Below are 72,089 nucleotides of genomic sequence, written 5' to 3' on the forward strand. Positions count from 1 at the left end.
TTTTAATTTGTCTGGTGGATTCTCCTTGACTTGGATTGGGAGGTCTTCAATGCTACGCACTGAAGATCCTTCTTTGATCGAGGGTTGCTTCAAATTGTCATTGCATTCAACACTTGCACTTCGATCTGGCGGAATACTTACCGTAGGCTCAAATCGCACAAGTTGCTTGATTGATTCCACCTCTTCGTCCTCAAAACCAAGACCAACAGTGTAGAGGGCTCTTTATATTGCATCGACTTCCTTCTGCCATTTGTCTATCTTATCTGAAAAGGATGCAACACAACATACCGCTTCCAAGGGATCTTTTTCAAGAGCTTGGGGCTTGTTAGAATAATTCTCAACCACATTAACACTAAAACATTTTTCCTTAGTTATGGAGCTTTTAGGGGTATTATTAAGATTGAAAATAACTTTATCATCCCCTACTGATAGTGTTAACTTACCACTTCTCACATCTATGATTGCTCCAACAGTGTTAAGGAATGGTCTACCCAAAATAATTGGGGTTTGCATATCCTCAGCCATATCAAGAACAACAAAATCAACAGGTATATAGAATTTACCTACTCCAACGGGGACATCTTCTAAAACACCTAAGGGGTATTTGAAAGAACGGTCGGCGATTGTAGAGTTATATTGGTAGCTTTTAATTTACCCATATTCAACTTGGAACACACATATAATGGCATGACACTAACGCTAGCAGTCAAATCACACAATGCATTATCAATCATTAGATTGCCTATATGACAAGGGATAAAAAAACTACCCGGATCTTTTAATTTAGGTGGAGACTTATTTTGAAGTACGGCACTACACTCTGCAGTGAAAGCTACTGTCTGTACCTCACTAATAGACCTTTTCCTTGTCAATATTTCTTTCATAAATTTTGCATATGAAGGAATTTGTGTGATTAATTCAGTGAAGGGAACTGTTACCTTCAAATCTTTACCATCTCCAGTAACTTACCAAACTTCTTATCGAAATTTATATTCAAGTGACGATTGGGGAATGGAAGTTTGATAATTGTCTTTTGAGCATTGTTGCTCTTGTCTGGAGTAGCCACCTTCTCTGGAGTCGTACCCTGCAATGTAGAATTAGATATGTTAGTACTATCCTTTAGCCCTGCAGGGCTATTAACTACATTGTTTGGTTTAACGGAATGAAGATTAGCATTATTTAATAAATCAGGTTCATCAACTCTGGGCGTAGGGGGCCCTTCATAGTTTGAACAACACCTTAGAGTAATTGCATATGCTTGATCCGTAGGCCTGGTCGGCTGTGCTGCAGAGCTCCCTGTTGGTGGGCTTGTAGAGTAGCGGAAAGTTGCGCAATTTAATTATCTACAATTTTATTGTGCGCTAGAATTGAATCAATTGTCGCATCTCTACTCTTCATGTGCTTCTGCATATTAACCAACATCGCTCTAATTTCCACCAGAGAAGGGTCGGAAGATGAGGAAGGTTGTTGCGGTTGGTTCTTTTGGCCAGCATTGGGATGGTAATATTTCTGCTGCTGTTTGAATTGGCGCCTATGGTTCTTGTGGTGGTGGATTTTGAACATTAGTACTCCGGTAGGAAAGGAACGGATGGTTCCGATACCCGGGATTGTAGGTGTTGGAGTATGGGTTATTCTGCCTATAAGCTTGAAAGACATTAACTTGCTCCATGGAACTCCTGCAATCTTGTTCCCAATGACCTAAAATTCCACAATTTTCACAAAAAGCCTCATTAGAATTATTATTAATCGCAGAAACATTAGCTACATTAGCAGTGCTAAGATTATCTAATTTTTGGCATATAGAGGTCAGTTTAGCTTGCAAAAAGGATACAGAGTCAACATTATGTTTCCCCTTGTTAGCAAATCCTCTAGGATTGCCATATTGGGAATTATGTATTGCCATATCTTCAATAACCTGACCTGCATCATCAACATTAAGATTCATAAATCTCCCACTAGCTGCAGAATCTTAAATTATTCTAGAGGAATTTCCAATGCCATTATAAAAGGCTTGGATTAATTGCCATTGTGCTAAATTATGGTGGGGGCACTACAACAAAAAGGTTAATTAGTAGCACCAAATTAATAGCACTAATGATAAAATGCTATTATTGTTATCAAATGATAGCACATTATTTTTAAGTGCTGTTAGAAAGATGCTATTAAAATCACCTTAGTTTTCATCATAGTTTTATATAGCGTTTAGGAATAAACGCTGTAAATCAAGTGCTATCAATTAAAGTGGTTATATATAATAAATAAATAATAAAAAAAAAGTATTCCTATTTCTTAGCCTAATTTCCCACCAAACTACTAGTATTAGAATACTAGTCTACTACTCACAATTACCCACGACTTCACTGCTCCCTCCACTTCACAAATTTTTTTATTTTTTTTTTGTTTTGCCACTAGAAACTTCAGCCTTCAATCCCAATTTCCCCAAATTGAGTTCCCTTCAATCCAAATCCAAATCCCAGTTTCCCTAAATTAATTAAGGAGTTCCCTTCAGTCCAATAAATTGTTAAGCAATTCCTCTTCTCCGGCAAATTGTGGGTAGTTGAGCAATTCTTCTATTTCTGCAAATTGAGCACTTCATTGTCCTCTCTACTGGTGTTTGCGGACTTCGTTGATTGAAATTATCAATTGTGAGTATTTTTTTCTTATGTAATTGCATTTTTTAAGTTTGAATTTGCTGTTCTTCATGGGTCAATATTCAATGTTTTTGGGTTATGCTGTTTATAGGACTTTTAGTTATGAAATTTGCAATTTTGATTAAGGTTTTTTGAGGTTTAATCTGAATTTGCTAATTTGCATGTTAATAAATTGTGTTTTGTTCCATTTTATTCTGGTTGTTTGATATTTCATTAGGCTTATATGACCCCCATTGCCTATTTAATTGAGGTAGAAGGCTAGCATGTGTTCTAGTGTTATATTTTGTTCTTAAAATGGAGAGGATCTGAATCACACAAGGTTCCGTCCGTTTGAGAAGAGTAGATTTGCTGCAGTAACTGAAAAAATTAGGTAGGATTAAAAATTCAAACTTTCACATAATCATAAGTGAATACAACAGAATCTTAGTTTAGATGTTTCTTAAAAAAAAAAATCTTAGTTTAGATGTTTAGGGTGCGTGTCTCTGTTGTATATTATGATACATAGTCATTCAATTGACAAGTTTAGTCATTTGGGTCGTTCAACAATCATTAGCTGTGGATCATACATATCTATGTAAGTAGAAAGTATGCATGTAGGTACATATGGTTAATAATCAAATTAATTGCAATAAATGGAGAAAAATACAACAGCCAACATGCATAATTATTGAGTCAAAAATCATGAGTCTGTTAACTTGTACAATTTTTTTCGTGAATTTATCTGGTCATGTCTATACCATGGATTCACTAAAAGAGTACTAAATGTAGGATTGGACCAAAGTATCTATGATAATTTGCAATAACTAATTTAATTGGGCACCAAAAATACTTGCACAACTACTAAAACAATAACAAGATACATCACAAACATGAAGTTTCTACTTTGTACACTTTCTAATTTTCTAGCTTGCTCTGAAAAACTGAGTAAAATAAGGGGAAGAGAAACCCGGACCCACAAATGTAATCAATCATCAAGATATCAAATTCACTATTTCCTGAGGTAAAAATTTCATTATTTTTCTCATTAAATTTTGATTAGTTTGTTAAAGACACGTGTGAAGATGCCTTATATGTAGTATAATTAAATATGTTAAAGTGATGCTGGTTGTGAAACTTTGAAGTTAAAATACATTGATATTGGTGTTGCCTTTGGAATATAAGCTTTACATTAATTTATATCGTTCTCACACTGCAACTCTTTTTTTCCCTATCATATTCTCTGGGAATTCAATACTACAACTCTGGGAATGTCATGTTGCTAGAGGTATATTGAACCTAATGGAGGTTCTATCTTCCCACTGGAACTCTTTCTAGCACTCTTATGATGAGTCTTATAAATTATATCATACATATCTAGTTGTCTAACAACAGGATTTAGCAAAATTACTAATTGAAGTGGTTAGATAACTATAAAGACAATTATTTGAACAAAATAGGGGCAAGGTATAATGTTTCAGACTCCATCCCAAAGTTCCTTACATTAGTGTTGAAAATTTTATATTGCTATATTGTTAGGTCTTAGTTGAGACGAATTATGCTAAATCAGTTTTTACTATTTATTATATAGGGAATAATTGCATGCCAATTAGCTTTATCAGATCCGAGTTATAGAGTGGTAGCTACTGGAAAGGTGCACAATGTTATCAACGGTTCTGTGGTACATAATAAATCATTACCATCGGGTTACATGTGAGTTGCAATAGATTATACAACTGAGGAGCATACACCTTTGCCCGTCCCTCTCGATGATGGTGAAGCATTCGTCCTTAAAGATGCCATAAACACAATCGTATTGTGGCCCACACATCTCATTATTACAGATGTTCCGGTATAAATTCATTTTTTTTTTTAATATTATTTCTTGATGATTGCCACTTTGCGTTTTTTGGTCATAAAATTTTTACAGTTGTTTTTTTTTCTAAAAAAAAAAACTTTGGATTACTAGTGTTCACAGGGTCATAAAAGTTCTTCAGATCCCAAAGCTAAGAAGACCAAAGCTTCTCCATTGAATACCATATTAAGAAATGATGAACCTTCTCATGCATCATCTGAATATCAACCACAAAAGTTGGATGATAATATTGAAACAATCCCATTCCCAGACACCCTTCCGGCTGATCTTCAAATAATGCACAAGTACACTTTGAAGATGGCTCAGAAAGAACAAATTCACATCCTTATTGACATGGGAATTCCTGGTCAAAATAATGAGATCTTCATAGGCCGTGAAGAAATTTTTCAATTTCTTGCCCAAGCAAAAATTGGTGTCTGTCATATCGTAATTTACATGTCGTGAGTGTTTATTAGCTGTTTGTTTATACTGTTTTTTTTGTTGTTTTTTTTAAGGAAATATGTTTATGTTGGTTACATGATATATTTAGTTTTAAAGATCCATTTAGTCATATATCTTTCATGATGAATTCGTAGGTTATTACATCGTCGTTGCCAAATGCTTGGTTTAGTGGGTTTATTTGGCTTTTTATGTCCAAGTGGGATATCTCCCGTAGCACAATTTAAGAAGGGAGAGATAAAGAAAGTTGAAGAGGATCAAAGAGCTTGTTCTGAATACATCAAGAATACATTATTTAAAGTTGAGGCAACTAAAGGAAGGGTCTTCCTAGCACCGTATAATGTTGGGTATGTATATTATTTTTTTATATTATATTTGTCCATGGTGAATAATTTAAACTACTAAGAGTTGGTTTTTACCCCTTACTACATAGGATTCATTGGGTGTTGTGTGTTATTGATCCGTATAATGACATCGTATATTTTCTGGATCCTCTACACAATGAAAATAACAAAGGCACAGGAAATGGAATTGGAGATGATTTGCGTTCAATTGTCGACAGGTTAGAGACTTTTTTCAATTTCTTTTAATGAATATTGGTGCAAAATTCCTCTAAAAAGTGCCAGATTTTCATATTTTTAGGTTGAATGTATAATTCTAAGCTCATTGTCATTTTCTTGTTTTAATTTCTTATATGCTGCTTCTTAAGATTTGGCATGTGAGTTTACTCCTAGATTTCTAATAGTTTTCTAACGAACAATTTGGTAAGAAGATGCCTTGTTGAGTTGTGCAATTATATACCATAGGAGTGCAGACAATACAATATTACCTTTAGTTGTGCAACTGATGTAGTGTCAACTCTGGCAGAAATGGTACGGAGTTGGAGAATTATGTAGGAAATGTATAAATAAGGACATAAGTGTAGTGTAGCATCTTTTATTTCATCTACAATGGTCATCTCATCATCGATCTATTACTTGAAATCAAGTGTAAAATGCAAAGGTTAATTAATGCAATTTTCAAGGTGACATAATCAAGTGTGAAATGCAATGGTTAATTATTGCAATTTTGTTGTTATGCAGAGCACTCTTTGGTTTTCGAAGTGAAAAAGGATTGTTAAAGAAGATTAAAATGAGCACCAAGTGGGTGCAGATACAAGTATGTTGTATGACTGTAATTTTTGTTATATTTTACAATTTTTGAAATTATTTATGATTATTTTTTTGTCATGATTATGCAGTGCCCACGACAAAATAATGGCGTTGATTGTGGATATTACGTTATGAGATTTATGAAAGAGATCATTGACCATAAGCAAACCTAAATTTTTGAAGATGTATGACCTTTTCTTTGTTTTAAACTTAATATGCCTACATTTGATGCTTATTATGTTAATCAAAATTCTTATTTTATTTATTCTTTTTTGTCCGGTCTTATTTTATATTTTGCAGTACTTTCATGATTGCAATGTCTCAAGGTATGATCAAGAACAAATTGATGAAATCCGAACTCAATGGGCACGTCATGTTCTTCTCATGTGAATATGTGGTTGATTCACCATGTATTTTAATTTGTAATAGGCCACAAATTTTTAATTTAAGAATTTTGTAGTGACTTAATTAGGGTATGTATATATTTGAATTGACATATATTGTATTGTAATTTTTTCCCTTTCTTGGAGAGTGTTACCAAAAATGACTATTAATATTATTTGTATTTTATGAGACCTTAAGACATTTATTTCATTTGGAAAACTAAATTTAGTTCTGTTCTAGATCTTGGTTAGTTTGTACTGATTTGTTTAGCTACATATTTATTAATAATTATAATTAATGCATTATATAGATTTTGAATTTAAAATATTTAACAGCGTTTTCTAATAAATGCTATTGATTAATTCAAAATAAATCAATTATGAATGTCATCAACCTTCCCACCATTTTAATTGATTTTACAGCGTTTTATATTCACTGCTGCTAAATTGAACACTATTAATGGCGCTTAACTTAAGCGCTATAATTGTTTTAGCAGCGCATATATTCAATAGCGCTTTACAAACGCTGTGTTTTATAGAAAAAAAACTCTGTTAATTAATCCTTTTGTTGTAGTGGGGCATTCTCTTTGTAAGTCCTTGAACCTCTCCCAAGCCTCATATAAGGATTCATAGGCTTCTTGGGCAAAGTTCTGAATCGCACTCCGTAGTACGGCTGTTCTCTCTGCAGGATAATACTTGTTATAAAAATTCAAAACAAGAGTTTCCCAGTCAGTTATACAAAGTGCAGTTCTATTTAAGCCATTAAACCACAATTTAGCTTTTCCAGTTAAAGAGAAGGGAAATAAAATCTCCCTGATTTGGTCTTGAGTGACCCTAGCTTGCCTGATGGTATTGCAATATTGACAATAGTCGGCAATGTGAAGATTTGGGTCTTCACCATTGGCTCCACTAAATTGCTTCCTCTCTATCATCGTTATAAATTGAGGTTTAATTTCGAATTGAACCCCATCAAGAGCCGGAGTGGGAGTGAGATGTGGAAAATCTGAAAGCTTTAGTTGTGAGTAATCACTAAGATTCTTTGGAACCGCCATCTCTGATTCTGCGTCTGATGATACCTCTGAATCGCTAGAACCAGTTGGAGGATCGCGGTGATTATTATTATCATCACAATAATCCGCCAAGATTTGCTTGTAGAGATTTTTCTGTCTATGGAAGGAACGTTCGATCTTAGGATCAAATGGGATGTACCCTGATCCGGAACACCTGGGAATAAACAAAAAACTAAAAGCAAATGTGAGATTTGCCTCAAAGAACTAACGTTCTCTGAGACAAAAAGAAAATAACCTAAGACTACAAAAATAATCAGAAATAAAAATAAAAACCGTTTCCCCGGCAACGGCGCCAAATTTTGACAGGGTAAAGTCGTATCCCCAAATCAAAAGTAATTCCTAAATCCTCTAACTAATGTAGATAGGGAAGTAGGGTCGAATCCACAGAGAAACGGATCTTTCTATTCCTAATTAACTAATATAATCTAGATTATGAGGTAACCAATATTTATATTTGAATAATAAACTACACTACGGAGATCAAGAATAAGAGGAAAATAATATATAAAAGGATCTAGGGCAAAGGTTCACCAATAAATAATATTCCAGGGTAGAATATAATAATCATTCATCAATGCATATATTAATCAGATTATAAAGGGCTTTCGCTACGTATTATAATCACACAATTAATTTACCGGTATTAAATCTCATATTTCGAATCTTGACCTAACCATTTATAAATTAACCTGCCTATTGAAACTAAACCTAAACATCAGTTCTCATCTGTCGAATCTTGAATCAATATTGTCAAACTCATGCATAAAAGATCAGGCCTAACCTAGTCACAGAGCATTAAATCAATCAATAGGAAATTAATCTAACATTGACAATTAATAATAATAAATTACCCCTTCATATTATTTATGGATCCCCATAAACCCTAGAAATAAAACTATTCACACATAATAGAAACTAAACTAATCAAAGCACTAAAGCAAGACATGATTAAAGGAATAAAATAAAAAAACTAAGATTAAGAGAAGAGAAATCGTTACCAAAATAAATCTGGAATTAAGAGTGGATTAAGAAAAAAGGTTTAAGAGAAAGAAATCTAATAAAACAATTAAGAGAGTAAAAGAAAGAGAGAGAGAGAGAGATAGATAGATAGATATCCTAAAATCGTATTACAGAGGAGTATTTATACTCCGTACAAATCCTAAACTAAAACAAACTTAAACAACGCTAATTGTCTCCTAATAATTACACGCGCCCGATTGGGCGCGCCTTTTTGCTCGTCAGGTAGAATCTCGCGCCCGGCCGGGCGCGCCTCCGGGCGCCAGCCACTTTGGCCGGGCGGCTCTCTTGGGCCATAAATTGGACCACGATTGGGCTCCAATTCTTCGGGCCAATATGGGTTTCCTCTTCCGGTCTTTATTACTCGGCCCAAATGCCCCGATATCACCTATACCGAGCCCTTAATCACCGGTTCGATGACTCTAACCAGCCTTTGGCTATCAAATCCGGTCTTGCTTCTCCTATGCTCGTGATTGCTCCAAAATATCTCGGGAAAATACTCCAAAAGTGTAATTCCCTGCAAAAGTCAACCAAATCTACGAAAACACTAGAAAACACCAATTAGTAATAAAAGTGGCTCTAATGAGCCAAAAACACTACTAATTATGACCAAGGGACGGGGGTAAAATACTATATAAAATAGACACATCAGCGGCGACGACTCGAGCTAGAATTCGCCGGCTCTCCCCGCACCTCAAGTCTCGTACAGGTACGAGAAGGAATGGGCTGACCCTGTAAGAAGAAACAAAGTAAAAAACAATCAAAATAAAAGCAGTAATGCAAAAATAAGAAGGGAAACTACCTCCAAAATGGCGGCGTCGCGACGACATGTAGCCACATTCCTCATCCGAACGAGCTGGCTCCGGAAGGCATCTATGCACCGTGCCATCGCCGTGACTACCTCGCGCGAGAACTGTCAAGGAAATAAAGTCAGTAATGATGCATAACATATATGGACAAAAACTGCAAATAAATAAAGCTTACCCGAGTCTGGTGACGAGGAATCGACCGCTCCACGAAGCGCTCACCCTAAGAAGCCGGAGGAATCATCTCCTCGATCGGCCCGTATGTCCCTTGATAATGGATGGACATACGAGGTGGCACGAACTCAGTAGGTCCAGCCTGACAAAAGCAAATCAAAGTTAGTAAAATATTAGTTGGGGGCTACTTAACGGAAGGTAAAAGCTGAAAATCATACCGCCACCTCCTCATCTAGTACAGGGACTGGAGCTAACAATGGTAGTAGCTCCTCCTCATAGCACCGCCCAGGGATCGTATAAGATCTCTAAGGGGTACCATCTTTCTCTGACATGCTCACCAACCTCGTGGCGTTGAACATGTGACGCGGTGGAGGAGTAGGAACGACGAAAATGTCCGAGGAATGCTGAATAGCAACCCTCTCTCAAAGATATGCGACTTCTCCATATATCCCAAAGAAATTGCGACGCTTAGTAGTATACTGCGCGGCTAACCTAGGGACAACCAAGCCTATCCACGGCCGGTACTGCACGTCAGGCTCCTGCATAGAACGCCTATCAGATAAGAATACATCGATGGTAATGCGAAAGTGTTCAAATATATAAAGAACCGTACCGAGATGATCTGATCTCGGACATAAGCAGTAGACATCCCAGTACGACGGCCTCTCTAAGAGGCACTCATTGGAAATCTACGTGGTGACTGTCTCACCGGCGTAACCGAGGGAAAGTACTCGTAGAACCAGAGCTACAAAAGGCAAAAAGTATCAGCAAGTGCTAACTAAAGCTTAAAGCTAAACTTTATGGGAGATAAAATATACATCTACGACTCTCCAAAAGCCGGATAGAGTGACGTTCCCCGTGAAGGACCGGTGTCGACACGAGTCTCGTAACGCTCGAACAAAGTCAGCATAGGCCAAGTTGGCCCAGTCATAAGTCCTGATCAAGTGAAGATCACGGACTGCCGGTAGGTAGTAAAGCAGCACTCTACTACCCTTGTCAGGGAGAATGTCCCTGACAGCAAAATAAGCACAAAGATGCGCACCCTCTGCTCTCTAGTGGTCGCATCATCCTCGAAAGCCGCTGCTAGAGTCGAATGGCGAATCCCCTTGGAGCTAAACTCAGTCGACTCTACCTCAGCACGAGCCCGAACAACAATCGAACCTAACAACTCCTCGACCTCAGAGGAAAAGACGGTGATCTCGTTATCGAATGGAAGCGCAACATAAATAAACTCCAGTCCCGTAATAAGACTGACGTCGGTCGGGGTGACCATCATCTGACACAAAGGAAAGTGGAAGGTGTTGGTGGTGTCCTAAAAGAACTCCACCAAGGCACGAGCCACGTGCTGACCCCGCTAGAGGCAATCATGGCCTCCGAGGTCTCAAGAAGTGCAGTCAGTCCGCAAGACTCCCAGAGAAGTCTCACCTCTCCGTCAATGCCTATGTACATCTTATACAGGTCACCTAAGGTGTGGCAGCCTGAGCCGTGGTAGCGCGTCCTACCAATTGTGATCCCAAGTCGCACCCTCTCAGAAATATGGTGGACAGGGGAGAAGTACAGAGTCCGTTCATCCCACTCAGGGAGGGGACCAAGAGAAGTGGACGGGTCGGCGTTGTCCTCTATGGGTTCATGCTCCCGTCGTACGTCTCGAGACCGTGAACCCGAACCTCGTTGTCTAGCCATGCTACATTGTGAAAAATCATCATAAATTAAGGTTCTATAGTATCTAAGGTTCTCCTAGCCGCATGATACTATGTTCGCAAAAAAACAGAGTACGTAGCACTAAAACAGAGCACAAATTCAAATTGAGCATATACGGCATTTTTCAAGCATTCAAAAAATTTCTTGAAATACTATGGTAATTATTGTGACAAATTGGACAAGAATTGCTAGCCAACAATGGTGATTTGTTCGTTTCTTCATCAAATTGAGTCAAACAAGTCTCAAATTACTCCCAAGGCAATATATAAACATAATCAAGCAATTTCATGGCATAAAATTTGACAAACAAAGTGAATTAAGCAATTCAAGTTTCGAATTCAAGAAATTTGTGAACAAACATATGCAAAATTCATTAAAAACCGGAGTGATTTTGAAGAAAACTTACATTGATCGGGAAAATGGATGAAATAAGCTTTAATTTGCAACAAATTCGAGCGAATTCGGTTGAGAAACGAGCAAGAACGAGTGAATTGAAGTTACGGGCGATTTCTCGAGCAAAAATCAACAGTAGCAGCGAAAATGAAGAAGAAAGGGGTATATATGGACATCCCGACTCTAGCGTCAAGCGACAGGCCTTGGCGCTAGACGATAAGGCTTAGCGCATGGCGCTAGAGCCAAATATGTGGCGCCAGCCATATTTCAACGGCGACAGACTGTTCAGCTACTCAGTGCGGTTATTTCGACCTCTTACAATATTTTGGGTTCCTTGGTACGCCAGTTAGCCCCACTAAGAAATTTGACATGATTTAGTAATCGGCTCGATTACAATTGCATAAAGTGATCTATCTGATGAATGATCGTCTCACTTAACTTAAAGCGCCTAAGCATTGGCTCATCGCAAGGCACCGACATACTGGTTCATACAGCAAAAGAACCGACATACTGGTTTAGAAATTCAAAAAGCACCGACATACAGGTTTAAAAGCACAAAAGCATTGACGTACTGGCATAGCAGAAGCAAAGTTCAAGCGAGCTTTTCAAGATTGACAAGCGTGGATCTTCGGTAATTTTCCTCGGAATATTATCGCAAAAAATGAGGATATCTTCAAGCGAGGATGTCTTCGACAGCATTCCCTAGCTTGCGGAGAGTTGTCACAAACAACTGGAGGTGATTTCAAGCGAAGTTGTCTTCGATCGTGTTCCCTGGCTTGCGGAAGATGGTCACAAAGCACTAGAAAGTGGTTTAAAGCGAAGAAATTTTCAATGGGGTTCTGTAGCTTGCAGAAGTCTATCATGGAGGAATTGGAGGCAGTTACAAGCGTAGCAGTCTTCAGGCGGCATTCTCTAGCTTGCAGGAGGTCGTCAAAAATACAAAATACAACAATGCAGCAACAAATCGGTTACCTCTAGAGACGTGTGCTCGATGGTGCAAGATACGCGTTTCTTAACTCTTTTATCTGATTAACTAACGCTAGTTTGTAGGTATCGGCGTTGCATGAATGATTTAGAATCGCAGAACGTTCTGAATCATTCTCCGTCCCTATCGATACTTTGACTTTTGTATTCGAAACTTGCGGTTCTCCAAACTCAGTCAAAGTGGGGGCTTCTGTAGACACCCATTTGTGTCTCCCCAAAACCAAACCCAGTGATGATTACCTTTCACGTCGAATCATAATCGAATGAAATAAAAGTGTGGAATGTCTAATGTTGCGGATAGTTTTAATTTATTTTCTCTTCTCTCTGTTTTTAAAACCCTATTTTAAAAAAACAGCCAATCCAGCTTGGTTTGGTCATGGAAAGGGTCCAATAATGTAGTAGTTGGATGTGGCTTGAAAAGAGCTTTCCAATAATATATTATAAGCCCAATTCCGATGAATAATGAGGAAGTTATGGCCAAATTACTAAACTAGGCCCGGTTTGATCTTTATATGCGGTCCAATGATCTAGAGGAGGCCTAATATGGATTTATCATTCCTAATGCAATTAGGATTAGCTTTAGTCTTCAAGATTCTTTGAGGAGGTTCTTTTCATTCCTAACTCAATTAGCATTGATCAATTGACATTCGTTGACTTTTTAGAGTTTTAATCAGAATAAAAGAGTGTTTTTAAGGAAAATACAATTTTTCCCTTCTTTACAGTTAAATATTATCTGAATTGAGAAAACGCGTGAAAAAATTAAATAGCGCCTGACGACAGACATTAGCGCCTGGCGCTAACATTTTTTCCTCATCGAAACTCTAATTTGTTTTTTTATCCGTTTGGCTGATTTTCTCTATAAATAGCCTCCTAAAATCTCCGTTTTTCATCAACAATCATCAATTATCATCAATTCTCATCAACTCTCTAGTTTTCTAATTTTCCTCTATCTCTAAGCTAAAGCTTATTCTCTCTCTCTTTTCTAAACCAACCCTTTTTACATACAAAATTCCGCATTCACAAGACCAAGAAACACCTAGCCAAGTTCGAAGTTGCCTTCACCTTAGACGTGAAAGGTTTTGATTTATGAGGGTTTATTTGGTCCCAAATCTCTCTTTCAATTATTTAATTTAATTATTTGATTTATATTTTCCTTGAAGTTACTAACGCGTGAATTTTGTTATTAGAAAGATATACGAGGCATCCAAGTAAGTGCTTTAATGGTTTTATTGATATTATGATGTAGAAATCATGTCTAGGTTGATATTATGATTCCTAGCGTCATGTTAGGGTGTTTTGATCTTCCTAGTATCATGTTTAGGGTAACAACTAAAAAATCCTAATATCAAGTATGATTAAAAGTACGATGCTTCCTATTTTCTTCCTTAATAGCATGTTAGTATCATGTTAGGGCTATATATTTGATCCTTTATGTTTAATGACATGCTAGGGTTTGTTATTAATCTTGTTAGTATCATGTCTAGGATCTTGCTATTATTATTATTATTATTATTATTATTATTATTATTATTATTATTATTATTATTATTATTATTATTATTATTATTATTATTATTATTATTATTATTATTACTATTATTATTACTATTATTATTACTATTATTATTACTATTATTACTATTATTATTATTATTATTATTATCATTATTATTATTATTATTATTATTATTATTATTATTATGTTGCTTGATATTATATTTATTGTTATTTCTTGATCACACCTTTTATGGATGTTTAAAGAGAATTGGTACTTGTAATCACGCTTAATAAGATAATTAATAATCTTGTTTAGGATTAATATAATTATAACTTAAGTGATCACCATTGATAGTTTTGTTTGTGCATTAATATTCAACCAACATAGACTAACAGTTTTAGGGTTAATCCTAATGATTGCATGTTAGTCAGAAAGCGCACATGATTATGATCAGAATAAAGTAGAGACCTATTATTAGGGCAGGTTCAATCTCTTTTAGGTTGGATTTGTACCTTCATCCCCGAACTACCAGTCATGGTTCCAGACCTATTGGAGTTGACGATCTCTTGGATCGTTAAGGGGTGTAACCTTCACCTCGTGAACGGTTTACAAGTTCGTAAAACTTGTTGGCGACTCTTTTGCTCTAACTTCCTTCCCTTTGGACGCCACCGTACTTTAGTGTATGATCACAGTGGGGTTCAATCTAGGGATAATGCTTGAAATATTCCCTACAGTTTTAAATTATCGCTTGCTTAGTTTTCAAAAACTGTTTCAACAATTCCTTGTCTGCATCACTAATATGTGGATTAGTGAGTAAGCCCACAAATGATGATATAGTGTGTTTATCAGCAACAAACTTTTTGATTCTCGTTAAACTGACAAGCTCTAAAGCTCTCTTAACATCCTTTCCATCTATAAATCCTCTAATGATGGTATTGAAAGTGCATTCATCTGGAAAGCATCCATTGCCCTCCATATTCTTCAATAATCCATCAGATTTAGCTAGCAACCCTTTTTCACAAAACACTTTCATCATTATGAGTAAGCATGCATATTATGCAGCCCTTTAGCTGTGAGATAGGAAATGTGTTAAGCGCTTCTCTAAGGCGATTAGCTTCACACAAACAATCCATTAGGATACAATATGTAACAATATTAGGAACCACTCCATTAATCTCCATTTGCTTCATTGTTGCGATTGCCTCATTTATTTGTCTATTCTTACTCATGCCATCAATCAATGAATTCCAAGTGATTACATTTGGCTTTAGTCCATGAGCTTCCATTTCCTTGAAAAACTGGCGTGCTAGCTTCAGCTAATTGACTTTGCACATCCAACTTTTTAGATCTGCAATAGCCATTGAGTAAGATTAGGGGTTAATCCGGTAAAATGAATCTCTTGAAAGCAGACCAAGAGCTTTATCCTACTTTTTGGACTTGCAATAGCCATTGAGTAAGATGTTGTAAGTAACTACATCATGTTTACAACCATTTTCAACTATAAATTCCATAATCCTTTCTGCCTCATCCATCTAACAGAGCACTGTAAGTAATGATATCGGGAACCAAACCACTCTTAGTCATGTTTACAAAGATGTCTCGTGCTTCACCAACCTTACCTTCTTTACAAAACATGTCAATAAACGTGCTATAGGTGTAAACACCAGGAGTTATGTTGTTCCCCAATATCTCAATTAGTATATCTTGAGCCTCTTTCCGCCGGCCCAAAGTGCACATACCTCGAATTAAGGTATTATAGGTAACAACACCAGGGTTAATTCCCTTGACTTTCATCTCCTTGAAAAGGTGGAGAGCCTAAGGTAATAATTGGACTTTACATAGACTATCGATGATGGTGTCATATATGACATAATTGGGCATACAATGTCCATAAGATTCCATATTTCTAAGGAGATCATGTAATACCTCGTATTTTCATACGTATTTTTCTAATTAATTAATTAATTATTATTTTCTAAAAAGGGTATTTTAGTAAATTTATTATTTGGAGCCAAAATAATATTTGAATTTTGGCGCCAAAAGTATTTACAAAATTAATCATTTTTTTGGATAGGATATATTATCCATTTATCCTATTTTAAAAACCGGATTATTCACATATTTCGGATATTTTAATTAAAGAAAAATAGTATTTTATTAATTATTTTATTACGGCTGAACTTTTCCAGTAGTTAGCTAGGATATTCTGGGATTTTTCCATGTGTGGAAAATTTGATTTTTCTTGATTATTTATTGGTAAATAATTGTTATTTAATTACTAATTATTTATTCTATATTTTTATACAATTATTTTATTCCTTAAAAACCGAGCAAAATCTTCCTAAATATACCTAGAGGAATCCGAAAATTTGAGCTATGGTCAGCTCAATATTTTCGGCCCTCTTGAATTATTTTGGGGGAATTTATTTGGTGAAATTATATTTTTTAATTATCTCCTAAAATCTCTTATTTTCCTTAATTCTAATTCTCCATCTTTTTAATATCCAATCATCATATTTTCTTGCCATTCATTCTTCTTAATTATTCCCCAAGTAATTCTAATTTCCTTATTATTTTTCATGACATACATACCTTCCATATTCAATTATACACAATCTCTTTAATATCAAAACTTTCCTTAATTCTTTTCCTCACTTCTCCAAGTAATCTCATAAACCCTACTTGCCATAATTCTTCCCATATTCTCTTGCCATAATTCTTGCATGAGCTAGCCTATAAATACCCCTTCATACCTCTCACATTCTTCACACCAATTCTCTTCTTTTCTTCTCCTCTTTTCATACAAATATTATCTCGTTTATCTTTGAATCCAATTTCGGGCACTTCTGATAAGTTTTGGGCTATTGACGTCTCACTGAAAATTGTTCATCTCGAATAATCCTTGAGGTTAGAATCAATAATCACCCAATTTAGAGTTATATTGAAGGCGTTATCGCCTCTGCAAGTTCTACCTATTCTTTCCAACAAAAATTCAATTCTCTTTAAACCTATTCCTTTATCTTCTTAATGGTTAGTTTTCCAAAATACAAATACCTATTTCAAAGCTATAATTTTATATAAAAATATTATTTTAAAAGAGTTTTATAGTCCATGCACATTAGATTTGAGTTTATGTTGTGATAACCTTATGGTTATGTTATTTCCAAGGTGTATTCGTGATTGAACTTTCAAAGTGCGAAGTGTTGATTGATATTCAGAATCAAGGTTCTTGAGGTTTTTTTTGTGTTGTTTTTCTAGCAAGGATCAAGGTTTTTTTTTTTTTTTTTTTTTTTTTTTTTTTTTTTTTTTTTTTTGAGAGTAAAGGATTTGATTATTACTATGGGATAAATGAGAATTTATTTTGAATTTTTATCATGAATATTTGGAGGATTTATGTTATCAAGTCTTTCCTAAATTTTGGAATATGATTTATGTTGACCAAGGAAATATTATTTGTGGTAATGATGAGCTGAGTTGAATTAGTTTTATATAAGTGTTGGAGAAAGGTATGTATTTTTTTTGAGAGATACGAATTGGATATTAGCATTAATTTATGATCTTTTGTATCTAAAGGTGGAAAGTATTCCATATTGTCTGAGGATGAGTATTGTGGTTATTATTTAAAGCTAAATGGATGATGATTCAATCTTTGAAGAAACTTAATACAAAAGTTAGAGGATTTTGAGTCAATTCAAGTGAAAGGATGTATTTGAGATAAAAGGTATTTGTTTTAAATCGAAGTTTTTTTTGAAGAAATAATATCTTGTAAAGGGATTTATTGAAGTTAGTTAAAGAAATTATTGTTTGGATGGTTACTTAAAGGATTTTACTCTAAGGGATTGACATCAAAGTTAATTGATATAAAGAAGTTATTAATGATGGAATAATCAATGATTGCATTGAGATATTAATGAATTGCATTAAAGATGAGTTATGAACTATAACAACCAGATTGAGGAATTTGAAGTTATGAGAAAAGATGATAGAGTTTTTGAATGTTGAAAACGAATTATTATGAAGTGACCAAGAGTTAATAATTACGATTTAAGGATGTATTACCGGGATTTATGAATGTGTTGGGGAAGTTGTTAATACTTTTGGAAGATACCTTGAGATAAGTTACTAATTTATGAGCAATAAGAAGGTCAAGATAAGATGTGTTCCTTTTATGCTTGGTACCCATGAAAGTGTTTGCTATAAAGTTGAATATGTCATTATTGAGTTTTTTTATGAAAAAGTAAGACTTTTATTGAAACAAGTATTTTATTATAAGTATGCAAAATGAATTTTCAAATACACAGTTTTCAAAATAAAGTTTTGTATTCTTTGTTTCTAAATAGTTGTTTAGATTGAAAACTTTCATAGATTCTTAAAAATCTTTTATTAAGCATTTTAATTTCAATTTATACCTTGTAATTATATATATATATATATATATATATATATATATATATATATATATATATATATATATATATATATATATATATATATATATATATATATATATGAGACTTTTACAGTGTTTTCAATGATTTCTCCTAATGTAAGTATTTTAAATTGTTTTCGAATGACTCATAAAATATTTTACGAGTTTTCTCACTAGAAACTTTTGTAAATAAATTATTTTAAAACCTAAGCTCTTTGGATGTTTGAAACCTTTTGGTTTTCCTTACTTTGCTTGATGATTTTTGATAAATTGTTAATATAGTTTATTTATTTAGTGAGCTAATGTGTTGGTCGAGTTACGGGGGCGTAACTCATTTTAAGGGGTGTGGAGGGCGATAGAGTTTCGCGCATCTACTTTTCGAGTCATTTTTGAGTGATTTTGAGTCTTTCTTGAGTTTGGTGGGAGTCTTGAGTCAAGTTAGGACTGTGCATGAATCAATAATTTTAAAATTATTTTCGTTTCTTTTTGCTAAGTTTCGCGTCGAAAATTATTTTAAGGGGGGTAGACTGTAAAACCCCGTATTTTATATTTTCCTAATTAATTATTATTTTCTAAAAAGGGTATTTTAGTAAATTTATTATTTGGAGCCAAAATAATATTTGAATTTTGGCACCAAAAGTATTTTGAAAATTAATCATTTTTTTAGATAAGATATATTATTCATTTATCCTATTTTAAAAATCGAATTATTAACATATTTTGCACATTTTAATTAAAGAAAAATAGTATTTTATTAATTATTTTATTATGGCCGAAATTTTCCTATAATTAGCTAGGATTTTTGGAGTTTTCCATGTATGGAAAATCCAATTTTTCTTTATTATTTATTGCTAAATAATTGGTATTTAATTATTAATTATTAAATTATTTATTCTATATTTTTATACAATTATTTTATTCCTTAAAAACCGAGCAAAATCTTCCTAAATATACCAAGAGGAATCCGAAAATTCGAGCTATGGTAAGCTCAATATTTTCGGCCCTCATGAATTATTTTGGGGGAATTTATTAGGTGAAATTATATTTTTAATTATCTCCTAAAATCTCTTATTTTCCTTAATATCCATTCATCATATTTTCTTGCCATTCATTCTTCTTAATTATTCCCCAAGTAATTCTAATTTCCTTATTATTTTTCATGACATACATACCTTCCATATTCAATTATACACAATCTCTTTAATATCAAAACTTTCCTTAATTCTTTTCCTCATTTCTCCAAGTAATCTCAAAAACCCTACTTGCCATAATTTTTCCCACATTCTCTTGACATAATTCTTGCATGAGCTAGCCTATAAATACCACTTCATACCTCTCACATTCTTCACACCGATTCTCTTCTTTTTTTCTCCTCTTTTCATACAAATATAATCCCGTTTATCTTTGAATCCAATTTTCGGGAACTGCTGATAAGTTTTGGGGTATTGACGTTTCACAAAAAATTATTCAACTCGAATAATCCTTCAGGTTAGGATCAAGAATCACCCGATTCGGGGTTATATTGAAGAAGTTATGGCCTCTGTAAGTTCTTCCTATTCTTTCAAACGAAAATTCAATTTTCTTTAAACCTATTCCTTTTATCTTCTTAATGGTTAGTTTTCCAAAATAAAAATACCTATATTAGAGCTATAATTTTATATAAAAGTATTATTTTAAAAGAGTTTTATAGTCCATGCACATTAGATTTGAGTTTATGTTGTGATAACCTTATGGTTATGTTATTTGCAAGGTGTATTCGTGATTGAACTTTGAAAATGCGAAGTGCTGATTGATATTCAGAATCAAGTTTCTTAAGGTTCTTTTTGTGTGGTTTTTCTATCAAGGATCAAGGTACGTTTAGGTGGCTATATACCTTTAAAATTGATTGGTTTGAATGACATGTTTTACATGATTTGATTGGTGATTGAATTAAATTTATTTGAATTATGATTTTGAAATAAATTATGTTTGAAGGTATTATTTTGATAATAGTGTTTTGAATGATTGATTTTAAATCATGTTTTGAATGATTTGGATTACTTATCATGTTTAAATAAAGGAATTGACTTTAAAAGGTTTGTTAAATTAAATAAAGGTTTTTCAAGGAAGAGTTGTTGATTTTGAAAAGTTATTAATATGAGATTTTATTCTCAAGTATTTATTTAAAAGGTTTTAATTTTGAAAGTATGTGAAATTATTAAAAAGGAGTTTGAATTATATTTGAATTTTTGGATATTAAAAGGAATTATTGAACCATTGAATTATTATTATTAATGCTTTATAAGCATGTTAGTAATCCCACAATGCGGATTTGGTGTATTGATAAGGCCTTGGAATTTGTATGACCGGGTCTTTTCTCAATAATAGCCTTGTAACATAAGGAGAATAGCTTGGGGTGTGCACACTTAGGAAAGGAATTGGTTTTATTGGTTCAATTGGTTTTACTGGTTTATTATGAGGAATTGGTTTTTTATATGAGGAATTGGTTTTTAAAATAATTGGTATTGGGTTTTATTGATTATTGATATTGGAATATTGAGAATCGGTTTTGAATCACGAGTTTTGAATTTATTGGATTAATTTAGGAATTGGTTTTAAAAGCATGTTTGCAAATACATTGAGTTTACACTATCTTTCACTTATTGTACTTGGCATATTTTGCTAATCCGTATTTCTTATTTGTTTTGGTTCACCCTGTTTACCGTAATGGTAAGTATTGTTGACTATTATCAGGTGGAGTCATGAATGAGCATATGTGAGTCCCGGGATTTACTTCACCTAGTTTAGGAATGGTTGCCTTGTCTTTATTTTTGAGCACTCATAACAATGTTACTATTTTTATAAGTATTAATAAAAGAAATTTGAGTTTCCGCTGCAAGTTATGTTGTTGAGTTAAGTATTTTGAGTAGCCTTGCGTAATCACGCGGCAGTAATATGCCCAAGTCTATCTCTGTGGTATAATTATACGTATTATACTAGTATTTTTGTAGAGGGAGATTTGGGGGTGTTACAGATCGAGTGTGTTTAGGGTAAAAAATTTCCCATGTACGTGGGCCAAACCCATAGCGACACGTGGCCCAATCAAAGGGTGACATGTGTCATTATGGGAAGATGCCTCGTGTCCAAGGCATAAAGAGCCCTTGAAATCATCATTAAGAAGGCCTTATTACATCATGGCCCAAATCCCGAGAGATCTTCATGAAAGCCGCAAAACGGTGCCCCTATATTACATGTGGCATCGCCTGATTGCGCAGCTAATCACGTCACAGAATTTTAGGGTATAAACCCTAAAGGGGCACAAGCTCCCACCCCTATAAATACCCCAATCATTTATGATGGGAGGAGTGGATTACGACATAACAAGAAAAGAGCATTAATTAGCTTCAACTTCTCTCTACTTTCTCTCTCTAGTCTTTTCCGAATCTGATCTCTAACTTGATTGTTGGAGGCGAATATTCTGGTAAAGGAATATTCGTTCATTTTGCAGGTGTCAAAGTCTCAGTGACTGGAGAACGCGAGCAGTATCCCGAGGAATTCCAAAAAACACCCAAAACATTTGGCACCGTCTGTGGGGATACTCGTCCGTTATGGAAAAAGATGGTATGACACCTAATCCCGGCCCTCGTCTAGGCAAGGACGGCCATGTTGAGGACATAGTCCCTAAAATCCTTACCAGCGATCCCTTTACTGCCTCATTTCAAGACGCCGATGATCCTCCTGTTACCGCTGCCTCTTTGAAGGCCGCGCTCAACAAATTTCAGAAGGAGTTTGAGAGCAACCGAGCTTCTACCTCTAGAAATCCGTTAGGGAAGGAGGGCGAAAGAGCTCCAAATAAAGTTCAAAACAAAGCAACCAATGCGACGGATGCTGGGAACACCCCATTTCGCCGGGTAAATGGAAGGTCTTCGAGGGTGCCACGAACAAATTTGTCTAGTCTGTTGGCAAAAACCCTGTCGGCTGGGGGGAGGGGTAGACGAACTCGAAGAGAGGAGACAGAGCCGTCTAGAAGATGGGAGGGGACTACCTCCTGCATAAGCAGCGGGAACGTGCCGCTTATTCGGACACGACTTCAACTCCCACAATGTCGGATGAATTTTCCAACCACTCCTTTTCCCAGCATAGCAACTCGGCCATCTCCAGCAGGAGTCAAGCTGTGCGTACTCAAACCCCTATTCTAGTACAATAGCTTCAGTATCATCCCCCTCAGGGTCTCAACGACATTCTATAGCCAAGCCCCCAAGTCCTCGGACAATATGACCCGTTCGGACAGACATTCGGCCAAACTCCCTATTTGGTCGGACAACCTGTGCAACCTTAGCCAATTGATTGGCAGATGCGATTGCTGACTCTCGGAGATAAGCCGCCTCCGTTTTCGCAAGACATTTTAACTGCTCCTCAGCCGCCGAAGGTGAAAAGTGTAGTCGTGGGAGCCTATGATGGCAAGGGCAACCCCGAGGAACATATCACCTTGTACAGAAATTTGATGTACTTATAAAGCGTAGATGACGCTACCTGGTGAAAATGCTTCCCGAACACTTTGAAGGGTGTGGCACAATATTGGTTCAATAGCCTTCCGGCCGGGTGTATCAATTGCTTTTACTACTCTCAGTTTGCTATTCGTGGAAAATTTCTCTTACAACATACCACCTCAAAAGACAAGTCTTAATTTGGCAACAATTTTCCAAGGAAAAAATGAGGGCCTACGGTCGTACGTCTAGAGATTTAACCATGAAAAAACCCAAATTCATAATCTGCCGGATGAAATGGCTTACTCTGAATTTCTCCGGGGATTATGGCATAATGGTATTAAGTTTGACTTGGTAAGAAAAAAGATACAGACATATGCAGGTGTTCTGCGCGAAGCCGAAGCCTATATTGAGGCAGCCGACTTTTATTCTCTTACAAAAGCAGAGGCACCGGCTAAGGGAGCTGAGAATAAACCATTTACTCAGCAAAACTTGGCTGGAAAAAAGAAAGAAGGAAACAAAAGGAAGGAATTCTGTTTGGCCGATGGCCAGCAGCTGAAATCAAAGAAAGTCAAGACGTACTATAGACACCTAAAAATGTCTCCCCAAAACCAAACCCGATGATGAAAAACCTTTCAGCGCCACTTTAATCCCGAGAGTGCTTAAAAAAATCGTATTTAATTAAATTCAATTTTTGAATACTCCATGGATTAGTCTTGATGTTTAGTCAAAGCATAGTTTTTAATTTTAGCCCAAGCCTTCTTTTTATTTTATTTTTTTATTATTTATTTTGGCCAAACTTTTTATTTATTTTATTTTACTTATTTTATTTTACTTATTTTATTTATTTTTTTTTATTTTAGCCCAAATAATAATAAAAAATAGAAATGGCCTGAAATTATCAATCGGCACTTAAAATGCTGAACGAAATTAGGGTTAAAAATGAATTTAGACGGAAAAGCGAACTGAAAACTCCGGCGTCATGGCAACAGTCCACCGTGTCACGGGAAACTTTCCCATCTGACGGTGGGGTTCCCCGTGACACGGGACATCTGCTGTGACACAGGGTTTTCCGTGTCCTTTCCGCGTAAACCCTTAACGCGTTTTCTCCCCCCGTTCATTAAATATTTCCCGCGTCACACAAAAGTACACCGTGTCACGGGAATGTTTCCCGTTTGACGGTGGGATTTCCCGTGTCACGGTACACTTTGTTGTGTCGCGGTATACTTTTTTAGGGTTTTATCATTTTAGGGTTCCGTGTGTTTCCTCAGCACATTTTTTCTATAAATACCCCCTCAATTCTGATGTACAGGGCATCAATTAATTCACTAATTTTCTCTCTTCTATGCTCTAGCCTAAACACTAGCCTACCCTTCTTCTTTCAAAATTCCTTCTTCAAGCACTCCAAGGAGTCCATACTTTACTCGTGGTTCTGTCCTTAAGCCAAGGCGTGAAAGGTAGAATTGTTTGAGGGTTTGGCCCCAAATCAATTCTATTTAATTTAATTGAATTAAATTGAATTATTGTTTTATTATTATTTCCTTGAAGTTACTAACCCGTTTAATATTTTGTAGTTGCAAGCAAACAGAATCAAAGTAAGAATTATGTTCCTTTTATTTCTATTTTTTTTCTAACGATTTTATATTGTTGGAATTATTGTTAAATTGCTTCCAATATTGATGTTATTCTATTATATTTATGATCACCATATTGCATGTTAAAGGGAATATGCAATTAAAAATCATGCCTAATAAGATAATTTGGACAACCGGTTTAGGTTCCTTTTTAATCTTGTTATTAATTCAAGTGATCACAATATTTTAGAATTATGTGTTGCATTAATATTAAACCAATTTAGCTTAATAATAGTTTGGAGCGAATTGAATCTCTGTTTGTATGCCTTTGAGATCGCAGGAATCACTTTTCACTATAAGAATCGAGTAGAGGTCAATACATGCGAATGTGACTCCATGACTCACTTCGTACCATCATCCCCCATCCTCCTTTCATGCTTCCGAACCATATGGAGTTATTAATCGCATGGATTATGAATGGGGTGTAACCTTCACGGGTAAATCGTTGTTGCCTTCGTTGTCCCTTAATCGTGGTTGCCTTTTATGATCCGTGAACGGTTTACAAGTTCCTTAAAAACTTGTTGGCGGCTCCCTACATTCCTTGTCCCTAATCGTGTTATTGCAATTCCCACTTCCTATGATTGTCAATCATATTCACAACATGCTTTAACGTAGGCGCACTTCGAACGACGCCTACAATTTGGTGACTCCACTGGGGAGGATTCTTGGTTATTTATCGATTTGAGTGATTGTTATTTAATTAAGATGAGTGGATGAGACTTGAAAGATTCTTGAAAAATATTCATGTGATTAATTTGGCATTTTTTCATAAGCATAGACGTTCTAACGTCGCGTTTAGGTCTATCCCATAGGAAAAATTGAATAACTTGATTGCGTATGAAGGAAAAGAGGGCCCCAGTCAAATTTTCTGACTGCCGCGCCACGGCAGAATCTCCCGTGTCACGGTGTAGTACACCGTCTGACGATGTGCAGTACCGTGTCACGACAGTCCTAAAATAGGTTTGGTGGCTTGTTTTCTCTTCTCACAGTCAACTTCCTTCGATTTTTCTGAAAAAAGTGTGTGTTCTACATGCGTCTTAGTCCCGGGGTATTTAAGCTCTATCAACCCAAAAACGCTAATGGTAATAAGGGTTCATCCGAGTTATTAAATCCACCCAAACCATGGAGTCGAGTTCGATTTCATCACGAACTCGTGGAGCCGCCCGTTGGCATATACCCTCAAGGGAGGCTGCCTTGCTAACGCGTCCAAACTCTTAACCATGGTACCCTTTTGACACCCAAAGCTTGACCAATAGTTGAACATAGATCTTGACCCTAGGTTGTAAAGTTTTTTTACATCATCGTGACTAAATGCTAGATGGTTTGTTTGGTGCTGACCCTCATGTGTTTACTCTTTTTGTTTAACCCATGACCGAGGGTTTTTATTTCCACATAGTAATTAGTACGGACCTAAAATTGACTAAAAGCTGAAAAAACTCACAAAAAGGACCTGGAACTGAGCACCGTGTCACGGCAATTCCTTCCATGCCACGGTGAGCAGTGCCGTGACACGACGCTTTTTACCGTTTGACGGTAAACTGCACCGTGTCACAACAGTTAGCACCGTGACACGGTGCCCAGGAGAAGTGTCCCGTCAGTCTATTTTTGGTTTTTGTGCGTACTTATGCGGTTTATGTGTCCAGTTTGGTGTCATGTCTAGCTGTACGGTCAAAACACGCGTCCATAACCTCACTTAATTAATCACATGTCGTGTTCACACACTTTTTTTGTTAGTCGTGCACCATTTCATAACTGTATTTTAGGGTAGTCTCTTGTCGTTTTTTTTGTGTAGTTCTTTTTGGAGTAAGTCGAATGGTATTCTCCCATATATATATATATATATATATATATATATATATATATATATATATATATATATATATATATATATATATATATATATATATATATATGTATATATATATATTTTAAAAAATAGAATTTCAAAATTCAAAATTCAAATTTTTTTTTCTAATTTCTCCGAATGGGTTAAGGTTAAGTTTGGTCATTAAAGGTGTGTTTGTTTTGGTGTCACAACACTTGGTCAAGAAGCAGGGGTAGATTGTTACGGTTCGAGTCAATACCTCAACAACCTCTTATACCAAAGAGGCGTACAAGGAATGTTGGGGTTTAGTGAGTCCGACTCACCGTGGAAACAAACCCCTACCCAAGGAACCACTCGCAATAATTAAAATCATAAAGCGTAAATAAATAATCACAAAGAAAAGATTACGAATCTTACCCTCGAAGCGAGCTTCGCCTAAAAACCGGGGCTCTTACTTGAAAGCTACGAGCACGTCAAGCGCCGTGCCTCCGACGGTATCCACCCACAAAAAGGCGAACACAACTTTAAGGTCTACTACCTGGGGGTTAGCGAGGTCCGACCAAAACCCGAGTGTTATATGAGTTTAACAGTTTTCCCAAAATTATGGAATGCTCTTTTTAACTCCCACTCAAGCAAAGAATTCTCAAGTCATTCCATGACTATTTATAAGGAAGTATGCCTTGTGAATTTCACTCATCTTTCAATGTGGGACTTTTCACAAAAAGATCCCACATGGAAAGATTGGTGAATTCAACCCTTAGTTAAATAAACAAAGGAACAAGTGACAAGTGTCACATGGTTAGGTGTGGACCACTTTCTCACTTGGTCCCCAAGGCATTTCACATGCAATGTGAACTAACCATGTGTCACCCAACCTTGAGCCCCAAGTTGGGTTTGGTTGGCCCATTTTATTTTGGCCCGTGTCCATGACCCATCAACCCGGGTCCACGACAATAGCCACATGTGTTGCCACCGTGGTGCGCCGCCACCATGGCGCTGCCACGTGGCACGCTGCCACGTGGCACACTGCCACGTGGCACGCTGCCAACGTGGCACGCTGTCACTTAGTGGCTGCCACTAGGTGGCTGCCAATGTGGCGACTGCCAACGTGGCTGCTGCCACTTGGCGGCTGCCAACGTGGCGGCCACGTGTGCTTCCATGTGTGCTGCCACATGGCGTTTTGCCATGTGTGCTGCCACGTGGCATGCTCCTGTTGGGCACGCATTCCTAGCCTTTTGCGTGGCTAGGATTTTACTTGTTACTTGATGCATTTTCCCGTCTCGCGAAATCCTAAATTTTGGCTCGACATTTGAGATTCTCCGACGCTCGGTTTTGACGCTCCAAGCTCAAAATTCCGACGTCTAAATGTTTAACACTCGGGCGACGAATGAATTTCTCCCGAATTAATTCGTCGAGTTGGTTCGTATAATTTGCTTGGGTGTGACCCGAAGGGTTCAGTCAAGATTAAGCTGTAATATTAATTATATTAATATTACTGATCGGAAGCGGCCTCCACCCAGGCATTCCGATCACTTGAACTTACTGAATATATTAGCTTTCTAATAATTCTGAACCCGCTATCAGAATAATACACTTGTTTGAAGGACACCATTCCTTTCAATCTCCCACTTGTCCTTCCGGACAAGTGTGCATTTAGTGTATAGCCCTTATCCTATGTCTCTTCATGAACTACAGAATAAGATTACTAGTCATCTCTGTTACGTCCAGAAGTGTTTCTCGAAATCCGAGTTTGACTGTTAATAAGCAGATGATTTCTAAAATCCATCTGAGCACGACCATGCATTTTTCATAGTCTCGCTCTTCGAGAGGCCTTGTAAACAACAAGACATGTTCCCTATTGTTAGTAGGGGGACATTTCCAGTCTTGTAATGTAGCTTCTCTTACTAAGAGGACTCACCCGCCTAATATTTGTCTTTATAATCCCCAGTTACGGCAGACGTTTGGCGGATACCAAAGCGGACCATGCTCAAACAAGAGATCTCCCACTACTCAAGGTCAAAGGAAAAGAGTTCCGATAGTAATAATGAGAAAATACTTATGACGATTTTTAAATCTCTTAAAGTATCCTCATAGGTCGATCCAGTATGGTTCTAAACCAATACTTGTGCAAATGATTTATATCCTCATAGCACAAGAAACGGTGCTATAAATCATACTACACACTAATCTCTGATAGTCATCAATCGTCCACAAAATATGACCTTGATTAGGGATAATTTTCAATTAAAATATTCAATGTTCACTTAATATATGTTTCTTTATCCAAGCCATTGACTTGATACCCTATTTTGAATATTTATTAAAATCGAATGGACTCATTATTTAATTCTAAACCACAATTAAATAGTTTTGTGGAATATTTAGAAATATTTTATTCCACTATGAAACTTCACAATGTTTCATCTTATGATAAATGGTTATTCCCAAATGTTTAAAGAGTAATACTCTTCATAAAACATTCATAGAAATCATACCCATATTTGATATGCTTGATTTCTTTCATGCAATTATGAATGTTGTCGTTCACTTATTGCAAAGGTTTAGTTAAAATTACTTTGCAAACCTTAGCATCTTCATTATCCACCATTTCCATAATAAGATGATTTTGAGAGTGTTAATGGATTACATGTGATTCAGGATTTATTGTCCAAGCAATGGCTCCCACTCATTTTCATGATTTGAGACCTTCTACTTGACAACCTACAATCATTAATGTTCAGCAACGAACCTTTCCATTTAACATCTATCTTATTATTGCCTTTAAGGCAACAATATTCTCAACGTATATTTTAGTACACTCCCCGATGATGCCTTGCTTGGGTTTTTCTCCAAGCGACTCACAATGATTTGGGATACCCTAATCACTTGTTATCATGGAAATTTTCCTTGAATTCCCGCACATCATACATGGATGCACATCCATGTTACCGTTCTCAAGCCACGACACTTCTTGCCTCGTGCTTATAAATGGCTTCCTTGCTAAGGATCTAATCCTTGTTAAGGTTTGTGCTTGCAACATCAAAACTCAAATTATATTTGTTTCCATGCGTCAAGAACTCATCCAACTACTTATCTAAGTTCTTTGGATGTTCTTGACTATAATCTAATGATCTAATACTTAGATTAATGTCGATTGGTATTATATACGTACTTCACATGCTCTAAGCATGTAAGTCATCTGAAGATTCCACATCATATCCTTACATGATGGATTTAATTCTAGAATGATTCTCAATTTTATTCCATCCATGTGACATTTAGCTCATACAGTTACACTGAGTCTTGCCAAATTGTTCGTTGTATGATATGATTGAAAGTCTCTTACTAGAGTCTTTCTTGTTTGATTTAGTACTTAGCCTAGCTTATACTTAGTTCAAACATTTACTTAGCTTCATACATATGGGTCGAAAGCCTTTCAAAGTCTTTCATGTTTAACATGGTAATTTATTTTACTCATTTAAACATTTAATTAAGTCTATACCATAGAACTTAATTCCCAACATGTACTAAGTATCGTCTTTAGCTTGGTCCATTGTCGAAAATACTTTCAAATCTAAACATTTAGCATTTGATGGTTGTTTCACAATAGAGTTCGTAAACTTCTTGTTGGACCATTACTTTTGCTCCCACTAAACTTCTTGTTCATCAGAATTTTTTATGTTTCTCCATAAGTCAATCCTCTTATTAACTTTATGATAAAACACGTTCCAATTCCTTCATGCAATGCTTCCTTTAATCCCATGACGGATTCCATGTGCTTGCTTTCAAATCTAGCATTATTTAGATTTTCAAAACCCTTCGACTATTCCATAGTCACTTCCAAAATCCTATTTTGGGTAGGCGGTTTTTGTATCTATTTTGCCATATTTCATATGTGCAATTTTGCTAGATCAATCACGAAAAGACTTCAGCATTCCGATTGGTGAATGGGATTTTAAAATCAACTCTTTGATATTAATTATATCCTTTACAACCAATCTAGCTATGTATGCATATACATTTCCACCTTTGTTAGTTTTCTCCTTGAAAACTTATTTGCAATCGATTGGTCTTTCACCTTTCATGCAAATTAATCAAGTTTCAAACATGATTTTCAAACATGGAGTCTATTTCAAATTTTCATGGCTTTTAACCATTATTCGGAATTTGGATTTGTCGTAGCTATCTTACAAGACATTATTCCTTTACTATCTAATAGTAAGTATTATGCTTGTAAGTCTTAGGTTTGTTTCTAACTTAATAGAAAATTTATAGGATTCAATCCAAGCCTTTGGTGAATTCTATACCTATACGGGGCAATTGCATCAAACACTGAGTTTTAAGGCGCTTTCAAAGCCCTTTTACTATGTTGATCTTACTCCAACATCTTTAATGTTTTGTGAGTAATGAATTCTCTTTTAAGGCACTTGTAAAGTCCTTTTGAGTATTCTTGATCAAGCATTATCACGAAGTCCTTTAAGGTCTTCCGAGATTCTCAGTTCCAGTTTGTTGCTAAGATCGATGGTCATCGAGTTCATTTTCCTCCCACTTGTCGTTTTGGAAACGTGTTACTTTCTAGAAAGACACTACTTAGAGCAACAAACAATTTGTTTTTTGTTCTCAATTGGGATGTGGAGGTAATACCCGTAGTCTCACTTGAATGCTTACAAAGAGACATGTATATTGTCTTTGGGTAAAAGTTCGTTGTGAAACAAACAGTTAGCTCCTACTTGAGCTATCTTAGTCTTTATTGAGCCATTCAGCTCCCACTGAGTCACCTAGCTCCCACTGAGCCACTTTTCTCCCACTTAGCTAGTGAACTCCACTGAGACTAAGAGCCTTAGACATATACTTGAAAAGACTTTTAGAAGTTATTTCTATCCATAACTGAATATGGCGTCCTTTCTTAACTTCGACACATTGTTTAGTGTAACATTAGTCATTTGTGCAAATCTTTAAGAACTTTATAGGAAGGGTTGTGAACCATCGTTGTTCGAGTCATTTTCAAATGATACCGAGGTCTCCGTGAAGACACACCATGTTCTTTGTGGAGTTATTTATGAAATTTTCCATTCATAACTTTGAGATAGTCACGCTTGGCTCAAGCAAACATCGCTCGATCTAATCTAGACATTTTGATATCTTGCCAAGTCAATTATGTACTTCACCGAACTCTTGAGCTACTCAAGTCAAGTTTGTTCACATTTGATGATTATAGCCATATCCTTTCAAATTCTTTGTGAAACGTTGAAGTAATTGAATCCTCTTTAGCCTTCGGAGTCAACTGTCTATACCAAGAACAATAGCTCTCTGCTTTGTCGGTTTCAACAAGTAAGACTTTCTTGTCTTAGAACGATTCCAATTCAAGCAACTATCAAGAGCCTATTTAATATAGCCTTGATTACGTTCTTGTCGATGTGACATTGCTAAAGATGTTTGGAACGCAAATCAAGCCCATGACTTGAACTTAGTGAGTTTATCATGTTAGAGAAATGTTTGTTTATAATCCAGCATTCTTAACTCAACGCTTGGATAACCATCCCATTCAAATAAATCTCGCAACTATTGCTCATTACTTTGAATGTGAGTCTTTCCGTGTGTAAACGGATCAGTTGCTGATTATGGAACATAATAACCATTACTTGTTCCAGCCTTTGGCTTAAAAGGTCTTTAAACAAAACATACGACCTTACAATTGATGTAGCTCTTCTTGCTTCATTCTAAGCTTGTAAGTCGATAACTTAGCTTAACTTCAATAGTTTGAGGTCACTATCATAGTGGAACACTCAAGCAGTATCCGATACTTGTGAAGATAACGAATTGCTAAGTAAATAACATGAACTCATGAGTTGAAATGAAATTTAATTCCTTTTCTTCGTTCCTTCTTTCCTATATTTCTTATCATACAATATCTCATAATCTTACTTTAAGAATCCTTTCTTTAAGTACCTTGAATCTTATACTTTGTTCGGCATAATCAAGCACCTAGTGCGTCGTTAAACAAAGTTTCATCTTTTCCATTAATTCTTACTCGAATTACTACATCAATGAGTCCTACTCAATTGTGATGCGAAAAGATACATGATGTCCGACTCAATACTTCAATGCTTACCCAAGAAGATTGAGTGCTTAAGACAAGCCAAAGCATGCTTAACCAGTCTTTGTTTCTTCGGATCTTGGAATCGCCTTATTTTCAACAAATAGGGACAATTATTATGCGAAAAGATACATCATGTATCCTCGGGTTGGGGTTTAGTGAGTCCGACTCACCGCGGAAACAAACCCCTACCCGAGGAACCACTCGCAATAATTAAAATCATAAAACATAAATAAATAATCACAAAGAAAAGATTACGAATCTTACCCTCGAAGCGAGCTTCGCCCAAAAACCGGGGCTCTTACTTGAAACCTACGAGCACGTCAAGCGCCGCGCCTCCGATGGTATCCAGCCACAAAAAGGCGAACACAACTTTAAGGTCTACTACCTGGGGGTTAGCGAGGTCCGACCAAAACCCGAGTGTTATATGAGTTTAAGAGTTTTCCCAAAATTATGGAATGCTCTTTTTAACTCCTACTCAAGCAAAGAATTCTCAAGTCATTCCATGACTATTTATAGGAAGTATGCCTTGTGAATTTCACTCATCTTTCAATGTGGGACTTTTCACAAAAAGATCCCACATGGAAAGATTGGTGAATTCAACCCTTAGTTAAATAAACAAAGGAACAAGTGACAAGTGTCACATGGTTAGGTGTGGACCACTTTCTCACTTGGTCCCCAAAACATATCACATGCAATGTGAACTAACCATGTGTCACCCAACCTTGAGCCCCAAGTTGGGTTCGGTTAGCCCATTTTATTTTGGCCCGTATCCATGACCCATCAACCCGGGTCCACGGCCATAGCCACATGTGTTGCCACCGTGGCGCGCCGCCACAATGGCGCTGCCACGTGGCACGCCGCCACAATGGCGCTGCCACGTGGCACGCCGCCACGTGGCACGCTGCCAACGTGGCACGCTGTCACTTGGTGGCTGCCACTAGGTGGCTGCCAATGTGGTGACTGCCAACGTGGCTGCTGCCACTTGGCGGCGGCCACGTGTGCTGCCACGTGTGCTGCCACATGGCGTTTTGCCATGTGTGCTGCCACGTGGCATGCTCCTATTGGGAACGCATTCCTAGCCTTTTGCGTGGCTAGGATTTTACTTGATGCATTTTCCCGTCTCGCCAAATCCTAAATTTTGGCTCGACATTTGAGATTCTCCGACGCTCGGTTTCGACGCTCCAAGCTCGAAATTTCGACGTCTAAATGTTTAACACTCGGGCGACGAATTAATTTCTCTCGAATTAATTCGTCGAGTTGGTTCGTATATTTTGCTTGGGTGTGACCCGAAAGGTTCAGTCAAGATTAAGCTGTAATATTAATTATATTAATATTACTGATCGGAAGCGGCCTCCACCCAGGCATTCCGATCACTTGACCTTACTGAATATATTAGCTTTCTAATAATTCTGAACCCGCTATCAGAATAATACACTTGTTCGAAGGACACCATTCCTTTCAAGGAAACCACCACAATCATCTCCACAAGATCCATCTCCAGTCTACTTTCAACCAATGGCTACCAAGGAAGATATCGAGAACATCAACAGGACAATTGAAATGTTGTCTAACATGATGCAAACACTCACCATTAGAGTCAACACGGTAGAGCAAGACAATCAGAACAATGTCACTACCGCTGCAATGGACAAGATTAAGAAACAAATGAGTAAGATTTATGAAGAATTTGGAGAAACCTGTCGCCTCTTCGTCCATAAGGGACAAGCTTCCTGAGAAGTTTTCCACGGCTGACATTCCCAAGTTCAAGCCTACTGATAATCCGCTTTTCCATTGGAAGGCTTTTTTCTGGAACCCTGGCTCTTAAGGGAGTAGATGTGACACTCTTCCCTACGGTGTTCCCTCTTTCCTTAGAGCCCACCTGTCAACAATGGTTCTACTCTTTGGAATCCAAACATGTTGTGACCTAGGAGGATGTTGCTGAAAGCTTCATGAATCGTTACAAGTGTAACATTCAGGCCAAGACTTATGAACGTGAACTCTCCATTCTCAAACAGAAAGAGAATGAAGGCTTCACCACTTACTTAAGCAGGTGGAGGGAAACAGTTGCACTCTTGGTGGATCCCCCCAAGGAAAAAGAGATGGTTCGCTTGTTCATTGCCAATTTGACTCATAAGTACAAGCAACACTTGAAGTTTCTGCCTCTGAGTACCTTTGAAGCTGTATACGATATTGGAATCAATATCGAAGATGAACTGATGAAGACTGCTGGTAGCAACAATAATAACAACAACACTTGGAAAAACAAGAAGAACGACACACCTTCTTCTTTGTCTTCCAAGCCCAATAATGCTACCAACAATATCAATATCAATGATGTGCTGGCCCTTAATGCTCCTCCACAAAGATTCCAAAGGCAAAGGAGGGTTTACACGCCTTTAAGAATGACTTATGACGCTGCTTTTGACCGTTTGCATGGTCAAGGATTGATTATGCCAATCGGACCGTTTCCATAACCTCGACCAGAGAATAGAACCGCTAGCTATGACCCCAATGCTTATTGCAAGTTTCATCAAGGAAAGGGTCATAATACTGAGAAGTGTTGGAGGTTGAAGGATGCGATCCAAGACCTAATTGATGCTAATCAACTTCCTGTCCCTTCAGGGGGCAAGAAGCCTAACATTCAAACAGGTCCTCTTTCTGATGCTTTCGCTATCACGGGAGATGAATCTCCTTTGATACCTCAATACTCATTCAACCTGTGAATGAACCATTACCGGAAGTGGTATTTGTCTCGAGCGATGAAGAAGTGAATGGAATTTGGGATAGTGACGATGAAGACGTATATCTCAAGGATATAGCATGTTCGTCTCTTGACACAAGTGAAGATGTTTGGGGAGACCTTGAAGTCAAGGTTCTCGCTAGAAGTGGACGGTTGCAACAGCCTAGTCCACCTCCACCTCCACCGCAATCAGAACCAATAGTTGACCCCATCGACCATGTGAATAACAATGTGGTCAAACAATTAAAAAATACCAAGGTGAAAATGAATGTATGGAAGATTTTGGCCACCTCTCACGAGCATCGAAAGGTTGTGATGAATGCGCTGGTGAAAATAGGAGTTGATGATGATATGACTCCTCAAGGACTGGTCAACTTTCTCACTATTGAATTGCCAAGTACTAGAAATTTGATTTCTTTTTCTGACAAGGATCTGCCCCCAAAAGGGGACCAACATAACAAGGCCTTACACCTTACTGTGGTGTGTAGGCAGATGAATGTTCCTTTGAGCCTGGTTGATAATGGCTTTGCAATCAATGTATGCCCACTCCGCACTGGCAAAGAAGTTGGGCATAAAGAATGAAGAACTGACTCCCTCTACTCAAGGGATTCGCGCTTATGATAATACTCGCCGTCAAGCCGTGGAACTATCATACTAAACATAACTACTGGGGCCATTGAACGTCGCACCAAGTTTCAGGTGGTGGACATTAAGGCCTCTTTCAACCTGTTGTTAGGACGTCCTTGGCTTCATGAGCTAAAGGCGATCCCATCGTCGTTGCACCAGAAAGTGAAAGCTGTAGTTGGAGGGGTTCCAATTACCATTGATGCCTCTCCCATGCGCATTCAAGTTATCGACACTCATATCGTCCATGTCGAACATGACGAAGAAAATGAAGATCTTTGGGGGTTTTCACTCGATGATGTTCTCATGATCGAAGAAGAGGAGAAGTGTCATCTCGACTTCGATCCCTATTCAAACACCAATATTAATGCCATTCTGAAGACACAAGGGCATTTCCCTGGAATGACCCTCGGACTCAAAAAGAAAATGGCTGAACTTTGGGGCCATCTTGGTGCACTCAAGAAAGATACCTTTGGCTTGGGATTCAAGCTAACAAAAGAAGATATGAAACAAGCCCTCTTGAAAATGAAGTCTCGCAATAACGCTCGAATCATGAAGACGGAAATGGCAATGGATCCATATCCATTCACCCTCAATGGCCTGTACATCAAAGAAGGGGAAGACTTCTCATGCTATGAATTCCCTAAGCCTTTTGTTCACGATAGGAAGCGTGAACCAGGATTCGAGAAGTTCCTCGATTGTGACTTTGTCGATCAAGGCGAAGAACTCTTCACAACTGAGAAACCAGCTAGTCCAAGCTCTAATGATCTAAACATTAACCTTCTTTTTGGACTAGAAAAGAATGAATCCAAGCCTACCTGCAATGATGATTCCGAGCTCATTCAAGTTGTTATATCAAACAAGGATTTTGACCCCTCCAAGCTAATTGTCCAGGCTGATGATATTTCAAAGGGATGGCGCAAGACATTGAGGATCAATACGCCAAGCGGAGAGAAGTTGGAAATAACCGCTGGTGAAGGTCCTATGTTTGATGAGTCTGAGTCGTCTGGGTCCGAGTCCGAGTCTGAGTCTAAGTCTGTAGACGAGTCCTTAGGGTCTGAGGCCGACCCTCTTTATGCTATAGAGTCCAATCCTGAGTCTCTTGTTGAGTCTTCTCTTTCCGGTGAGGTCACAACTGACCTTGCCCCTCTTGATGTATTGACCGATGAATGTCATTCCCCTAACGCTGATCAATATTTCTTTGCTAATGATAAAAATGACAAAGAAATAATAAAAGCAATGGAAGAACAAGAAAATAAAACGGCAGTTATCAAAGATACAGAAACAGTTAATATTTCCAATGATACGACTATTAAAGAAGTAAAAATTGGATTAACACTAAGTCAAGATGAACGCAAAGAGCTAATTAACTTGCTTAGTGAATTTGTTGATGTATTTTCTTGGTCATACCAAGATATGCCAAGAATTGACAGGGATAAAGCTCAGCAAACGATACCACTCATTCCAGGTATGAAGCATGTCAAACAAAAACTGCGTCATATGAAACCAGATGTGGCTCTCAAAAGCAAAGAAGAAATCAAAAAGCAATTGGTCGTAGGTTTCATGAAAGTATCCAAGTATCCAGAGTGGATAGAAAAAGTGGTTCCAGTTCCAAAGAAGGATGAAAGGATCAGAATGTGTGTTGATTACAGGGACCTCAATAAGGCAAGCCCGAAAGATGGGTTCCCTCTACCTCATATTGACATTCTGGTCGATAACACAACAAACCATGCACTCCTATCGTTCATGGACGGCTACGTCGGATATAATCAAGTATTAATGGTCGAAGAAGATATGGAGAAAACCACATTCATCACACAATGGGGTACATATAGCTGTATAGTAATGCCATTCGGGTTGTAAAATGCGGGTGCCACCTACCAAAGAGCAGCCACAGCATTGTTACATGATATGATGCACAAAGAGGTGGAGGTCTATGTCGATGATATGATCGTTAAGTCTAAATATTGCCCAGGCCACATCATTACACTTCACAAGTTCTTTGAAAGACTCTGCAATAGTACAACATGAGATTAAATCCAGCAAAGTGTGCATTCGGAGTCACGTCAGGCAAATTACTTGGATATGTGATCAGTTCTCGAGGGATTGAAATAGATCCCACAAAAGTTAAAGAGATCATGGCCATGCCACCGCCCAAGAATGAGAAGGAATTTCGAGGTTTCATTGAAAGGTTACAATATATAAGTAGGTTTATATAAAAACTCACGACGATATGTGAACATATATTCAAGAAGCTTAAGAAAAATGTCCCAGTCACATGGGATGATGATTTCCAAAAAGCTTTCGACAAAATCAAAGAATACCTGGCAAACCCATCTGTGCTAGCACCAGAAATACCTGACTTTCCTCTTCGACTCTACCTTACGGTCACAAGAGAAACGATGGGAGCAATGCTAGCACAAGAGATCGAAAGCAAGGAGAATGCAATTTACTATTTGAGCAAGAAACTTAAAGGATATGAGACACGATACACACCGCTTGAAAAGTTGTGTCTCGCACTTGTGTGGGCCGCACAAAAACTAAGACATTACATGCTCAATCATACAGTGCATGTCGTGTCCAAGATGGATCCTGTGAAATACTTGTTTGAAAAAGAAACACTCAATGGCAGATTATCAAGGTGGATAGTCAACCTTACTCAGTTTGACTTGAAATTTGTACCACAAAAAGCCATTAAAGGTTCTGCAGTTTCTGACTCCTTAGCAGATTTTCCGCTAGAAGAAGTTGAGAAAGAAGAAGATGAGTACGATTTCCCTGACGAAGATTTACTCATGACTGAAGATGATAGCTGGACGCTCTATTTCGATGGAGCTTCAAACCAAAAAGATTGTGGTGTAGGAGTCTTGCTTGTATTACCCAATGAAGAGCATATCCCAATTTCCATGAAGCTCGAGTTTGATGTCACCGACAATGCCGCAGTATATGAAGCATGTATTTTGGGATTAGAAACAGCTGTGGCCTTAGGAATTAAGAAGCTCAGAATCTACGGTGATTCTTCACTATTCATTAACCAGATCTCCAAGAGATGGAAAGTGAGAAGTGAAAGTCTCGCTACGTATCAAGCTCATTTAGAAACTCTCACGGAGCATTTAGATGAAGTGGAATATACGTACTTGCCTAGAGAAGAAAATCAATTCGCCGACGCACTAGCTAAATTAGCATCAATGGTACGAATTCTAACTGATACAATCAGAATGTCGTTGACCATAGAAAGAAGATATGAACCGGCTTATGATCACGCACTTGATGATGAAGAAGAATCGCAAGAAGAAGATGAAGAACCATGGTATACAAATATCCTTAACTACGTGACAAGAGGAGAATACCCTCCTAATACTGATAAAAGGGCACGCCGTGCTTTGAGGCTCCTGGCCTCACAGTATGTACTCATCAGGGGAGAACTCCACGAAAGGACTGCACTAGGAAGAAATTTCTTATGCAATGCCAAGAAAGAAGCACACAAAACCATGGAAAATCTCCATGCCGGCATATGTGGAACGCATATGAATGATAAGATGTTATTCCAGAAGATTCAACAAAAAGGTTATTATTGGACTACCATGGAAAGAGATTGTCACGAATACGTCAAGAAATGTATGAAATGTCAAGTTTATGCAAATTTACAGCACGTTCCACCTTCGCTTCTCTACACATATACCTCTCCATGGCCTTTCTCTGCTTGGGGTATCGATATCATTGGAAAGATAACGCCACCAGGACAAGGGGGCATGAATTCATCCTCGTAGCAATCGACTATTTCACCAAATGGGTCGAAGCTACCTCATATGCTAAGTTAACGGCAAAACACGTAGCTCAATTCATTGAGAAAAATATCATACGCCGCTATGGGGTATCTCATGAGATGATCAGTGATAATGGAACGCATTTCCAAGACGAATGCGCGGAATTATTACAGAAATATCATATCAAGTATCACAGATCATCACAGACCACAAACAAATGGTGCGGTCAAATCGGCCAACAAAAATGTGAAAACTATCATCGAAAAGATGACGGAAAATTACAAAGATTGGCTAAGTAAGCTACATTTTGCCCTTTGGGGTTATCGAACCTCTGTTCGTACATCAACGGGGGCTACCCTTTTCTCTTTGGTCTATGGAGTTGAAGCTGTACAACCAATAGAGCTCTAAATCCCTTCTCTCTGAATCGCGTTGGAAAGCCAACTAGATTAAGTCGACTGGATTAGAGCAAGATATGATGAATTAGTCTTACTTGACGAAAAGCACTTGGCAGATTTGCATCATGTCCAAACCTATCAACAGCGTATGGCGCGACATTTCAATAAAAAAGTCAAGACTAGGAACATCAAAGAAGGTGACCTAGTGCTTAAGGCACTTCGTAAAAATGTGTTGGATCCAAGAGGAAAATTCAGACCAAATTGGTCAGGCCCATACATTGTTAAAACCATATTGTTTGGCGCAGCGACACAATTGGTAGACATGGACAGTAACGGTTTCCACAATTTAACCAACTTGGATCAACTCAAGAAATTCTATGCCTAGATGCATGGGTTCATGACCTAATGGAGCTACGTTTGGCCTGATTCCTTTGTAAGGATATGTAGGCAACCCCTCAAGGGGGCCCGACTACTTTAAAAAATAAAATCCTTCCTCCGTCGATCAAGTATACGAGCCAGTTCAGCATTGCGTCACGACAAAACAGAGCTAAAAAAAAGGGGAAGGAGTTGCCGCGACACGGGACTATCCACCGTGTCACGGCAAAGTCCACCGTGGCACGGTGGAATTGCAAAAAAACAAAAAATTTGCCGCGCCACAGGAATATTCACCGTGTCACGGCAAGCTCCACCGTGACACGGTGGAATCTCAAATTTTCCGATTTTTTTGTGACGCAGTCTTTGCAAATTCAGTTATTTATTCAACTTTTTTTAATTTTTTCTTCCATTGTATCTGACTTCTTGACTCAGATAAAAAAAAAAAAAAAAGGCATTGTAATTTTTATTTAAGGAGAAAATAAATATGTTATTATTATTGAAATAAATGTGACTACAATTATTGGCATCATGCGCCTTATTTTTAAAAATTATAAATCATAAAAGCAAAGCAATACTGATCTAATCCTTCTTCACTTTAGGAACCTCCTTCTCTTTTTCAACTAGGTCGGCCTTCACCATTAATATGTCTTTTGTAGCCCGAACCGTCACACCCCTAGTCGAACTTTCACCCCTTTCACCTTTCTTAAAATTCTTTGGTTGCTACTCTCTATAAACCATCTTCTCCTTACCCTTCCCTTTCACATAATTCTTCCTTTTCGGCATTATAGGAGTCTTAAACTCAATCCCTTGTGTTCTTGGACCTAGACGATCTTTAGGAGGCCCTTTCTTATTTCCAAGATAGCTCTTCACATCAGATTTGTGTGATCCGACTCGATCCCTTCTACTTCTAGGATTCAACCATGCCTTGTATGCACTAGATAAGGGAGGAGGAGCTTGGTTACTTACAGAAACGGTCCACAAAGGTCTTCCAATCCGATAAGCCTCGTACTTGTGAACGTTACTTTCATGCAACGATACTTCACGGGGACTATTGTTATAGCGTGGAACTACTTGTTCAAGTCCATACTGTCGCATCAGTCGGGAAGGACAATATAAAGTCAGTCTTGAGATACTAGGAACACGGCAATACGGAGTATCATTCGTACCAACCATCCTAGTAAGTGTAGACACCCATTTGTGTCTCCCCAAAACCAAACCCAGTGATGAGTACCTTTCACATCGAACCATAATCGAATGAAGCGAAAGTGTGGAAAGTTTAGTGTTCCAGAAAGTTTTAATTTTCTTTTCTCTTCTCTTTGTTTTTGAAAACTTATTTTAAGAAAACAGCCAATCCAGTTTGGTTGGTCCATGATATGGGTCCAATAATAGTATAGTTGTATAGGGCTTGACAAGAGCTTTCAACGATATATTATAAGCCCAATTCCGATGAATATTGAGGAAGTTATGACCAATTTACTAAACTGGGCCCGGTTTGAGCCTTATATGAGGCCCAATGATCTAGGGGAGGGCCTTATATGATTTATCATTCCTAATGTAATTATGAATGGTTTAGTCTTCTAGATTCTTCTAGAAGGTTCTTTTCATTCCTAATTCAATTAACATTGATAAATTGACTTTTGTTGACTTTTCAGAGTTTTAATTAAAATCAAAGAACATTTTTGAGGAAAAGATACGATTTTATCCTCCTGTACGGCAAAATTTATCTAATTTTAGAAAACGCGTCAAAAACAGGGTTAGCGTCTAACGCCAGGCATTGGCGCCTGGCGCTAATGTTGGCGCCTGGCGCCAATCAGCTTGCGTTGGCGCCTGCTCTGTTTCAGTTGTGCCAATGCTCTGTTTTGATATTTTATATTTTTGGCTAATTTTCTCTATAAATAGCGTATTAAAAACTCCGTATCAACAACCAATTTTCAATCACCAACAACCAATTTTCAATTCTCTTTCATTCTCTTTAATCATTCGCTAATTCTCATCAAGATTTCTTTAATCATTCATCTTTCTCTCCTTTCTAAACTTGCTTTTCAAATACAAAAGTCCGCATTCACAAGATTTAGAAACACCTAGCCATATTCGAAGTTGCCTTCGCCCTAGACATGAAAGGTTTAATTTCTGAGGGTTTGGTCCCAAATCTCTCGTGCAATTATTTAATTTAATTGTTTTGTTTATTATTTTCCTCGAAGTTACTAACGTGTGTATTTTGTTATTAGAAAGAGGTACGAGGCATCAAAGTAAGTACTTTAATTTATTTAGTTGATGTTATGATGTAGAAATCATGTTTAAATTGTTATTATGATATTCTTAGTATCATGTCTAGGGTAACTTTAATATTAAATATAATTGTTACGATGCCTTTTATGTTCTTCCCAATATTTATGATTGTTAGTATCATGTTAGGGCTAAAGATTTGATTTTTATTGCTTAGTGACATGTGCTAGGGTTTGTTATTAATCTTGTTAGTATCATGCCTAAGATCTTGCTATTTTTGTTATGCTTTAACATGATTTATGATTATTTTTATAATTGTTTTAATAATGATTATAATTTTATTATTTCTATAATTATTATTGTTATGATTAACATGATTATTATTATGATTAATATGATTTTTATTATAATTATTATTATGCTTGTTTTAATTATTATTATTGATTATTATTATGTTGCTTGATATTTATTGTTATTGCTTGATCACACCTTTTATGCATGTTTAACGGGAATTGGTACTTGTAATCACGCTTAATAAGATAATTAATAATCTTGTTTAGGGTTAATTTGATTATAATTCAAGTAATCGCCAATAATAGATTTATTTGTGCATTAACTTCAACCAACATAGATTAAACAGGTTTAGGGTTAATCCTATTGATTGCATGTTAGTAAGAAAGCGCACATGAATACGATCAGAATAAAGTAGAGGCCTATTATTAGGGCAGATTCAATCTCTTTTAGGTTGGATATGTACCTTCATCCCCGAACCCTTATTTGTTCTAGACCTTATGGAGTTGACGATCTCATTGATCGTTAAGGGGTGTAACCTTCACCCTGTGAACGATTTACAAGTTCCTAAAACTTGTTGGCGACTCTTTTGCTCTATCTTCTTCCCTTTTGGACGCCACCGTACTTTACTGTATGATCACAGTGGGGTTCAAGCTAGGGGGATAACGCTTGAAATTTATTCCCCACAGTAAGCCTCCACCAAGGCACCACCCAACGAATGGAAAATTCTCTCTTTGCAAAGAAATTTTTCCATCTTCATACGACTTGTTCACAGAGTAATTCTTCTTCCTGCGGACTAGATCGTTAGGGCCATATTTTTCAATATTGTCGGGGGATTCAAAAAGTTCTAAACGCTCCATCAACCAAACATCCAAAACAAAAAAAAAATCAGTTGGAAAAAAAAAAATTGCAGATTCCACCGTGACACGGCAGAATTCACCGTGACACGGTGCCTATTTTGTGTCACGAGGGAAACTCGGAGCATTATTTTACGTGCAATAGTACTAGAGAGCCCTTCCTGATGGCTTTCCGGTCATCTTTTGCTTCATCAAGGCCACGAAATGTTTCTCCAAGGCACGTAGGCATAAGAGACCTCCCAGATTCAACATGTTCAAGCACAAATGCTAGACAAGCATGTCCTACCCTACCGTTTGCAAATAAAAGCTTGCTAAACATTCAAATAATATAAGCCCTTCTACGGTATACATGATAAGACTCAGAGACAGGGCGATTGAAATATAAATTTGCAAGTTTTTCTAAGTCTACCTCATTACCACTCACAATTCTATTTAATCTGGATCTGTTAGATTCAGATGGCGTTCAATGTCTTGGTAATAATTCTCACGTAGGGTAGGCATGGCAATAAGATTTCTGGCAGTTGATCCAAAGATGGCACCGAATTCCTCCGACAGGGGACAAATTTCATCGTAATCAAATTTAAAACAATGTGTTTCTGTACTCCAATAGTTTGATGTTGCCCTAAGAAAATCATGTTCAATCGCTACATGTCACAGGGCTAGTAAACCCCTGACATGAAACAATTCCTACTCTCTTTTGTCAGCATTGGTCAAAGAAAAAGACCAGTCGTGCAATGTATTATCAAAATTCTGAGACATTATTATTGAAATATGAAATTCTAATTATTTTGTATTTCGTAATTATGCATATCACGAATATATTGGTCCTATTTTATAGGAAAAACGCTCGGAACTACTCAGAATCTATCTTTCTATACGCGTAAACCACACCGTTGTAGAATACGCGCACCGTGTACATGGGAATTCCCACCGTGTCACAGGAATTTGTGCCGCGACACGGCATATTTTGCCGTGACACGGTGTAAAGTGTCGTGTCGCGGCGCCCACACGTTTTCTTTTTCTTTTTTTTTTATCCTTTTCCTGTATCTGTCCAAATTTTTTTTATTATTTTATCTTTACCGTTTATTTTTTAATTTTGTTTTTCAAGAATTTCATTCCTAATAAAATTCTAAACTTTTTTTTTTATTTTTATCATTTTATTTTTTTTTACCTTATTCATATTTATTATTTATTATTTTATTTTTTACTCTTATTTCTATTATTATTTTATTTCTTTTTCTTTGGGGAAGTCATAAACCTTGTCTCATTTCCAAACATATTTATTTTGGAGTAGTTGTAAAACTTATTCATATTTTTCGTTTCTTTTTATTTTTTTTTTCTTTTGGAGAAGGTCGGTACCCTCCACTTACTCCACTTACGTTTTTTTTGTCGCATCATTAATAAATACATAATCACACACAATGAGTCTCTAGCACACACTAACACACACTAATAAAAACATAAACTGTGAATATTGTACAAAATGAGTCATAATAAATAAGCAGCGTCAAGTGTCATCATAGTATGTACAAATAAAGACCCTCGGTCAAAAATCTGTAGAACTAGAAGAGTGAGGATCAGTGTCATCTCCAGCCTGTGAATATGGGAGCGGTGAGCCAAAGAGTCCCGCCATCATCCGAGTACGAGAAGTAGTATCCCTACTAGTCTCGGCAACTCCTGTAGCAATCAAACACAAAGCAGGACCCGTCCAACTGGCAAACGGTGTAGACTGACTCAAAGAAGTAGGAATCGTCGTTGGAGGCATCGTCCCACACACTAGAACTGAAAACAAGCATGGAATAAGGGGAGGAAGCGCCCCAGACGATGGAGCTGAGTATAGGCCCTGATCCACGGGAGTGATAATTGGCCTGAACTCAGGCTGTGAAGACTGTGAAAACGATTGTCGCTGCCACTGACCTTGAAAGCGTTGGGAAGATTGAGGCTGCTGCCACTGAGCCTCCTGAAACGGATGAGAAATCTAAGGCTAGGAGAATGCCGATGAACCCTAGGAGATCGTCTGCCACGACTAGGCTCTTCCTCGTTCGAGCCTCTATGCCTCGAGCGCGAGCGGGACCTCCGTCGCTCCTCAAAGACACAAAATCAAAAGATGTCAATGGCGAAAGACAGAACAAATGGTAAAAAATGAAAAAAGTGAACATACCGTAAGAACATCGCCAGAACCGCCTCGACAACTCGCGCCACGCCGAAGCTTGATGATGCAATACACTGAAAGATGAAAATAGTGCGGTACGCTGAAAGCTGCAAGGCCTCGGGAAGATTAGTCATCCTAGCCTAAGGCCGATACTGGACATCAATAGCAAACTGAAAACCATAAAAAGTTGCAATGAAGCGCCGGAAATAACGTCAAGATAGAAAATAACAGGCTACAAAAATAATTCTTACACCAACAGAAGAGGTGCCTCGGCGTAGCAGCCCGCGTAGCGTAGAGACAAACTCGACCCGTGACTCGCCTCGTTCATGCTAGCTGGCTCCGACAGGGAAGTCATGAACCGCTCCACGACGCCGTCGATGGGCCAATCCCGAAAATTACTCATAGAACCATAACTACAATGAAAAGTAATCTTTGAGCACATGAGTCGAACAAATTAAAAAAAAAACAAGAACAGGAAAGGATCGTCACCTCTACGACTCTCCATAAACCGTAGACAGTGACAAGGGACTCGTCGTTCAGCTACCTACAGCCATGACGTAACGACAAGAGAAGATTGGATTATCAAAGGCTGGCCCAGCTATAGGATCCTATCTCACTAATCCTAAGCAAAGAAGGAAGGTAGCAAACGAGCGCACGAGAACTCCTATCAGGAGAAAGAGTCATGGAAATGAGAATCAAAATGAAGATCCGCATTCGCTGCTCTGGTGATGTCTCCTCCATGTCAAAACCATGGGCCAGAACTGAAGCCAACTCTGATCGCCCGCTCCTAGGACCACCTCGAGACACTGGCTGAGTCCTGATATGCTGAACGATCGGACCTAACAAATCGGTTGCCTCAGCCGCTCCCCAAGAAAGATCAGACATCTGTGCTACGGCCCGGTCATTGAAGTGTAGACCACTGATCATGCTAAAGTCCGGAGGGGTCACTGTCATCTCCCCCCAAGAAAAGTGAAAAGTGTTGGTAGTATCCCAAAAATACTCCAACAACGCGTGAACGACTGTCGCGCCACAACCCCGGGGGCTGCGAAACCTACGATCGCCGAATAAAAGTCTACTAGACCAGCTGATTCCCATAAGGCGTTCGTAGCAGAATCCCTCGTGATAATCCGATGAAGTCGAGGAATCAAATATCCGGCTCCAGAACCGTGATGGCGAAGCGTGCCGTCGACTATGCCGGCAAGTGGACGATGAGAAACATGGTTCTCACGACAGAAAACCAACTGGTCTGGTGTCCACGGAGGTGGAGCCCACCTACCTCTACCCGTAGAGGGTCAAGGCTCAGACTCTAAGACGTCATCATCCATACCCTTAGGAATCGTGGGAGTGTCCTCCCGAAAAGCCTGACGCCAGCCATGAGTGGAAAGATTGCGATCCCGTCGTCTAGGCATGTTATTATAAAAATAAAAATCTAAATGCTTAGCATCATTTCCTAAGATATTTAGTTATTTATATCGAGTTGCAGTTTAATAAAAACCTAAATGCTTAGCATCATTTCCTAAGTTATTTAGTTATTTATTGCATTTTCTATTATACACTAAATTTTTACCTCAAGGCTAAAAATTAACAAAATAATGGAATTATTTATAGTATTTAGTTTCTCCATTACGATCTAATACTATGTTCTCCTGATTGCATGATACTATGTTCTCCATGACAATGTAGTACATACACAACACAAAACATGTTTCAAAATTGCACGAAAGCAATAGATCGACGCATCATGGCATATTTTACAAGATCTACAACCAATATGTCATCATTTCAAGTGCAAAAGAACAACATGAACAACAAGAACACCATTTCTCACAAGTAGTACCAAAAATGGTAATTTGCTACATTCTTCACCAAATCATGCTATTTTTGTCTCAAATCGCTCACAAACACACATACATACGCAAACAAGTAAATTCATGGCAAGAATTTCAACCTAAACATCAAAATCAAAAAATCCCCAAATTGATTTTTAAGGGTTTTTTTCATGAAATTACCCATTTGAAGCTGGTTCGAGACAAAAAACAAAGGAAAACATGGATCCTTGTGGAAAATCAAAAATGAAGAAAGTAGCAAAAATTTAGAGCAAAATTGATGAGAATTTGAGCTCCAAAACTCGAAAAACCGTGAAGACAGCAGAGTAGGCCGCCGCAACATGGTCAGCCTAAGCCGCGACACGGTGATCAGGTTCTGTGTCACGGTGATTCTAGGAGTCGACGGAGCTTCGGTCAGCAGCGACGAGCTCTGAACAGCAACAACAACGAGCAATAGTGGAAATAATAATAATAATAATAAAAAAAGCAAACAAAAACCCCAGCAGAACCGTCGTGTCACAGGATGAAACTCCGCGTGACGGGAACCACAGCCGTGCGCCGGTGTATCCTCGCCTTGGCTCGGTGATTTGAGCAGCTTAAAATAAAAAAAATGGAGAAGAGGAAGAGCAGAAGTAGCAAGAAAAAGGTAAAAATGGTGAAGAGCAGCTCGAATTTAAAGGAAAATAAAAACGTGACCGTTACGGACTTCACGCGCGTGGCGAATTCAGAACAAGGGCGAATTCCCGCGACACGGGAATCTCACTGTCTGACGGGATGCATTCTCCGTGTCGCGGGAGATCCCCGTGTGGCCCACTGAATTTTAGCTGGTCAAAAGCGCGAAAATCGAGCTTTTGACCATTTCTGCAACCACAAAAATCCCGCACCACGGGATATTATGCCGCGTCACGGGATTACCTGCCGTGTCGTGGGATTTCTTCTTCGTGACACGGTGGTCTCGTGCGTGTCCTGCACATTCCTTGAAGCTTTCAGCGAATATTCATGGCATTTTGACTACAATTGCGCAATTTTCCGTACAAATTGGATAGTTAGTTTTTCTGTAAATTACGCGGAAAATTTTAACTGACGTTTAAAGGATATCAAAATTACTATTTTGCCCCCAGTAAGCGTCAATGTCTGCCGACGTTTTAAACGCCTAATATAGTCGGATAGTCGACTTGAAGGTAAATCATCTGTGACCCACGTTCGGGGATAATCGAACTATCAAGAACTTACAAATTTCAGCAACTATATCAGTTGTCGGTTTTCCTCAAGCATGGAAGACATTATTGGTGGATTTTTCTTCAAGTATAGAAAACCGCCAAGTCGGCTTTCCTCAAGCATGGAAGTCATTATCGGTGGATTTCTTCAAGCATAGAATGACGCCAAAATCATCTGTCGACTTTCCTCAAGCATGGAAAGTATTATCGGTGGGTTCCTTCTAGCATAGAAAATCGCCAAATTCATATGTCGACTTTCCTAAAGCATGGAAAGTTTCATCCGGTAGGTTTCTTCAGGCTTCGAAAGCTACCAAATTCCTCAGTCAGCTTTCCTCAAGCATGGAAAGCGTTCAACAAACGTCATCCGCTGGATTCCTTCAAGCATAGGAAGCTGCCAAAATCATTTGTCACCGATACACTGGTGCAAGATACGTATTCTATCATTTTACTCTTTTATCTGTGGAATTAACATTTTTCTACAGGTGTCGGCGTATACAGAGTGATTTAGGATTGCAGAACGTATTAAATCATTCCCTGTCCCTACCGGCTACTTTGACTATCGTTTTCGAAATTGATGTTTCTACAAACTCAATCAAAGTAGGGGCTTCTGTAGACACCTAAAAATGTCTCCCCAAACCAAACCCGATGATGAACAACCTTTCACCGCCACTATCGGTCGGGTTCATTATTTAATCCCGAGAGTGCTTAAAAACATCGTATTTAATTAAATTCAATTTTTGAATAGTCCATGGATCAGCCTTGATGTTTAGTTAAAGCATAGTTTTTAATTTTAGCCCAAGCCTAATTTTTATTTTATTGTTTTATTATTTATTTTGGCCAAACTTTTTATTTATTTTATTTTACTTATTTTTTTTATTTTTTTATTTTATCCCAACTTATCAATCGGCACTTAAAATGCTGAACGAAATTAGAGTTAAAAATGAATTTAGACGGAAAAGCAGACTGAAAACTCCCGCGTCACGGCAACAGTCCACCGTGTCACGAAAACTTTCCTGTCTGACGGTGGGGTTCCCCGTGACACGGGACACCTGCTGTGACACGGGGGTTTTCGTGTCCTTTCCGCGTAAACCCTTAACGCGTTTTCTCCCCCCGTTCACTAAATATTTCCCGCGTCACACAAAAGTACACCGTGTCACGGGAATGTTTCCCGTCTGACGGTGGGATTTCCCGTGTCACAGTACACTTTTCCGTGTCGCGGTAACTTGCTTAGGGTTTTTATCATTTTAGGGTTCCATGTGTTCCCTCGGCACATTTTTTCTATAAATACCCCCTCATTTCTGATGTACGGGGCATCAATTAATTCTATAATTTTATCTCTTCTATGCTCTAGCATAAACACTAGCCTACCCTTCTTCTTTCAAAATTCTTTCTTCAAACACTCCAAGGAGTCCATACTTTACTCGTGGTTCTGTCCTTAAGCCAAGGCGTGAAAGGTAGAATTGTTTGAGGGTTTGGCCCCAAATCAATTCTATTTAATTTAATTTAATTTAATTTAATTATTTTTTATTATTATTTCCTTGAAGTTACTAACTCGTTTATTATTTTGTAATTGCAAGCAAACATAATCAAAGTAAGAATTATGTTCCTTTTATTTCTATTTTTTTCTAACGATTTTATATGGTTGGAATTATTGTTAAATTGCTTCCAATATTGATGTTATTCTATTATATTTATGATCACCATATTGCATGTTAAAGGGAATATGTAATTGAAAATCACGCCTAATAAGATCATTTGGACAACTGGGTTAGGTTCCTTTTTAATCTTGTTATTAATTCAAGTGATCACAATATTTTAGAATTATGTGTTGCATTAATATTAAACCAATTTAGCTTAATAATAGTTTGGAGCGAATTGAATCTCTGTTTGTATGCCTTTGAGATCGCAGGAATCACTTTTCACTATAAGAATCGAGTAGAGGCCAATACGGGCGAATGTGACTCCATGACTCACTTCATACCATCATCCCTGATCCTCCTTTCGTGTTTCCGAACCATATGGAGTTAGTAATCTCATGGATTATGAATGGGGTGTAACCATCACGGTTCAATCGTTATTGCCTTCGTTGTCCCTTAATCGTGGTTTCCTTTTATGATCCGTGAACAGTTTACAAGTTCCTTAAAAACTTGTTGGCGGCTCCCTACTTTCCTTGTCCCTAATCGTGTTATGTCAATTTTCATTTTCTATGAGTGCCAATCATATTCACAACATGATTTAACGTAGGCGAACGACGCTTACACGTACGAGCCCCAGTATAAGTTCAACAAGGATTGTTACTCTATCCTGATGAAAATCAAAGATAAGTTCAAATTTGAAAAGCCCTAGTCGCTAAGAGGCTCGGCTCAGTATATGAACACAAACAAGTATTGTCACTACCACAAGCACGTGGGGCACGACACAATCAATTGCATCAATTTGAAGAGATTGTTGGACAAGCTAGCCGAGAAGGGCATGCTGAACTCATAAGTGACGAAGTCCAAGTTTACATATACACGGACATACAACATATCCGAGAAAAAGAAGAAAAATGATAAACAAGATGGGAACAATACCGATTCGGGCTTTGTGGCCATGATATCGGGGGGATTCGCCTCAGGAAGCCTCACCATGAAGGTAATAAAGCAGAACGCCTGGAACTAGGGAAAAGTGATGCAGGCGGACGCTGTAAAGGCTGAGCCCTTCCCTGAAGTAACTGTGTCTTAAGCTGACCGGGGGGAGGTCAAACCCTGCACAATGACCCTACGATGTTTATTATGAAGATAGACAATTTAAAGGTGGGCCGAATACTAATAGATACAAACAGCTCATCCAATATCATCAGCCTGGCCGCCCTGAAGAATTGTGAAGTTCCCAGAAGATGCTCTGAAGGACATCACTCACCCTTTGGTAGGATTTGGGTGAAACATCATTCACCCAGTCGGACAGATAAATCTGCCAGTCCGATTCGGGCTAAATGGAGAAGGGAGGGACATGGTCGTTCGATTCCTGGTGGTGAAAGAGTTAACTGGCTACAATTTCATACACGGCTGTCCTACCCTAAATGCTGCTAAGGCTGTGATCGTCCCTCTTTAATGTTGTTAAAGTTTGAACGTTCGAACGGAAAGATTGGTTCAATTCAAGAAAGTCAGAAAATGGCAAAAGAGTGCAACCAGCTAGCTATTAAGCCTACGATTCGCGGACATGGAAAACCATCTGAGTTAAAAGGGAAGATCCCCCACTCCAAGCATACCAGGTCGGCCAAACGCGAAAGTAGGTAATGGCCGACCAAGCATAACAACTAATGGTTGTCGGCCAGCCTGAAGAGCTAAGATCCCAGTCGGCCGGTAACCAACAAGATATAGTGCTTGACCCCGATCAACCAGGTCGGACGGTCAGTGTCGGCACTAAAGCTATGGGTCTGCTTGGAGATGAGTTAGTTCAGCTATTGAGAGAATTCAAGGATGTTTTTGCGTTTGAAGTTAGTGAAATGCCAAGTATAAGCCCTAACCTGGCCATGCATAAGTTGGCTATGAGCCCAGCTGTTAAACTTGTCCGCATTAAGAAAAGAAATCATGGAGAAGAGAGGAATCAGGCGACCGCAACTGAGGTGGGAAAGCTGTTAGACGCTGGTTTCATTCGGCAATGCTATTACCCTGATTGGGTATCTAACGTAGTACTCGTAAAGAAGCCATATGGAAATTGGAGAATGTGCATGGATTATACGGATTTAAACAAGGCATGTCCTAAGGATAGCTTTCCCTTTCTTAAAATTGACCGTTTGGTTGATTCTACGGTCGGGCATGCCCTAATGAGCTTTATGGACGCATACTCCGGTTTCCATCAAATTCCTCTATTTGTAAATCAAGAAAAGACCGCATTTGTGAATGAGAATGGGCTGTATTGCTACAAGGTTATGTCGTTCGGTCTCAAGAGTGCCCTTGAAACATTTCAGCGACTTGTCAACACAGTCTTTAGAGATCATCTCGGCCGGAATATGGAGGCATACATTGATGACATGATTGTCAAGTAAAAAGAGCCGGCCGACCATATGAAGGATCTACGAGAAACATTTACCAAACTCAGGCGGCATAAGATGATATTAAACCCGAAGAAATATGTCTTTGGTGTTGAGTCAGGTAAATTCCTCGGATTTTTAATTGATCAACGTGGAATTGAGGCTAACCTTGGAAAAATTCAAGATGTCTTGGACATGAAGTCTCCAAGAACAATTAAAGAAGTGCAAAGACTGACCGGCTATTTGGCAGCACTCGGTCAGTTTCTGTCAAAATCAGGGGACAAATGCCGATACTTTATTCAGACCATAAAAAAGAAAGCTATTTTTTAGTGGACGGAGGAGGCAAAGGAAGCATTCGTACAGTTAAAAAGTCATCTACATACATTGCCTCGGCTCGTCAGTCCGCTCAAGGATGAGAAGTTGTACATCTATCTCGCTATCTCAAAGCATTCCTTAAGTGTCGTTCTGCTTGTTAAACGGGACGGCCACCAGATCCGGTCTACTTTATCAGCCATGTGCTGCACAATGCCGAGCTTAGGTACCCCCTGTTGAAAATTTTGGGCTAGCGCTGTACATGGCATCTTAAAAGCTGCGGCCGTATTTCCTGGCGCATTCAATAGTGGTGTATACTGATCAACCACTCAAGAAGCCATTTGCAACTTTAGAAGCAAGTGGACGCATGCTTAAGTGGGCTTCAGAACAGAGAGGCTTCGACATCACTTTCAAGCCAAGAAAAGCCATAAAGGGGCAGGCCTTTGCTGATTTCTTGGCTGAGATGACACGGCCAGATTTATAGCCGGCCGGAGACCAGATCTGGAAGGTGTCTGTAGATGGTAGTGCAACAGCGATCGGATGCAGCGCTGGAATTATTTTTCAATCTCCTGAGGGAGATAAATTTGAGTATGCGTTGAGATTTCAGTTTCAAGCCTCTAACAGCGAGGCCGAGTATGAAGCCCTCCTGGTCGGCCTTAGAATGTGTAAGGCGGCAAGAGCAACAAAAGTGGATGTGAGCTCGGACTTCCTGCTGGTAGTCGGCCATGTGAATGGTGACTTTGAGGCAAGGGAGCCGGCCATGATGAAATACTTGAAGATATTCAAAGAGGAGGCCAAGGGCCTAGAGCATTTTTCTCTGCAACAAGTTCCTCGTTCGTCTAATCATCAGGCGGACGCCGTCTCCAAATTAGCATCCTCGGCATCATGTGATACTCCTAGATCAGTGTTTTGGGAATTACAAGAAAAGAGGAGTATTGATATCGAGCCAGTACAAATCATTAATAGAAGCTCTACTTGGATGGACGGAACCATTTCCTATTTAAGGGATGGATTGCTCCGGGCCGATCCCAAGGAGAGCTGGCTGATGAAAAAGAGGGCGGCCTGGTTTGAAATGAAGCAAGGGGAGTTGTTTAAGAATGCTTTTGTGAAGTCATACCTGAAGTGTATTACCCTTGAAAGGGGTCATTATGGAAAATCATAATTACTCGCTTTGGTGTACCTCAGTCAATGTCGTTTGACAATGGACCCCAGTTCGAAACGCCTCAGCTCAAGTAATGGTTGGGAGACCAGAGCATAGCTCATTGCTTTGCCTCAGTCGACCGACCACAAGCCAACGGCCAGGTAGAAGCCTATAACAAGTTGATCTCCAATGGTATCAAGCGCAAGCTTGAAAAAGCAAGAGGCCTATGGGTTGACGAGCTGGTCAATGTATTATGGTCCATACGAACAACAACAAAGAGTTCCACAGGAGAAAACCCATTCTTCTTGGTCTGTGGTGCTGAGGCAGTTCTCCCAATTGAGATGTACGAGCCTACTCTCAGGGTGATGTTATATGATGAAACGGCCAATTGGGAGGCCATGAAGACCGCCCTGAACTTTCTTACAGAGGCCATGGGAAATGCGGCGCTTAGGCACAAAATTTATCGCTTGAGGATGACAAGGGCATATAATCGCCGAGTGTTAAAGTGTCCGCTAAAAATGGGAGATCTGGTGCTGAGAAAGATAGAGGTTGTAGGCCGAGCAAATGAAGATGGCAAGTTGACCCCAAACTGGGAAGGGCCATATCGAATCAGTGAAGAAGTCTGAGATGGTACTTACCGTCTCGAAGCCTTGAACGGCCGTCCAATTCCGCGTACATGGGACACGGACAATATCAAAAAATACTATGTTTAGAAGTCTTTGTACTTAGCCAAAAATCTATATATACATCTAGGTCTTGATGATCGAGCCTTGTTATTAAAGTCCTACTGCCCAACAATATAAACTTGACAAAATTAATGTAAGTCGGGCATTGTTAACTTATTGAGTTATTATTTTTGCATGTGTATGTCTCAGTTAAATGAACAAATGGACGAGTAAAAACCATAACAATGTTGCTTGCAATATAACAACACGGCTTATTAAAGCCAGACGAAATTATTCAAGATAAGTACAGACAAACGTTCGTCTCCCATTGGGACGAACGGAGACAAGACACAAGGTACCCTAAATCAGTCAAGGATATTTACCTCCTTAATTGGGGGCAAGGGCATACCTAGGCAAAATAGCCCTGCCAAACTTAAAAAATTTTAGAGTTGAGATATTACTTGAAATTTCTTAAGTATGTCCGAGCGATAAATTCAACGGATGGCTCATATGAGTCCTGTAATACGGCCGCAATAGTAATTGATTCGGCGCTTCACCTAGACTAACGGCAATCATTAATATGATTTGATTAACTTGGTAGTAGTCAAACCCTTGGAGGTATAAAAACTTCCAAGTCAATCAAACAATTTAGAATATGGACTAGGAGAACGCCGAATAAAGGGGCGTACCCCTCCCCCCCCCCCATCGTACGAAAGCGCCCCCATCGTACAAAAGCGTAAAAATGTAAAAATGCGCAAAATTTACTAATTACGAAATAGATGCAATGGAAAACCGCTCAGAAGGCGGCAAAACTTGCATTAATCAAAACCGCTCAAAATGCGGAAAAATATCTTACAAAATCGCTCAAAAAGGTGGCACTAAATAAAAAGAAAAATTGTTCAACAAAATCAGATAATTGAAAAGTTAAAATCAGGGGACGGCCGGAGGAGGACCTGGGCTCTATTTAGCCGGATCTTGGCCTTGGACGGGATCCTCGGAGAAGAGGACGGATGTATCATCAACGGGCTCTTCCTTGTTCTCCTCTTCGCCCTTAGCTCCGTCCGCCTCCTCCTCAACTTTCTCATCGTCTGAGGTAGCTGGTGTGACGTTCTAAAAGGAATGGTGTCCTTCGAACAAGTGTACTATTCCGTTAGTGGGTTCAGAATTATTAAAAAGCCAATATATTCAGTAAGTTCAAGTGATCGGAATGCCTGGGTGGAGGCCGCTTTCGATCAGTAATATTAATGCATAATTAATATAACAACTTAATCTTGACTGAACCCTTCGGGTCACACCCAAGCAACTAACGAACCGAAGCGACTAATTAATTATGAATTAATTAATAATTCAACCGAGTAATTAATGTTTAGACGTCGGGAATTCGAGCTTAGAGCGTCGAAACCGAACGTCGGAAGTCGAGTTGAAAAATAGTAAAAGACGAGACATGAAAATAATAATAAATCAACAAAGACCAAAATACCCCTAGCATCAGGACGCCCCGAGCAAACCGAGTGCTAGGGGCACATGACACAGCATGGTGGCTAACATGCGCACCAAGCCGAGCCTAGGCTGGCTGGTGCGTGCTAGTGCACCAATGCTAGCATCGCAAGGCTAGCCACGCCAAACCGTAGCAATGCTGGGCCAAGGCGCAAGGCGAGCAGCAGCTCTCAGCAGCAGCCCGCATCTTTGATGCGTGGCTCGCTGGGTGAGAGCACGAGCAGCTCGCACAAGCTGCTGGGCTTGTTGGCTAGCAGAGCTAGCAGCTTGCACGCTTGTGCTGGGCCTACAGGGCAGCCGCGACAAGGCAGCCCACGTTTGGTGTCTTGGTGCCCAAGTGTGGGTGCCACGTGGCGCGAATTGATAGGAGGTTGAAAGAGTGTGTTAGCCGGTTTTTGGAGAGGGAGTGGGGAGTAAGTTTGGTCCCCCTCTCCTCCAAATGGTCCTCACCTAACCTCTCACATGAGCTTGCCACTTGTTGATTTATTACTAGTTTGAATATTAATTTTATTTTAGCTTTAAAATAAAATGGAAAAATCAAATTGTCCCACATTGATGGGAGACATTTTTCACTCTCTTATTTTCCCTATAAATACCCAAGTTGGGGTATTGGGAAAATCACTTGAGTGAGAGTTGAAAAAGCCATCACCATTATGAAAACCATGAAACTCATTAATCACTCGGGTTTTTGGTCGGCCTTGCTAACTCTAAGGCATTGGACCATTTTCGGTGGTCAGGTTGTGGGTGGACTATCGTAGGAGGCCGTCATATTTTCGAGGCTTTCGTTCGAAGTAAGAGCCCGTTTCGTTTGGGCATAGCTCGCTCCAAAGGTAATTATCTTGTCCTAATCTTGTGATTAATTTATTTATGATTTATGGTTTTATTATTGCGAGTGGTTCTTTGGGTTGGGGTTGTTTCCGCGGTAAGTTGGACTTACCAAACCCCAACAGCGGTATCGGAGCCACACTCATTTATTTTTAAAATCATAATATTTTTCAAGGTGTTTTTTATGACTTAATTTTCTGGTCTTGAAGTGCTAATTAGATTAGGGTTGGTTTGGCATCGCCGTGGTGTAGGGAATAATTTCAAGCCTTTAAAATCCCACTAGATTGAACCCCACTGTGATCATACACTAAAGTACGGTGGCGTCCAAAAGGGAAGAAGATAGAGCAAAAGAGTCGCCAACAAGTTTTTAAGGAACTTGTAAACCGTTCATAGGATGAAGGTTACACCCCTTAACAATCCAAGAGATCGTTAACTCCATAAGGTCATGAACCAAATAAGGGTTTGGGGATGATGGTACAAATTCAACCTAAAAGAGATTGAACCTGCCCTAATAATAGGCCTCTACTTTATTCTGATCGTATTTATGTGCGCTTTCTGGCTAACATACAATCAATAGGATTAACCCTAAACCTGTTTATCTATGTTGGTTGAATTTAATGCACAAATAAACTATTATTGGCGATCACTTGAATTATAATCACAGTTAACCCTAACAAGATTATTAAATTATCTTATCAAGCGTGATTGCAAGTACCAATTCCCTTTAAACATGCAATAAAAGGTGATCAAGCAATAACAATATATAATATAATACATATCAAGCAACATAATAAATAATCAACATCATTAATAACAATAATATTAATCATAATCATAATAATCATAAATATTAGGAAGAGTATAGGAAGCATCACAGGAATCATATTTAATATTAAAAATACCCTAGACATGATACTAGGAATATCATAATAACAATACAAACATGATATCTACATCATAATATCAATTAAACCATTAAAGTACTTACTTGGATGCCTCGTACCTCTTTCTAATAACAAAATACACACGTTAGTAACTTCAAGGAAAGATAATAATCAAACAAAGCAATTAAATTAAATAATTGAAATAGAGATTTGGGACCAAACCCTCAGAAATTAAAACCTTTCACGTCTAGGGCGAAGGCAACTTCGAATATGGCTAGACGTATCAAGATCTTGCGAATGCGAAATTTTGTATGAAAAAGTAAAGTTTTAAAAAAGAATGCTAAAAGATTAATGTTATTGAAAATTGATGAATGAATGATGTAGATGAATGAAGAGAGTTAATGAATGAAGAGAGTTGATGAAAACTTAAGAATAAAGAGAATTGGTGAATCATAAAGTAATTGTTGATGAATGAAACCGGAGTTTGTGATACGATATTTATAGAGAAAATCATCCAAAAAAGATAATTTATCAAAACAGAGTCTGAAGACCACAAAATCACCTTGGCGCCAGCCCTGGCTTATTGGCGCCAGGACCAGTGGCTAGCGCCAGACGCCAATGGCTGGCGTCTAGCGCCAATCTTGATTCCAGGCGCCAAGGCCTGGGGTTTGACGCCAAATTAAATTTCAACGCGTTTTCGAAAATTTGATAAATTTCCCGTACTGGATGATAAAATAATATAATTTCAGTCGAAAATGCTATTTGATCTAATTAAAACTCTGAAGAATCCTAATTGAATTAAGAATGATAAAACCTTCTAGAATGTTCTAGAAGACCAAAACCATTCCTAATTAGATTAGGAATGATAAATCATATTAGGCCCTACCCTAGATCATTGGGCCGTACTTAAAGCTCAAACCGGGCCCAGTTTAGTAAATTGGCCATAAATTCCTCAATATTCATCGGAATAAGGCTTATAATATATCGTTGGAAAGGTCTTTGCAAACCCCATCCAACTACACCACTATTAGACCCATATCATGGACCAACCAAACTGGATTGGCTGTTTTCTTAAAATAAAGTTTTCAAAAACAGGGAGAAAAGAAAAGAAAAGAAATAAAACATTCCGCAACACTAGACCTTTCCACACTTTCGTTTCATTCGATTATGATTCAACGTGAAAGACACTCATCACTGGGTTTGGTTTTGGGGAGACACAAATGGGTGTCTACAGAAGCCCCTACTTTGACTGAGTTTGGAGAAACGCAAGTTTCGAAAACGAAAGCCAAAGTATCGATAGGGACAGAGAATGATTCAGAACGTTCTGCGATCCTAAATCAATCTTATAACGCCGATACCTGCAAAACAAGCATTAGTTAAACAGATAGAAGAGTTAAGAAACGCGTATCTTGCACCGTCGAGCACACGTCTCTGAAAGTAACCGATTGTTGTTGTTGTTGTTGCTGTTTTTTTGACGACCTCCTGCAAGCTAGAGAATGCCATCCCGCCTGAAAATCGCTACGCCTTGTAACTGCTTTCAATTAGAAGATTGCTTCGCCTTAAACTACCTTCTCCGCTGTGATAATATTCCATGTCCAAGGGAATATCATTGGAAATTATTTCTCTTGAAATAATTCTCATCCGCATTATGATCATCTTCCATGCAATTACCTTCAGTTGTTTGTGACAACTTTCCGAAAGCTAGGGAATGATGTCGAAGACATCTTCTCTTGAAGTCATCCTCATTTGATGCGATAATCTCCCAAAGGAAAATAACGAAGATCTACGCCTGTCCATCCTTAAAAGTTCGCCTGAACTTTGCTTTTGCTATGCCTGTACGTCGGCGCTCTTTGCTCTTGAACATGTATGTCGGTGCCTTTTTCTAATGAACCTGTATGTCTGTGCCTTTTGCTAATGAGCCAATGCTTAGGTCGATCTTTTCATCAGGTCGATCACTTTATGTAATCAAGCCAATTACCTAATCATGTCAAATTGCTTAGAGGGGCTAACTGGCGTACCAAGGAACCCAAAATATGTTGCAGAAAGCTAGCACAACCCCAGCAGGTGGCTGGCTGCTTTGGCGTCGCTGAAAATCAATCAGCGCCAGTCTTATGGCATTAGCGCCATGCGCTGAAATTGGCGTCTGGCGCCAAGAACAGAATGTGACGCCAATTCCTAGGGATTGGAGCCAGCACGGGAATCACTTTAAATTCCCGTTTTCAGTTCATTTCGTGCTCTGGTTTGTTGCGAACGCTGCTCGAAAGAAGTTGAAACTTCAATTGATCGTTGCTCATTCGTTTCTCAACTGAATTCGCTCAAATTTGTTGCAAATAAAAGCTCTTCTCATCCATATTCCTGATCTATGTAAGTTTTCCTCCAACTCACACCGGTTTTTATGAATTATTGGCATGTTCATTCACGAATTTCATGAAAATTCGAAACTTATGATGCTCAATTTGCTTTGTTTATCAAGTTTTATGCCATGAAATTACTTGTTTATGTTTGTATATTGCCTTGGGAGTAATTTGAGACTTGTTTGACTCAATTTGGTGAAGAAATGAGCAATCCGCCATTGTTGGACCTCCTAAGGTTGTGAAGAACAATGTGGCCCGTTCTTGATGTTTTTGCTAGCAATTCTTGTTCAATTTGTCACAATAATCACTATAGTGTTGCAAGAAATTGTTTGATTTCTTGAAAAAATGATGTCATGCTCAATTTGAATTTGTGCTCTGTTTTAGTACTACGTACTCTGTTTTTGCGAACATAGTATCATGCGGCTAGGCAAACCTTTAGATACTATAGAACCTTAATTTATGATGATTCTGCACAATGTAGCATGGCTAGACAACGAGGCTCAGGTTCACGGTCCCGAAACACTAGACGGGAGCATGAGCCCATGGAGGACGACACTACACCGTCCACTTCGCTTGGTCGGTTCCCAGAGTGGGATGAGTAGACCTTGTTCTTTGCCCCTGTCCACCACATTTCCGAGAGGGTGAGACGGGGAACCGAGCCTAGGAGGACACGACATCATGGCTCTGGCTGTGATGGTCTAGGCAATTTGTATAGGATGCATATCGCCAGAGATCGAGAGACGAGACTCCTATGGGAGTCTTGCGGACTGGTTGCCTTGTTCGAGACCTCCGAGGCTATGGTCGCCTCCAGCGGGGGTCACCACGTAGTACGCGCTCTGGTGGAGTTCTTCTGGGACACCACCAACACTTTTCATTTTCCATGGGGTGAGATGATGGTCACTCCTATAGACTTCAGTCTCATCACAGGACTGGAGTTCTCTTCTGTGCCACTGCCATTCGACGGCGGTATCGACGTCTTTTCTCCAGCGGTCGAGGAACTGTTGGGGCCAATTGCTGTTCGGGCCCGAGTTGAGGTCGAGACGACTCAGTTCAGTGCTAGGGGGATTCGCCGCTCAACGCTGGCAGCGACTCTTGATGACGATGCAACCACCCGAGAGCAGCGGGTGCCCATCTTTGTGTTGATGTTGTTGTCAGGGACATTCTCCCCTGACAGGGGTAGTAGGGCGTTTCTTTACTACCTCCCTGCTGTTCGCGATCTCCGGCGGATCGGGACTTATGACTGGGCCAGCTTGGCCTACACTGACTTCGTTCGCGCACTGAGGGACTCGTGTCGCCATCGGTCCTTTAGGACAAACGTTGCTTTGTCTGCTTTTTGGAAAGTCGTAGAGGTAAACATTATTCCCTATAAAGTTTAGCCCTACATGTTAGGCAGCATTTACTCATGCTTTAGCTTTTTTGTAGATCTGGTTCTATGAGTACTTTCCTTCCATTGCGCCAGCGAGACCATCGCCGAAGGGGCATCCGGTGAGCGCCTCTTGGGGCGTCCACCATGCGGACCTGTCTACTGCACGCGTCCGGAGTCGGATCATCTCGGTATGACTTTTAGTGTTTATCTCGCTCTTCTGCGACGTTTTAGACATGTTCTTACGCGATCGGTATTTGTATAGGGACCTGAGGTAGTATACCGACCATGGGGTGGTTGGACAGTCCCTTGATTAGCCGCACAGTACTCTGCTGAGCGTCATTACTTTCTGGAGACCTATGGAGCGGTTGCGTACTTAGGAGAGAGAGTTTCTAGACAGCACTCTTCCGATATTTTTGTTGTTCCTGCTCCTCCACCACGTCACATGTTCGACGAGAGAGAGTTGTCGAGCATGGCTGAGGAGTCTGGTTCCCTCTGGCAGTTCCATGTGATCCTTGGGCGGAGTTCTGCTGAGGAGCTACTTCCTTTGTTGGCTCCAGCCCCTGTACCGGCTGAGGATGTGAGGGTAAGATCCTTAACTTTTGTTTTTCGCTGAATAGCCCCCAAGTAATACCTTGCTGATTTCTTTCTGTTTCATCAGGATGGTCCTACTGAGTTTGTGCCACCCCGTATGTCTATCCACTACCAGGGGATGTACGGGCCGATCGAGGAGATGATTTCTCCGGCTCCTGAGGGCGAGCGCTTCGTAGAGCGGTAGATTCCTCGTTACCAGACTAGGGTAAGCCTAGTTCTAATCCAGAATCTTGTATTCAGTTATCATGCATTTTTACTAACTTAACTTTCCTTGACAATTCTCACGCGAGGTGGTTTCGGCTATGGCACGATGAATAAATGCCTTCCGGAGCCAACTCATTCGGATGAGGAATGCGGCTACCTGTCGTCGAGACGACGCCGTTCGAGAGGTAACTTTTCTTTACTTATTATTTCTGCACTACGCTTCTTTTACCTTGCTTCTGATTTAATTCTTTTTGCAGGGTCAGCCGATTGCTTCTCACACCCGTACGAGGCCTGAGGGGCGGAGAGAGCCGGCGAGGTCTAGCTCGAGACGTCGTCGCACTTCGTCAGGAGGTAGAGGTGGCCGTTGCGAGGCTGCTCGAGCCGACGTTGCTGAGGGCTCAGGGTCTTCTTCTGAGGGTGCTCCTTCTGTACCGGTGGGAGAGGCTACCTCGGCTTTCAGAGGTGGTGGCATGTACGAGGTTGGCTCGTCATCGCAACAACCTCCGCGATCTCAGCCTCAAGTTGACCTTGGCTGGAGCGGTCCTGTTTTGAGTTTCCCTCCTCCTACGGAGACAGGAACTGGTGCTGAGGCCGGAGCTGGTCGAGAGGCGACTCCTCGGACAACGCAGTTTTATGGAATGATGGGCCTACGTCCTCCGGCGCCGTAGTTTATTTCTGTATATGCATTTTATTTTGACTTTTTATAGAACTTTGCCTTTGACTTATTATTTAGACACTTTGTTTATTGTAATTGTGAATTTATCTATTATTATGTTAGTGTATGTTAGTGTGTGCAAATGTGATAATAATTTTGCACAAAAATTCCGTCATTTTCATTATTGATGGAGGGTATTATCCGACTCTCTCCCCCAAAAGGAAAAATATAAAAGAAAAATAAAACGGAGAGAAAGGCTGATTTTTGAATTTTAATATAAAATCCAAAAAAGGAAATAAAAATAACTAAACATAATTGCTATATTTAATTAATTAAAGAAAAGGATAGAAAGATATTTAGAAGAAATTAAAACGGGGCCATAAAGTCATTAACCGACTCCAATTTAATATCAAAACGCAAGCTGAGCACGCGCTGCTATCCTGCTGACTTGGCGCCAGCTGGCGCCAGCCTGTGGCACGTGGCGCCAGGCGCTATTTCTAGCGTGTGGCGCCAAAAGCTGATGGGTGACGCCAATTCTCGGTATGTGACGCCAATTGACGGTGACTCCGTATTCCAGTCAGATTGAAATTCCTCGCAATTTGTGCATAAATAGCCCCCTGCTCAGCCGATACTTCACATAATTCCAACGAAAAAATTATTCTTCTCTTTAGAAAAAATAATAATCATGTCTTTAGCCACTAAAACCTTCACCCAATATTCTCATGAATGGTGTCGATCTCTCAATGCTAGAGAAAGAAAAGAATTGGATTTATTTCACTTGGGGGGAATATATGGTATTAAAGGGGTAGATCTAGACATAGACTTCATACATACCGCTTTAGAATGTTGGAACATTGATACACATTGTTTTAGAATAGGGTATGATGAAATTAGCCCTTTGCCAGAGAAATTTGGTGCTATTTTAGGCTTCCCTGCAATAGACCTGGTAGTAATCCCTAGAGTAGATGCATATTACTATAAGGATTTTGAGCGCTTTTTTAACTTGAAGGAAAGGGATTTATCAAAGATAGTAGATGGCAATGTAGTGAACTTAAAAGAATTCACACGCTATTATTTTGATAAACCGCTTTCTGAATCTTTTCACATATATAGAAGAAGGGCATTCTTATTTTGCATGCTTAATCAATATTGTCTTAGTAGTGGTAAAATTAATGAGGGTCAATCAATTATAACCACTATGCTTGAACAAATTGAATCAGGGAGAAATCCAATGCCATTGATAGTTGGAGAGACTATGATTAGTCTAGATGAGTTGAAAAGGGACCCAAAAGCACCTCTTCGCGGTTCTCCAATTTTATTACAGGTAGAAAAATAATATTTTTAATTACAGAAATCAAAAAATATATTTTTGTATTGTAATATTAATTTATTTGCATTGGAATTTTTTACAGATGTGGCTAATGGAAAGGCTAGGATTAATTAGCCCTCCGGACGACATTGAAAGTTATACGCCCACTTGCTTTGTGAGAAGAAAGAAGCGCATCCCTAAAATTGGGCGCCATGGGTGGAAGAAAGTCTTTGAATCACGTGATTTTGCTATCAAGTGGGTCATCCCATGGTGGAAAAAAAAATTAAAAGGATGGTTGGTGTTAACAAGCAACCTTTCTGTCGTCTTCCAAGCTTGTCTCGCATGACATATTATTACCCCTACAGAGTAAAGAGACAATATGGCTTGATTCAAAATATTCCTTCCGGGGATCTTCGCCCTCCCTATGAGTATCCCATATCTCAAGAAGTAGATAAATTTGACACTTACTGGAGCGCTAGACCTTTATGGGAAGTGATTACCCAAAAGGTTCCCCCTTCTTTACCTAATGATGTAAAGAAGTGGTTGCTGAAGAAGTCTTCAATTGATCAGGGTAGAACCGATGTGAAGAATCGTCTAGGTGACATGGTGACACCGGCCAAGGAACGCTTAGGTGCAAGAACTGAGTTCAAGACACCTACAATGCCTAAGAAGAAGAATACTACTAAAGACAAGGGGAAAAGGAAGGCTACAGACAAGAAGGCTTGGGTGGAAAAGAAGCATGGGGTGCTAGCTGAAGGAGAAACAATCTATTCTAAAATTGAATGTAGGTCCCCTAAAGGATGCCTACTATATAAAGTAATGGATGAAGAGGAGGAGGCGTTAAAGAATTGGAAAAGAGCAAAGAAGGAGAAGAAAGACTAGACCATTGCTTAGCTTTAGATTTATTAGATTCTTAATTTTTATTTAAAGTTAATTTATTTCAGCCTTATTTAAATTCCATTAACAATGCAATTTTATTTCATTAATGAAATTTCAGCGTTCAATTAAATTGTTACTTTAAATTTATTTTATTAAAGCAATGAAAAACCGAAAAGAAATTAATTTTCCAAAAATCTTTCGAGTACGGAAGTCGAAAAATTTCCGAAAAACATCGAAATTCGCCCAGATTTTATGACTCAATTGGCGTCAACGATTGCAGATTGGCGCCAGCTATTGAGGTCTGGCGCCAGGCGCCAATTACATCGTCTGGCGCTAATGGCTTTTGGCTGGCGCCAGACTCTGTTCTGTGACGCCAGTTGCTTTTCCGACTTTTGTTGACTTTTTGTTGATTCTGGAACGCGGAGATGTCGAAAAATAAAGTGGCCGCACCCGTAATGGGTTGCCTACATATCCTTTCCTAAGGAATCAGGCCGAACGTAGCTCTCTTGAGTGTCCTACTCAAGTAATTATGGGTAGTATTTTTTAAGTTGGTCAAGATTGGTCATGTTTGAGAATTCATTGCCATCCATATCAGTTAATTTTGCTGCACCACCTGACAGGATTGTTTTGATAATATAGGGGCCAGACCAATTAGGTCTAAACTTTCCCCTTGGATCTAAAACATTTTTTCTTAGCACTTTTAATACCAAATCTCCTACTTTGATATTTCTTGTCTTGACCTTCTTATTAAAATGTCTAGCCATACGAGTTTGATAGCACTGGGTGTGATGTAGAGCTTCTAGTCGTTTTTCGTCGAGTAGGATCAATTCTTCATATCGTGCCCTAGTCCATTCGACTTCATCGAGTTTACTCTCTAGCGCAATACGTAGAGATGGTATTTCTAGTTCGACAGGTTGTACGACATCCATTCCATATACCAAAGAAAATGGTGTATTTCCTGTTGACGTACGGATTGACGTGCGATAACCCCACAATGCAAAGTGAAGCTTGTCAGGCCAATCCTTATAATTTTCTGTCATTTTCTCGATGATAGTCTTTAAATTCTTATTAGCTGCCTTGAATGATCCGTTTGCTTGAGGTTTATAAGGGGACGAATGATGATGTTGGATACCATATTTATGTAGCAAATCTTCACATTCGGCTTGAAAGTGAGTTCCATTGTCACTTATCATTTCATGCGGGACTCCATATCGACAAATGATATTCCTCTCGATAAAAAGTGCTACATGTTTTGCAGTGAGTTTAGCGTATGATTTCGCTTCAGCCCACTTTGTAAAGTAATCAATTGCTACTAGAATAAATTCATGGCGTCCTGTCCCTAGAGGAGTGATCTTGCCAATTATGTCAATTCCCCATGTAGAGAATGGCCATGGTGATGTGTAGGTGTAGAGCAAAGATGGAGGAAGGTGCTGTAAATTGGCATAAATTTGACACTTAGGGCATCTTTTCACATATTGATGGCAATCCCTATTCATGGTAGTCCAATAATACCCTTCTCGCATTATTTTCTGGACTAACATTTTGCCATTTATATGAGTTCCACAGATTCCTTCGTGGACCATTCTCATTATTCTTTGTGCATCCATCTTCCCTACACATAGGAGAGCTCGACCTTTAGGTACCCTTTTATGTAGCTCGTTCTCTATGAGTACATATTGAGAAGCCAAAAGTCTCAAGGCTCGTTTTTCTCTTTTGTCAGCATGAGGAGGGTATTCTCCCTTGGTGACATAGTTGAGAATGTCTGTGTACCATGGTTCTTCTTCTTGTTCTTCATCTTCATCTTGGACTGGGTCGTCGTCTTCTATAGCCTATATATATGCCGGTTTATGCCTTTTTTCGATAGTTAGAGGAATTTGCTCAATATCCGTGGGAATCCTAACCATTAAGGCTAATCTTTCCAAGGCATCAGCAAATTGGTTTTCTTCTCTAGGTAGATATGTGTATTCTACCTTCTCTAACTGATCGGTAAGAGTTTCCAGATAAGTTTGGTAAGGGGCTAGGCTTTCGCTCCTAACTTTCCACCTTTTAGATATTTGATTGATAATTAGAGAGGAATCTTCGAATATCCTTAACTTCTTTACTCCCAATGCCAGGGATGTTTCAAGGCCTACCACACATGCTTCATATTCAGCAGCATTGTTGGTAACGTCGAAATCAAGCTTTATTGAGATTGGGACGTGTTCTTCTTTAGGTGATACTAGTAGCACTCCGACACCACATCCCTTTTGTTTTGAGGTTCCGTCGAAATACAAGGTCCAAGTATCATCTTCTGTGACCATCAAATCTTCATCTGGAAATTCATTGTCCTGTATTGGTGTCGAGTCTTCTATTGGAAAATCTGCCAGAAAGTCTGACACCACAGATCCTTTAATAGCTTTTTGTGGCATAAACCGCACATCGAACTGGGCTAAGTTGACTATCCATCTTGAAATACGACCATTGAGCGTTGATTTCTCGAACAAGTATTTGAGTGGATCTAATCGAGATACCACGAAAACGGTATGCACCAACATGTAATGTCTCAATTTAGTCGTGGACCACACCAAAGCGAGACACAATTTCTCGAGTGGTGTATAACGTGTTTCGTATTCGTGCATCTTCTTACTTAAGTAATAGATTGCATTCTCTTTGTTTTCTACCTCTTGTGCTAGCATGGCTCCCATTGTCTCTTTGGTAACCGTCAAATATAACCTAAGAGGTATTCCGGGAAGTGCTGGCGCTAATACGGGAGGATTTGCGAGATAGACTTTGATCCGATCAAAGGCTTTTTGACACTCGTCATCCCATATTACTGGTACATTCTTCTTGAGCTTTTTGAAGATTTGTTCGCATATTGTTGTTAGTTTTGATATGAACCTACTTATGTATTGCAACCGGCCAATGAATCCTCGAATCTGTTTCTCGGTCTTGGGCGGTGTCATTGACATGATTGCTTTAATCTTGGTTGGATCTATCTCTATTCCTCTGGAGCTTATGACGTACCTGAGGTGACTCCAAAAGCACATTTTGATGGATTTAACCCCATATTGTATTTTCTTAGCCTTTCGAAAAATTTCCTTAAGGCTACTTCATGGCCTGGACGGTCCTTTGATTTCACAATCATGTCGTCGACATATACTTCAACTTCTTTGTGCATCATGTCATGGAGCAAGGCAGTTGCTGCACGTTGGTAAGTAGCACCTGCGTTTTTCAACCCAAATGGCATTACCGTGTAACAGTAAGTGCCCCATGGTGTGATGAAAGTTGTCTTCTCCATGTCTTCTTCCGCCATGAGAATCTAATTGTACCCTGCGTATCCGTCCATGAATGAGAGAAGCGCGTGATTTGCTGTGTTGTCTACCAGAATATCGATGTCTGGCAAAGGGAAGTCGTCCTTTGGACTTGCCTTATTTAGATCTCGATAGTCGACACACATCCTTACCCTTCCGTCTTTCTTTGGAACTGGGACGACGTTGGCGACCCATTCGGGGTATTTGGATACCTTGATGAAACCTGCAGTTATTTGTTTTTGAACTTCTTCTTTTATTTTAAGTGCTACGTTGGGTTTCATTCGACGTAACTTTTGTTTTACAGGTTTCATTCCTGGGATTAATGGTATAGTGTGTTGAGCTATTTCTCTGTTAATTCCTGGCATATCTTCATATGACCAAGCAAATACATCGAAAATTCTTTAAGCAAATCAATTAAATCGGTTCTTTCTTGTTTATTCAATGTTAGTCCGATTTTAACTTCACTTTTATAAGTTGAATCATTTGAGATGTCAACTGTTTCGGTCTCTTCAATTATTGGTGTTTTCTTTTCAAGTGTTTCCATTGCTTTAATAATTTCTTTATCTTTTTCATCGTTAGCTAAGCAATGTTCTTCATCTTGGGTTAGGGAACAACACGAGAAGTAAGGAGAATGAGCGATATTATTATACTCCGAGATCATTACATCAAAGAATGATATGTCCTCAGGGACTGGATCACTAACTATCTTAGGAGAAGAAATAGGAAGGGGAGGCGTTATAGCTGAAGAATTAGAAGGTTCTAAAGGGAAAGACTCTGACTCTGACGATTCTTCAAACATTGGTCCTTGTCCTGTCGTGATTGATATCTTCCTCCCACTCGGAGTGGTCACCTTGATAGTCTTGCACCACCCTTGCAGTGATCCTTCAGCTGGAGTAATTAGCTTTGAAGGGTCGAAGTTTTCGCTTTGTAGGACCGTTTGAATGAGTGAGGAGTTATCTTCCACATAAACTGGCTCATTCTTTTCTCGCCCAAACAGTAATCCTATGACGTTAAAGTCAAAGCATGGGGTGCTTTCTCCTTATGGACGGGAGTTGGGATTTCGTCAGTGAAATAGCAATCCAAGAAAATCTCGAATCCTGGTTGTCGTATGCCATTTACAACAAATGGTTCGGGAAATTCATGGCATGGATAGTCCTCTCCCTCTTTTATAAACTGACCATTAAGCGTAAGGGGGTACTGATCCATTGGAATTGCTTTCTTTGAATACGAGCGTCCCTACATGCTTTCAATTTGTCCTAGGCTCGCTTGAGATCTTTCCGATTCGGTTCGAAACCAAGTCCGAAAGTATCTAGCTTAGGGAGGCCAGGTGACTCTATCAATTTTGCTATCCCCTTCTTCTTTCCTAAGGTCATCCCAGGGAAGTGTCCTTATTTCTTTAGCATAGTGTTGATAATCATGTTGGAATGGGGTCGTGGCAAAGAGATGTCCTTTCATCCTCTTGGATTAAGGAAACTTCTTCGTTAAAGCCTCATAGGTCTTCATCATCTTCGTCGTGCTCCACGTTGATGATTGGATTCTCTATTGATTTGATCCTCATTGGCGAAGCATCAATAGTGATGGGTATTCCTCCAACTATGGCTTTCACTTGTTGGTGGAGAGATGAAGGGACGGCCTTTAGATCATGGAGCCAAGGGCATCCTAACAACAGATTGAATGAGGCTTTGATGTCTACCACTTGAAAAGTAGTAGCATGTTCTATTGCTCATGCCGTCACATTTAGGATTATTTTGCCAAGATCTTGACGTCGAGTGTTATCGTAAGCTCATATTCCTTGTGTGGACGGAGTTAAATCCTCATCCTTTATGGCGAGCATCCTCGCAGTCCTAAGTGGACAGACATTAATAGCTGATCCATTGTCTACAAGAGTCATGGGAACATTCATTCTTTTGCAGACCAATGTAAGGTTTAACGCTTTGTAGTGCTTGTCACCTTCCGGGGGTAAATCTTTATCAGAGAAGGTGATTAGATTAATTGGAATAGGGAGATCACTCGTGAGGAAGTTATCTAGTCCCTCAGGAGTGGTGTCAGAATCTATCCCGATTTTATCCAAGGCATTCATCACAGCCAACTTATGTTCTCGAGATGTTGCTAAAAGCTTCCATACATTCATCTCAACTTTTGTCTTCTTGAATTGTTTAACGATGTCATTGTCTTCGATGATAGGTGTGGGAACTTGTTGTACAGTAGGCATGGGTTGTGTTGAAACAGGAGGTTGTATTCTCCCGGATCTTCTGAGGACGTCTATTGATGAATCTTCTTCAGCCCAAATGTCATCCGTGGTGTATGATACAGAAGGTGAAGGTCCTACTATGTCTTTTAGATAGACATCTTCTTCATCACTGTCCCATACTCCATTAACATTTATATCTTCTTCTTGTTGAACTTGGACTAATTCCTTTCTATCAATCATTTTCTGCACCAAATCCTTGAATTTGAAGCAGTTTTCTATGGTGTGTCCTCCTGACTGATGGTATTGACAGTAATATCTATCTGTCCTTTTTAATGATTCAAATGGTCTCGGTTCGAGAGGTTTGACCTTGCCACTCTCGGAGATCATTTTAAACATTTGTGCATACGGGATCCCAATTGGAGTATAAACTTTATTGCTCTTCTTGGGTCTTTCGGTGACTTGTAAGGGAAAGTGTTTTGCCTCATAAGTAGTTTTTACTGGTGTGAATTCTCTCTTAGGTTCTTCATCATATTCCTTGCGAAGTTCATTCAAAATTTGAGAGTTTCATGTAACAGTTGCGATGTCTCCCTCAGATACAGTGTGAGTATTCGTATCTCTACCTCATTTGCTGGTTCTGGAAGATTATCTTCGACATTGAAAAAGGTGTCTCCTTCTTCCTCTTCGACGTTGGTTGCTTTGACAGGTTTAATGAGAGATGAGGGTCAACTTCGCTTTCTTCATCGGAGATAGCCAATGTGTGAGCTAGAGGTGCATTGTCAATACTCGGTTTCTTACTGGCAGGAGGCAACGGAAGCTTGTTACTTTCAATCAGGTCTTGAATAGCTTCCTTAAGCTTCCAACAGCTTTCAGTA

The 72,089-nt window shown here is 38.9% G+C and overlaps 2 protein-coding genes across 2 annotated transcripts; both read left to right on the plus strand.

Annotated features, from left to right (window-relative positions):
- The first annotated feature begins 2,161 nt into the window (after positions 1 to 2,161).
- LOC110734025 lies at positions 2,162 to 6,715 on the plus strand. Its single transcript, XM_021914082.1, has 8 exons — positions 2,162 to 2,645; positions 4,219 to 4,479; positions 4,597 to 4,943; positions 5,079 to 5,288; positions 5,375 to 5,503; positions 6,024 to 6,099; positions 6,182 to 6,277; positions 6,393 to 6,715. The coding sequence occupies exons 3-7, from the start codon at positions 4,780 to 4,782 to the stop codon at positions 6,263 to 6,265; spliced, it is 663 nt and encodes a 220-aa protein (XP_021769774.1). The 5' UTR covers positions 2,162 to 2,645; positions 4,219 to 4,479; positions 4,597 to 4,779; the 3' UTR covers positions 6,266 to 6,277; positions 6,393 to 6,715.
- Positions 6,716 to 53,132: 46,417 nt separating this feature from the next.
- Positions 53,133 to 55,133, plus strand: LOC110734083. The gene is made up of 2 exons (XM_021914144.1): positions 53,133 to 53,310; positions 54,643 to 55,133. The coding sequence occupies exons 1-2, from the start codon at positions 53,133 to 53,135 to the stop codon at positions 55,131 to 55,133; spliced, it is 669 nt and encodes a 222-aa protein (XP_021769836.1).
- Positions 55,134 to 72,089: the final 16,956 nt, after the last annotated feature.

The sequence above is a fragment of the Chenopodium quinoa genome, unplaced genomic scaffold (assembly GCF_001683475.1).
Source record: "Chenopodium quinoa cultivar QQ74 unplaced genomic scaffold, ASM168347v1, whole genome shotgun sequence".
NCBI classification, from domain to species: Eukaryota; Viridiplantae; Streptophyta; class Magnoliopsida; order Caryophyllales; family Amaranthaceae; genus Chenopodium; species Chenopodium quinoa.

Bases quoted from the DNA above. Each gene is read 5' to 3' on its own strand.
- LOC110734025 (XM_021914082.1), top strand. From the start codon at position 4,780: ATGCACAAGTACACTTTGAAGATGGCTCAGAAAGAACAAATTCACATC. The intron at 4,944-5,078 runs GTGAGTGTTTAT...ATGAATTCGTAG, and splicing joins CATATCGTAATTTACATGTC to GTTATTACATCGTCGTTGCC. The intron at 6,100-6,181 runs GTATGTTGTATG...ATGATTATGCAG, and splicing joins CCAAGTGGGTGCAGATACAA to TGCCCACGACAAAATAATGG.
- LOC110734083 (XM_021914144.1), top strand. From the start codon at position 53,133: ATGATATTAAACCCGAAGAAATATGTCTTTGGTGTTGAGTCAGGTAAA. The intron at 53,311-54,642 runs GTCAGTTTCTGT...GCTTTGCCTCAG, and splicing joins CGGCTATTTGGCAGCACTCG to TCGACCGACCACAAGCCAAC.